Source organism: Neltuma alba, unplaced genomic scaffold (genome assembly GCF_004799145.2).
Source record: "Neltuma alba isolate B1F8T4 unplaced genomic scaffold, ASM479914v2 tig00010174_pilon, whole genome shotgun sequence".
Classification (NCBI taxonomy): domain Eukaryota; kingdom Viridiplantae; phylum Streptophyta; class Magnoliopsida; order Fabales; family Fabaceae; genus Neltuma; species Neltuma alba.
Genome location: NW_021635117.1, coordinates 330,425 through 402,513, shown reverse-complemented (window position 1 = coordinate 402,513; position 72,089 = coordinate 330,425). Strand labels below are relative to the sequence as shown.

At 34.1% G+C, this 72,089-nt stretch overlaps 3 protein-coding genes across 3 annotated transcripts; 2 read left to right on the top strand and 1 right to left on the bottom strand.

The window, feature by feature from the left end:
• Positions 1-22,541: 22,541 nt before the first annotated feature.
• On the top strand, positions 22,542-25,087 carry LOC114754639 (uncharacterized). The gene is made up of 2 exons (XM_028943433.1): positions 22,542-23,039; positions 23,128-25,087. Exons 1-2 carry the CDS (start codon positions 22,945-22,947, stop codon positions 25,085-25,087), a joined length of 2,055 nt encoding a protein of 684 aa, XP_028799266.1. The 5' UTR covers positions 22,542-22,944.
• A 2,424-nt stretch (positions 25,088-27,511) lies between these two features.
• Positions 27,512-29,738, bottom strand: LOC114754638 (uncharacterized). Its single transcript, XM_028943432.1, has 4 exons — positions 28,816-29,738; positions 28,575-28,727; positions 27,955-28,360; positions 27,512-27,819 (listed from the first exon to the last, which is right to left on the bottom strand). The coding sequence occupies exons 1-4, from the start codon at positions 29,665-29,667 to the stop codon at positions 27,512-27,514; spliced, it is 1,719 nt and encodes a 572-aa protein (XP_028799265.1). The 5' UTR covers positions 29,668-29,738.
• A 3,320-nt stretch (positions 29,739-33,058) lies between these two features.
• LOC114754670 (CTP synthase) lies at positions 33,059-38,181 on the top strand. Its single transcript, XM_028943466.1, has 21 exons — positions 33,059-33,427; positions 33,926-34,005; positions 34,191-34,277; positions 34,408-34,458; positions 34,572-34,689; positions 34,775-34,831; positions 34,930-34,994; positions 35,091-35,174; positions 35,335-35,385; positions 35,485-35,547; positions 35,631-35,677; positions 35,786-35,855; positions 35,944-36,006; positions 36,167-36,256; positions 36,349-36,387; positions 36,481-36,708; positions 36,803-36,888; positions 37,031-37,079; positions 37,154-37,234; positions 37,334-37,427; positions 37,610-38,181. Exons 1-21 carry the CDS (start codon positions 33,310-33,312, stop codon positions 37,777-37,779), a joined length of 1,791 nt encoding a protein of 596 aa, XP_028799299.1. The 5' UTR covers positions 33,059-33,309; the 3' UTR covers positions 37,780-38,181.
• The last annotated feature ends 33,908 nt before the right edge of the window (positions 38,182-72,089 follow it).

The window sequence follows — 72,089 nt, the reverse complement described above, 5'->3', positions numbered from 1 at the left end:
TATTTTTTATATGATGCTACCTCCTGTCTTTAATTAAAAAAAAACTAGCTGGGGTTGAATTTGATTCAAAATATAAGATCTCGATCTACTTTTTCTTCTAAATTTATAATTTTTCATCAAAATATCCATACTGAGTGTAAGAAATTCTCACCAAGAAGGAGCTTGAGTGCATATGATTAAGGAAGGTAGTTTAATTAAGAAAGTCAACACAACATTTTTTTCAAATAAGAACTAATTTAACTAATTTTTTTAATATTCATGAATCAGTTATCTAGTTCTTATATTAAAAACCAAAAGCAGTCATACGAGTATATATATAGAATATTAAGGTTCTAGGTGCGATTAATGCACAAAAAATGAAATTTAACATCCCATATGGTATATTGACTAATACATATACGACTCAAGGTCGTCATACACCAATTGAAAGGAAGCCGCCTTCTTAATATGGTTTCTTTTCATCTCTAGTGTTGATTTTATGGGCGGAAATATTTGATGAGGGTACCATGTTTGGATGAATTAAATTAAATAATAATAAATTAATAAGTAATGAATCAATTATACTAGTCTTATTTTATCAAAAACAAATTATATTAGTCTTGACTCTTGAGTCTTGAATTTATTTAATCCAAATTCGATATATTTTATTTGATTAAAATATCGTGTGTGATTGGAAAATATTCCTAATATCTACAACGTATTTGTCATCCCAAAAACGAATAAAATATGAGATATTTCTTGTTATAAATATTACATCCACCCAGCCAATAATCAGGGGATTATCATAAGTAAAATACTAAAATTGTACAAAGAAGCTGTGAGACTGAGATGCATTGAGGGACACGTCTCTTTTGTGAGATGCAACTGCTGGGTCTTTTTTTTGACAGGCACATGTATTTTTCTATTAAAGATGATTATGTTCAAAGTACTGTCAAGCACGTTGGTAAAAAAAAAAAAATACTGTCAAGTACTAAATGTAGACACCTCTCCTAACAGAAATTCGAGCCTTAATTCATCATATCGTGAGAGACTAATTCTTTCAGATTGATTCAACTTGGTACTTATGTTTTAATCTTTGAAAAGCAATAGCTTTGAGTATGAGTTAAAACTAATTAATATCTATTAGTTACGTTTCAATTTTTTAAATGTAAATAATGGCGCTATAATTATCACTTATACTAGCTTGTCGGTTAAAACTCATTATACCCATTCTACTTTTGTCAATTACCTTATCTCATAGTCAAAGTTGCAATATTAAACTTTGGCAAAAAAATGTTGCTATATTATATGAAGTTGGATACAAAATTTCTTATTTAATTTTTCCCATTTGTTATTGTTTGAAAACACCTAAGAAAACTTGAAAGTAGTTAATTGCTTTATACCTCCTTGAAAATAGTCCGATTACATGTCAAAACGTATGCCTAACTTGATAGCTTTGGTTTGAAAAATATAAATATGGATAAAAAAATTGGTATACATATATATATATATATATATATATATATGTGAAGTTGGATACAAAATTTCTTTTTTATGAATAGAAGGTAAAATAGTACAAAAAATGATTAATACTTCACCCCTTAAAAATAGAAAATAGTACTAAAAATTTCATTTAATCTATTTATGTCTTGAATAAATAAAAATATTTTATTCCTTAAAAAATTATCATTTCATACGTACGATTTTGGCTCTTATTATTTGTTATTTATAAGAGTTTCTCACATATCAAGAAAAACATTGAATAGATAAAATCTATATTTTTTCTCACCTATTCTCTCTTCACCGTTACTATATAATTAATAAGGACAGAGTTGAGAATGAAACATTAAAAAAGATATAATAATAAATAAAAAGTATCAAAATTCTTCCCTACAGGTGGCAAATACTCCCTCCGTTCCTTATTATAAGAGACAAATAACCGAAGTACGTTGATAAAAAAACAGTTAAAATTAGTTAAGAATAATTAATATGTAAAAAGTATAATTTTTTTTCTAAAAATGCCCTCATTAATAAGAAGAGAGAGCATGAGAGAGAACAATTAAATTATTAAAAGAAAGAGAAATGGGAGGGAGAGAGAGTGTGAGTTAGAGATAATAAATATGGGTAAAATAGGAAATCAACACAAAAAAGTAGAGACAACTTTTAAGTGTCTCTTATATATAGGAACATGTCATAAGCATCAAATGTTTCTTATAATAAGAAACGGAGGGAGTAATAACTATCGGAGGAGTAGTATATGGGAAGAGAAGGAATATATCCCCGCCGCGGCATGAAAAGGGCAAAATCAAATTATGTGGAGGACTAAATTAATTATGCTGCAGGGAGTTGGCTGGTCGTTAGGTAGTTTGCTTCCGTTACAAGGATTCTTTCCTTCGTCGGTTGCTTGACTGATCGCTTTATCTTTTGTTAGAATTCTCTCATATCCACATGTCCTTTTCCTTAATAAGGTTTGACCAAATTTCCACATCTCATTTGTTCAAATGTCGTAATTATTATTTGAATAGATTACATAATTTTCTCAAAGTATTATTAGAATTATACATTTACTATCTTACCCTTCTACGCTATTTAATCAAAATCAACAAAAAAAAACCCTTAAATTTCATAAACACTGTCTTAAATTTAACAACTTTATAATTTTACCATATTTAATATACATTTTTCTTCAAGAGTATAAATTTTATACACTACTAAATAAAAGGTTAAAATTATACTACCTCTGATTCTTAATATAAGAGCTAATTGACTAATTTGAATAGATTAGGAAAATTATTTAAGTTAGTTATTTGCAATAACTAGACGTTGTCTTTCCTAAAATACCGTTACTAATCAAGTGTATGAGTTAGAATTACCAATTAATGAAACATTTAACATATGCAACTATTAAAAGGACTATTTTAAAGAAAAATGAATAAATATGATAAACAAAGTGATTAGGGCTTTATATTTAAGACTAAATTAAATGTTAAATTAGTTTTTATATTAAGAACAACAAGTAGTACATTCAAGTAAAAAATGTAAGGGCATAATTTATATACTGAAAAAATACATTCTCTCTCTGGTTTATAAATAAGATTAGAGCACCACGATTTTTTAGGTCGTATGTTTCGTTTACATTCATTTGAACCTTTCTTAAAAGCAATCACTTATTCCTATTTTAAATGTAAATGTAAGAGCTAATAGTGAGAAAAGTTTACTTCAATCTTAAATGCAAAATATTAATCTATTTCTCAATTGTTATTTTTTCCTAAGCTTTTGTTATTGGTTACGCGTATTAAGAAAACTTTTCGCAAAGAAAAAGAATATCCAATGTAAATAATCACACAAGTATATTTAAAAAGCCCAACATTCATTTTAATAAATAACTAACTTATTCAATTTTTATTATCTTTGCAAATTAGTTATTTAAATCCTACATTTAGAACATGGGTGCGTATAATGTATTAAATAAATATCTTAAACTTTTTCGTTGAAACTAGAGTAATGTAATGTAGGTTTTTACTTGTAAAGTTTGACACGTGTATAATTATTTACATCTCATAAGCAGGCAGCTTCCAACCAACATATGAAAAAGAATTTTCTATCATTTAAAAAAGTTTAAAAAGTGTTACTGAGTATTAATATTTTAAGACAAGATTTGTATATGTTGTGAAAATTAAATGAATGTTTCTACAATTTTCAGAAACTCATACAATTAATGAAACTATTTTTTAAATTTTTGAAGGAGTTTTGTAGGTACACATAATTTCATTAAAAACAGAAGATGATGGAGTAATTTATTTTTGATCTAATTTACTGCTTCCTTTTAGAACATCGCTTCGATCAAGGACTTTCCAAAAAAGCCAAAAGAATTTGCATCATTAAAGAATATCCTTTTCTTCCCAACCACACTTTGAGATTGAGATAACCCACGTTCTCATGGGCCCTCAGAAATCCATAATTCTTTCTTTTACTTAATTTGTGCTATTTGTGCTAGTACATGTGATTTTGTTCCAATTATCAGCTTTACAATTATACTACCTCCCATACTTAATATAAAAACTAATTGAGTAATTTGAGTAGATTAAAAAAATTTGTTAAATTAGTCATTTGTAATAATTAGTTGTTGTATTTTTTAAAATATCTTTGCTAATTATGTAGTAGTTAAAACTACTATTTGATTAAAATTTTAATGTATGCAAATATTATAAGGACTACTTCAGAAAATAAAGAAATAAATATAAGAGATAAAGTGGATTAAGACATTATATTTAAAACTAAATTAAAAGTTAAACTAATTCTTATATTAAGAATAAGAAGTAGTATATTATATCTAGCAATATCAAATATTTTTCTAATAACACTTAGAATTCTAAATTAATTTTATGCACTAAACACTCTAAAATACTTTTCCAATAACGCTCAATAATTTAAAGTAAACTTTTTGTACATTTTTATAATTAAAGTATTTTTTTAGTAGTACCAAATACCCTAAATTTAAAATACTAAGGACTACAAAAAATATTTTATGGTGCTGGATATACAAAAAATTACTTTAGAATATTGGTTGCTATTGTAAAAATATTGTAGAGTGTTTGATGTATAAAAAAAAATTAGTTTTTTAATGCTGAGCGCTACTAAAAAAATTACCTGAGGGTGCTAGATCATATCTAATCCATATAACTAATATAAAAATTTAAAATAAAAGCCATCCATAAAATGATGTGTGAACAATGTATACCGTTAGTCTTCTATTGATCCAAGGAATTAGTATTCTCTCTCTTAACTTGGTGGGTTAGGCTATTGGGGGAAAAATTGGTGGATTAGGCATGTATTGCTAAAAATTTTGATTATCGTAGTATGTTTGGCTTTACGTTAGAAACTATCAAAATCAATATGACCATTTCTAATGTGAAACCGAATACTATCATGTTGAGTTAAGAATGAAAAACAGAAGAAAGAAAATAAAGTTTAGAAATTAAAAAAATTAAAAAATAGTAGCATGATGAAGCGTATTCAACTTCGTTTGGTGGGGACCACATTATCAACTTCATATTTATAATATTCATAATTCATAGTAACACAATTAAAAGTGGACCCCTTATCCTATCAAGAAGTTGTTGGGTCTGGTTGGTTACCTTTGGAGAAGTGAAAAGGTTGATGGGTGGTTAGACCTTAGAACTCATAATTATTTTGAAAAATTATTATTTTTTATTTTTAATATAAGAGTGAGTTGGTAAGTTAAATTTGGTCTTAAATATAATACTATTTTTATCTTTAATATGTGACCTAGTTAACTGATTTGAAGAGATTAAAAAAACTAAATAAATTATTTAATTATAACCTATATCACATGATCTCTTTAAAATACTTATGTATCTCATTAGATTATATATCAATTTATAAATCACGTAAATTATTTTGAAGAAAAATGATAAATGCAAACATTTTAAAATAATTTATTTAGCAACTTTAATCTTCTCAAATTAGATAATTGAATTTTACATTAAGGATGTGTTTTAATCTACTTTAACTTTCATATTTATAATTTTTCTTCCAAACTAATTTATTTAACTTATAAACCAATATATAATATTTAATGTTCAATGAATATTTTAAGAAGATCATGACAAATAATTAAGTAATTAATTTAAAATTTTTAATCTACTCAAATTAATTAATTAAGTAAATTTTAAATCGGCACCATCAACTTAAAAATAAAAGCATGTGTGTATATGTGTTTGTGTGAATGAAAAAATCAGTATAATAAATATAAAAACGATATAGAAATTATGTCGGTTTTATGCTATTGGATAATCGTTTATTCATCGAAACAGAAATGCGTTTACGTAATTTATTTAAAATAATTTAGCAAGATTTGTTATACACAAAACTGTTCAAGATTTTTGAAAATGACGTTGATGATGTTACGTTTTATTGAATCATGAAAACGAATTTTTTTAAAATTAATTAAATACTTCTACATAATTTTGGGGAAATTCTAGGAAGATCACGGGTGACCCAGAGCCAAATAAAAATCTGATACGAGTAAATAATTTGTTCTTTTCAGCACAATTATAATTATTACAAAGTTGTCATATAAAGTTGATATAATTTCTTTACGCATAAGATAAAATGATATAACAAATACTTATACCAAATGATGTAAATACAGTTGTATATACAAACATAACTTTTATATATGTGTGTGTTTGTTGATGTAAATAATAATATTGGACAGTGATCAAAGCAGGGATTAGATTATGAAATGACTTTTTTGAAGCTTTAATAGTAAGTGGAAGGAAATTAATATTTCTTAATTGATATCAAATGTTTAAATTTTAGCTATATTTAAAAATCAAGTTGGGATAATTATTATTTTTATTTAAACCTAACATTACATACTGAATGGTACCTGTTAAAAAAGTGATAGTGGAAAGTGATGATGTGAATAATGATCCTTACTTTTATTGAAGGATATAGTCAAAGTAATAATTTTTAGCGTCACTTTTTTTTTTATTAATTTCGTAATTCTTTAAATCGCACAGTACCAAAAGAAAAGTAAAATATTGTGAGGTCGGTTCTTTGGATAATTGGCAGGAAGTTTGAATTCAAAGCTTACTTTTGGCGGCATAAAAATATTGAGACCTATTATTAATTTAAAATTAAAATATGTGGCTCAAAAGTCCAAATATGGAACTAAAAATTTGTTGGCTAAGATAGCAAGCAACTTTGCTTTTATAATGAGAAGAACACAAGTTCAAATTTTAAAAAGTACACTTATTAGAAGAGGTGAAAATTCTCGGCACTCTGAGTCTATCTAATCAAAAGAAAAAAGCCCAATTATAGAAAGGAAAAATAGGGATAAATCTCTCATTACAAATTTAATTGACAAATGGTTTCTAAGATGATTGATTACACAAGAAAAGATTAGTTGCACATAAAGGAAGGTAAGTTGCACAAAGTGAAGATGGTTTATACAAAACTATTTGGATATAAGGGATTAGTTTGCACATAAGGAAGAAATTCACACATAAGAGAATTTTATTCGTACAAAGAGAAATTGAGTTGCACATTACACAAAAGAAGATTATTGCATACAAGAAAAGGTAAATTACACGTAAAATAAGATAAGTTGCACATAATAGAAGTTAAGTTGTATAAAATTTTTAGATCTCATTTGCCAATTAAATCTTCAATGAGGGATTTATCCCCAATTTTCTCTTATAGAAATGACAATTGATTTTTTTATTTAAAAAAAAGGTTCAAAAATATTTTGAAAATGCATCAATTATTGAACGAAAAAAATGTTTACAGTTTAGCACTACCTTTGGTTCTTAATATAAAAATGGGAAAACCATATTGGAGGTACCTATACTTTTTTTCAATTTTTAATTTGGTACCTATGTGTTTTTTGTTCTTAACTAAATCTTTATTTTTCCTCTATTAACATCATTAATCCTTATGTAGAGACTAAAAATATCAATAGAACAAAGTTATAAGAGCTAATGTTGCTAAAAAGATAAAATTAAATGTTTAATTAAAGGGAAAAAAACACATAGGTACCAAATTAAAAATTGAGAGAAAGTATAGGTACCTTCAATATGGTTTTCCCTATAAAAATTAGATAACTAATTTGTAAATGAGCACTGTCTTTCTTAAAATACTGTTATTAAATGAGCTTGCAAAGAAATTATAACTTGGGAAATGCACTAAGAAGAGAGAAAGTGACTAGGAAATAGTAATATGTCAATTGCGCATTGTTTATTATTCATTGAACATATAAAGGTTTACATAGAATTAGAATAGGACACCCAAAAACATATAATCAATTTACAACAAATGGCAATAGTCACAGTAACTAAGGTGTTCATGGGGTCGGGATAATCGCATCTTGATAAGTGGGACAATATAACTTTTTTATCACATGTCTGGTACCGTATTAATGGCATCTCGTCCCAATCAGGATGAAATATAACTGGAATAGGATAGAAACGTCTAATCTTTTTTTTTTTTTTACTTTTTTATTTCAAAAACATATGTACATAGCCTATAAGAACTCATGGTAAAAACTATATAAAAAATACGAGAAATATATAAACTTTGGCCAAAAATTTGACAACAATTGAAAATTGACACAAAAAAAAGTGTCCTTTTGAAAAGACATAAAATATGTAAATTCAAAATATCCACTAAAAATAGAGCTAAGAATATGGGCCAACTAGTCACAATTTATGAGTTATGCAATGTGGGTTGGAGTAGCTTGTGGTGGGCTAGCAAAGTACCAACCCGAACCCGCCATGGTGAGTTGGCACGCAGCTCTCAAGCACTTTTTTTTAAAAAAATTTTAAACCTTATTTTTATTCATTTTTCCAATTACTAAATAGTGATCCAAAATTTCAAAAGTAATCACAAGTTTAAATAATGTTTAACTACACTTGAAATAGTCAATAAAAATACAAAACAATTCAACATTACCTCATCAAGTGATAAATTTTACAATCTTTTCATACAATGTTTATTTGATACAAAAAAGTATCTCTTAAAAAATAAATTAGAAATGCATCTATCTAATTTTTTTTAAGAGTTTATGTACCATGATTTTCTAAAAAAACTCTTTTACTATAATAAATATTGTCTTATACTACTTCATTGTGGTTGTTAGTTTTTCTTATAAATATAGTATGCTTATATTTTTCTCTAATATCTTTTGTTTAGATATGCAACATGAATTTGAAATGTAGATGAGAGAAAAAAATTTTCAAATATAATAACATATTATTTATGTGAAAAAAAAGTGACAGATTAGGTGGGTCAACCCGTGGGTTACGCAGTACGGGCTAGAGTAGCACCCACCTTGGCATGTGAACCCTAACCTATCTCTTTGTGATAGGTTGGTGAGTTGGCCTAAGAGCCCTAACCCGTTTTACTAGCTCTAACGGAAAGAAAAATCATATAATCTATATAGAAAAATTTGTATACAATAGAAGTGTAAGAGTTATAATATTATTATAAAGTTAAGTAAAATAAATTTATAAAATTAAAAAGGCAAAGATAATATATCAAGACAGGACATCTGTCACTACTAGAAAAAAGACTTTTAATGTCGCAAAATAACGGCAGTTAAGCAGAAAAACGACATGAAAAAAAAGGCGGTGGCATTTTTTTAAATAAGTTGAATAGGTTTTTATTTTCCACAGTGGTTTTTAAGAAAAACGCCATGGAAAGTGTGTCCTTTACCTTTTCCCCCTTCGTGTTTCCGTCATTTTCGTTCTCGTTTCATCAGTGCGCCGTGGTCCCCCTCTGTCTCACCACCGATAAACTGCCATTACCGGCCATTCTCGCCTCTAACCTGCCGTTTAAACTCCTCCATTGAGCTTGTGGTGCCTTGCCGCCGTCCGCCGCTGCTTGCCATTGCTCGAACGCCCCACATTTCGCATCATTCTCTCTCGGCTGTGGTCCCCTCTATCCTACCATCGAAAAACTGCCATTACCGACCATACCCCCCACTATCTCACCGTTTAAACTCCTCCATTGAGCTTGTGGTTCCTTGCCGCCGTCCGCCGCCGTTCAAACGCCCCTCATTTCGCATTTGAATCTTCTCTACTCTGTGAGTATCCTCTTCTTTCATTCTTTTCAATTTTTCTTGGTTTGTTGAATGTTTTGGCCATGAAAATCTATTATATATGAAATGGGTTTGTTAGTTTTGCATTGTGGTTGGCTTGTATTGTTCATTTTGTATTTTTTTATGTGGTTGAACCGTTGATTGGTGGGCATTGGATGTGAGAAAACGTTAATTCCTTCTTATATATTGTATTAGAAACATGTTTAAATGTTTGGAGTTGATTAATTGTGAAGTTTTTAAATTTTTTTATAATTTTTTTATATTTATTTCGAATTTTTGGTAATTTTTTTTATAATAAATATAAGAATTTAGTAATAAATAATCTATTTGTTATTTTGTGTTTTTTTTTTCTTCCTTATAAATTTTGATTGATAGTAAAGTGTTGTTTAAATAATATGTAGAACAATGGATCGTAGGTGGATGAAAGCTAAGAGAATTAGCAAGGAATATGAGGATGGGGTTGAAAAGTTTCTTGAGTTTGCTCAAAGAAATGCCCCTAGTAAAAGAGATGGATTGTACTATTGTCCTTGTATCAAATGTTTAAACAATAGTCGACGGAGTATTTCTGAGACAAAAGAGCATCTTATCTGTGATGGGATAAATTTGAGGTATACAAATTGGATATGGCATGGAGAAATTAGAAAGACTACACTGTCTGCAAATGAGAAGGTTGTGAATGAAGACTTTGATGATAGAATTTCGGATATGTTTCATGATATAAGGTCTGAATCCTCTACACAGTTCTCTTCTACCTTTGAAACTTTGTATAGTGATGGAGAGACACCTTTATACCCGGGGTGCAAAGATGATTACACAAGGTTGACAACCGTATTGAAACTGATGAATTTGAAGGCAAGAAATGGTTGGACTGATGCTAGTTTTATGGAATTGCTTGAATTGCTGAGTGATATTCTTCCCAAAGGGAATTCACTTCCGAAACGAATGTATGAGGCAAAAAAGATTGTGTCCGATGGGTTTGGAATATGAGAAGATACATGCGTGTCTTAATGATTGCATATTATTCAGAAATGATTATGAAGGGTTGAATAAGTGCCCTAAATGTGGGATTTCAAGATACAAAATGAAAAAAGATGATGGTGATTATAATGAGATGACCAAAGGTTCTCCTTTGAAGGTTCTGTGGTATCTTCCAATAATACCACGATTTAAGCGTCTATTTGCTAATGCCACAGATGCAAAGAACTTGAGATGGTATTTCGATGAGAAAATATGTGATGGAAAGCTTCGTCACTCGGCAGATTCTCCTCAATGAAAAACAATAGATAAAAAATTTCCTCAATTTGGTGGCGAGCCAAGAAACCTTCGGCTAGGGCTTTGTACGGATGGAATTAACCCATATGGTAATCTTAGTAGCACACACAGTGCTTGGCCAGTTCTCCTCTTAATTTACAACTTGCCTCCTTGGTTATGTATGAAAAGAAAGTATATATGCTATCTTTGATGATCTCGGGGCCAAAACAACCGGGAAACGATATTGATGTGTATTTGGCACCTTTGATTGAGGATCTGAAGAAATTATGAGAGGAAGGTGTTGATGTGTTTGATGTATATAAACAAGAGACCTTCAATTTAAGTGCCATGATCTTCACCACGATAAATGACTTTCCAACATATGGAAATTTGTCAGGATACAGTGTTAAGGGGCATAAAGCATGCCTAATATGCGAAGAAGGCACCCACTATATGCAACTTAAACATGGCAGGAAGACAGTATACCTTGGTCACAGAAGGTTTCTTAGTCGGTATCACCCTTACCGTAGATTGAAAAAGGCATTTAATGGCTCACAAGAATATGAAATGGCTCCAAGACCATTAACTGGAGAAGAAGTTTATCAGCGGGTGGAGGGAATTAATGTGGTCTTCGGTAAGAAGAAGAAGAAGAAGACTGCCGGTGAGAGAAATATATGGAAAAAAATATCTTTCTTTTTTGATCTTCCATATTGGCAAAGTCTTGATGTGAGGCATAGTCTAGATGTGATGCATGTGGAGAAGAATGTATGTGAGAGCCTTGTTGGTACACTTTTGCATATAAGTGGAAAGACTAAAGATGGAATCAATACAAGACGAGACTTAGTCGAAATTGGAATAAGAAATGTCCTTCACCCACAAGAAAGAGATGGTAAGATGGCTTATTTACATCTAGCTACGCACACATTATCAAAAGAAAGAGAACAGAAGTTTTGTGGTTTTGTCAATAGTATTAAGGTGCCACAAGGTTATTCTTCTAATTTAATCAAACTTGTTTCAATGCAAGATTTGAAGATAATGGGAATGAAGTCTCATGATTGTCATGTGTTGATGTAATAATTATTTCCATTTGCTATTCGAGGCATTATGAAAACCAATGTGAGAAATATTATTACAAGACTTTGTATGTTTTTTAGTGCCATTTGCAGCAAAGTCATTGATCCTGCTGAGTTGGATGAATTAGAAAATGAAGGTTATGTGATCCTCTCTCAATTGGAAATGCATTTTCCTCCATCATTTTTTGATATTATAATCCAATTGATAGCTCATCTTGTGCGAGAGATAAGACTTTGTGGCCCTGTGTGTTTAAGATAGATGTACCCTTTTGAGAGATACATGAAAATCCTAAAAGGGTACTCTAAGAATCCTTATCGGCCTGAGGCATCAATTGTTGAGAGATATGTAGTTGAGGAGGCAGTTGAGTTTTGTAACACATATCTTGATAGGGTAAAGGCAGTTGGTCTTCCTCAATCTCGACATAATCAGGGGAGAAGAAGCAAAGGAACACGGGGTGTCATAGTGAGGTCTATGTCAAGAGAAGTTGTAATGCAGGCACATCTATACATTTTAAACAATACGGATGAAGTTTTGCCTTACTTAAATGCTCACAAGAATATGCTGAGGAACTTGAATCCAAGAAAGAGTGATATGCAACTAGCTAATGAACATAATAAGTCATTTGCTGAGTAGTTCAAGTGAGAAGTGTTAAAAGATGGCAATCCTTCTGAGACAATACAGAGGCTTGCTGCAGGGCCTTCTTTTGAGGTTTTGTGTTGGGGTGGATATGATATAAATGGTTATTCTTTTTACACAAAAACCCAAGACGATAAGAGTACTATGCAGAATAGTGAGGGTGATGGTAGTAGCGGAAGCCATGCATTTTGCTAGTTCTAAAGACAGAAATCTAATGTTGGCGGCAATGTCCTATTATGGAATAATAGAAGAGATATAGGAGGTTAGTTATACCAAGTTTAAAGTTCTCGTCTTCAAATGTAAGTGGGTTAATAATAATACTGTGCAAGTGGATGAAGAATTTGGATTTGTTTCGGTCGATCTTGAGAGGTTTGGATATGGAGATGAGCCATTTATTTTAGCAAGTCAAGCAAAACAAGTGTTCTTCGTTCCCGATCTAGCAAAAAAGAAATTGTCTATCGTGCTTCAAGGTAAAAGGCAAGGAGTTGGTGGAGATGATGGTGACTTAGAGCTTAATCTTAATGAAACCTCGCCTTTCACAGCTACTCGACCTAAAGCAGTTGAATTAGATTTGGTAGATGATGACTATGCTGTTAGAGATGATCATTGTGAAGGAATTTGGGAGGATAATCGTTGTAAGGCTTAAATGAATTATTTGATTTTTTTTTGGCTAAATATACTTAATAATATAATGTTTTATATTAACTTGATATTTCTTATTCTTACATTTATTAATTCGTTGTTCTTTAAACAGAAATGGAAGAATCCGGTTAACAGGGTTCTGGTGATGACAGCTCTTTTACTAGCCGGAGAAAGGGTAGAGGGCCAACCCGTATGAGGTATTTAGCTTTACGTGATGAGAGCACACAGCCTATGAGGATTACAATGGAGTTTGATGATGATCTGAAGCCTATAGGAAAGGCTAGGGCTCAATTTACTAATTATGTGGATTATGTCGCACACAGTAAGATTGGCATTGACATTCCTAGCTGGAAGAAGGTGGACAAAGATTTAAAGAAAAACATTTAGGAGGATATATTGGTATATTGTGCATTGTTTTCTCTACTTGTTTCAATTATAGTTGCTTATTTACTTTATAACTCGGGAAAACCATATTGAAGGTACCTATACTTTCTCTCAATTTTTAATTTGGTACCTATGTGTTTTTTTCCCTTTAATTAAACATTTAATTTTATCTTTTTAGCAACATTGGCTCTTATAACTTTGTTCTATTGATATTTTTAGTCTCTACATAAGGATTAATGATGTTAATAGAGGAAAAATAAAGATTTAGTTAAGAACAAAAAACACATAGGTACCAAATTGAAAATTGAAAAAAAGTATAGGTACCTCCAATATGGTTTTCCCTTATAACTCTATGCTATTATTGTATTGCAGCTGACATTTGATATTCCTGCCACTGAGCAAATGAGAGACCGTCTGTTTAAGCAACTTGATGAATGGTGGAGGGATTTTAAGGCCATGCTTACAAAACATTATATTCATGGAAAAAGAAAGGGTGAGCATCCTAAGGAACGATATTCATTTATTAGTGACAAGGCATGTGAGAGTTTTGTGAAGCAACGTGAAGACCCTGCATTTCAGGTTTGGTTTCTTCAAACTTAGTTTTTAATCAGGTCATATTTTATTTAACTAAACTAACTTTGTCGAATTTGTTTCATTATTATAGGTATTGAGTTAGAAGAACAAACAAATATCTGAGCAGAATGTATACCCACATACCATGTCTCGTGGAGGGTATGGTGGGTTGGAAAGAAGTATGATGGAGGAACAGATGAAGAATGCATAGATGGCTGTTGTTTCAGATCCTACTGGCTACATTCCACCTATTGAGTGTCCTTCTCGCCAAGAAAAATGGAAGGCGGCGAGGATCAAAAAGGGTTAATACATTACTCCACAGTCTGCTGCTGTTGCTGAGAGGATTGTAAGTAATATTTAAGAATTATGCTTCATTAATTGTTTTTTTCAATTATCTTAAATTGAATTTGTTGCTTCAATGATACAGGATACACTTGAGGAGCAATTATTTCAAGGTACATTTATCCCTTAAGGACTGATGGATATCTTGGCCACTGCTATTGAAAAGGCTGACCATCCCGGAAGAGTCAGAGGGACCCCTAAAGGGATTGGTATTAAAGAATTTTTTGGCTCTGCTTCACGAAGAAGCACTAGATCATCATCTGCTAACATGGTATCTAAAGAGGAGCTCGACCAACGACTACAGGAAGAAACAGAGAGAGTTCGAGCTGAACTAAGTCAACAACACATGGCAGAGATGCAAAAGATACGTGATGAATTCGATGCCAAGTTTCAACAGACTCTGATGATGATGGGTACGAGTGGATTCAGTTTGCCTCGAGTATCTGAACCTTCCTAGGTAATAATCACATATCTTTTTAAATCTTCTAAAGATTCATTTGATCCATTTAAACTTATTTAATGTTCCTTAACTAATTTCATATTATGTTTCAGGGTTCACCTGTGATAAAAAGCAGAAAGGGCAGTAATAATCAGACATAGCAACTGACAGTGTTTGACCCTGACCCTAGCCCTGACCCTGTCGAAGACAATGGGATGCCGTGTTCTCTCTACGTGGATTATGAAAATTCACCTGTTCATGTTGCTAGTGGTCGAGCATTCATGGGCACAACGATTTATGACAACAAAATTCCGAGCAATCAAGCAAGGGTGACAGTAGAGAGAATTGTTCGTGGTAAGGGGGTACACTAGTGCTCAATCCTACTGATGAGGTTCGACTCTTGGCCTAAGCTAAAGGACATTTCATTTTGTGGTCAAAGAGACTTATTGCAAAGCCAATGGTGAAGAAGGCGGTAGCGAAGAAGGCCACAACGAGCGCATCATCAGATCCTGTACTCTTGCCTCTTCCTAGTGATGTTGCGCTTATGTATTCCAGTTTGGAGGTTTTTCATTCCATGGTGCCAAACATGGATAAGCCTGTGACTTTCAAGATGCCATTGGGGATTGTGGGTTCAGATATAACATACGACTTCACCATTGACAAGAGGGACCTCGTTCAGTTTCTCAACTTTGAGAAGCTTGATATAGTCTTTATGCAACTTGCTATTTTGTAAGTTACAATATTATTTTCTTATTACATATTATACTTCATGCATGTCCTAATGTTTTTTATTTGAACAACATGCACTTTTATCAAATCTGTCGAAACGGAGGACTTGAAGGAACATATGGCTTTATGTGTCCTCAAAGGGTGCAGAAAGAATTTAATACTGTGGAAGCAAGGTCAATCTACATTATGATCACAATGACTCAGACCAGAGAGCCAATATATTTTGCACCTTACGTGGAAGGGTAAGTGTATTATTGTATTTGAGATATACAAGTTGTATGTGTTGGGTTATAATTAACATGGTTTGTCTTTTGCAGTTATCATTGGACTCTAATTGTTTGCGCCCTTTTTGACAACAAAGTTTACTGGTTCGATTCACTCTGTGGAAGTCCATCTGAAGAAACCAAAGATGTCATCGATACGTTAGTTTATATTTATATATTTATTACTTGTAAAGTTTATAAAAATACGCTCTAATATCATTTTCTCTTATACTATTGATAAGGCTTTTCATACTTTTAATGTTGTGGTGATTAAACAAAATAGACAAGCACCAACATGGATTCTTCCAAAGGTATATGTTGTTTTGAACTAACTTTTAAACATTTTTGGATGAATTAAAGTTAATGTTTATAATCAATAATGTCTAATATTCAATTTTATATCTTATTTTTTTAGTACCGTTGTCAACAAGGACATGTTGAATGTGGATATTATGTCATCCGCTACATGAATGACATAATTGAGACAAGAACAACTGAGAAATTAGACGAGGTAAAGATGAGTTACATTGTATGATGTTCTTCAATTCATTTCACATTTTTGACTAAGTTTACTATGTTATTTTTGATTAACAGATATTTCAAAATACTGTGCCATATCTCATGGATGATATCAACTTGATGAGGGACACTTTGTCAACAACATTGGTGCAAACTATTGAAATTTAGGTTTCAAATAGTTAGGTCATTTCTCAAAAAATTCATTGTTAGATGTTTTCTCTCGGTTCCCTCTTATATGTACATGTTCATGATTTCTATTGTACAGAGAAGTAGTTACTTCTATTTCAGAATTGTTGCTCCTAGCCAATACGTGTTCTTTGGTCTTAACCCCTTAGTTCTATTGGCCGGTTTCCATATTTTCGCATTGTGTAAAAAAAATTTCAATGCTGTATATATATTAACTAGCTAATTGATCTTGTTTTGCATATTCTGCACTGCCTACATTTATCTGAAACTGTAAACTGCAGAGTGGTAAAAATGAAAATCCAGCAGAATTAAAATTTTTTTTTTTGATGGCGGTTATATTCATAACCGCCGTTAAAAGTATTTTCCATGGCGGTTAAGACAAAAGACCACCATTGAAAGTAAAATTTCAACGGCGATTTTTTGTTTAACCGCCGTGGAAATATTAATTACCACGGTGGTTTATTAAGAACCGCCTTGGAAAATTGAGTTTACACGGAGGTTTTCTGTTTAACTGCCGTGGAAAAAATCAATTTTCCACGGCGGTTCTAAACCGCCGTGTTTTCTTTACCTTTCAACGTCGCCTTTATCAACTTCACCTTCAAAACCGCCGTGAAAAACCTTTTTTTCTGGTAGTGTGTGTTTCATGTTGCAAGATATTTTTGTCTCTTTCCATTTTTGTTCTATGTCGAAAATTTTCAGAATGGGACTATCTCGTCCCAAAATGATTGGGATGAAAATATGATACAATTGAATACCCCTAATAATAACTGTGATGATACCCAAACAAAGTAAGAAACTACCATAAATAAGAAATCACAAGTTCACTCGCATATAAGTACATTCAACACCCACCTTCAAACTCAAATCCTCCTCAGTGAGTTTGCTTGTCATTTATGGAAAGGACTTGGATGCTTCATAGAAATTCTAAAGGTGCTAGAGCTCTGCATGCTGGGACATGATGATGCCCAGTGAAAAGATTTTTCAGAAAAATGTGAGTTGGAAAAATTTCCAGAGCATTAGAGAGATTTCATTAAAAAGAGAAAACATAAACTCAATATGATTATTTTACGACTAGACAAAAGTCTTGGAGTGATTCTGAGATAAATGAATCACTGGGCAAATAATAATAAAAAATATATAATCCTGTCATTTTATAAAAATTCTTTTAATCAAAATAGGTTACAAGACCTAAAAATCAGCCATTAAGTGGCATTCCGACTTGATGCTTCATGCCAATCTTTCTTGGTTAAGTTGGCGCATTGTAGTGGCAGCCATGCAAAGCATGGAATCACTAACCACTGCATGGGTGTTACGATTTAGTCGGGACACCAAACTTCTCTTTGCGCAAGGTTGATCTCCACACTGTAATCTTCCTACAACAATAATTGCTCTCACCTCCTATGTGAGTACGTATAACTCCCTCAAGTTTATTATTTGATTTTAGGAAGAATTGGTATGATGTTTCAGCAAAGGAATATAATTATTAGCAAGTCCCAATGACAATAGATCTAGTGGCTTATAGCAAGAAGTTCTAGTGTTGGAAATGACAATTTTTCACTTATTATTGGGACTTTTTATAATTATTTTCTTTTCTTGGGATTTCATTATAATTCTCTCTTTGTTTTATTGTTTTTCTTGCCATCAAATTATTTGTTTTATTGTGTTAATCATCTTGTGACTAATTAAAAGGCTTGATGGTGTTAATTTGAAAGGATTTTGGATATGTTTGCACTAATAGAAAAAGGGTTTTTTTTTTGTAACGAGGTAAAATGAGTATTTTACACTGGAGTCATAATTGGTGTATAAACGATTGATTTTAAAAATAACTTTTTTTTACACTGGCTTCGTAATTGGTATAGACAAGGTAACTTTTTTAACTTGTTTTATTGCCAATTGGCATATGTATTGGAATTTTTGTAAAAGACAAAGTCCACTTCTTAAATCGGCTATATTTGTTATAAAAAGTCTAAGAAGTAAACCTTTTTTTAATCATTTTTCTTATACTAGTTAGCTGTTCTTATGCCATTTGTCATTTCAAGGTCTATTTCTTTTGCTTTCTTGCTTTATTTCTCTATCTCCAAAGAGGTTAAATGATTTTTAAGATGGATTTTGTGGATGTAATTTAACTCGATGTTTGCTTAATACAAAAGGCCAATTCTTTTTACAAGGTAAAGTCAAATCTTGCAAGGCTTGGATTGGACACTATGTTCAATAATAATAGGCACTTTGATCATTAGTGTTAAAATGAAACATACAAATATTCCCAAGTTATTATTCGAGGCAACAAAATGGAAGAATCTTATTTAATGAACCAAGTGCAAAATAGACTTGATTTTCAATCTGCAAACAATTTTGTATGGTGGATTATGATTGAGTACAGGAGGTTCTGGTCATGAAGGAAACCAAATTGAAGGTCTTGGCTACCCTTTACTTTGATTTCTTTTGCGATAAAGACTTACTGTACTCCATCATATCAGCCATACAAAATGTAGCTCACAAATTCAAAATTAAGTCTATTATGTTTAGTTTCTTTAAACAAAAATGTTCCCTTTTATCACCCCAACAAATGCCAATGAGTTAGGGACCTTTGCATGTTCCAGTTTAATCCTACAATGATTTAAATGTTTAAGCTTAGTGAACCTAGCACCCATTCCACGGGAGTGACATTCAACCCTGGTAATACTCACAAAAGGAATCAGACGCTGGCAGCAAGCAAACATGGTGGTTAAATTTGAATCAACCATACGTCTAATTGTCTAAGCCCTCTTAAAGTGACGACAAAGCAATCAAACCAAAAAAAAAAAACTAGGAAAAAACAAAAGCCAAAACAATCCGACTTTTATTCCAGATATTGACCCCATATTCAATTAAGAAAATAACAAACAGCTCAAGAATTCCAATTCAAGAAAATAACAAACAACTAAAAAATTCCATCTCAAGAAAATAAAAATATGATTAATTAGCTTATCTAAGATCCTTATTTAGAATTAAGCAACGCTAATGTAAGCATATAAGATACTAATTCCATATATAAAAACATAAACTAGCATTGAAAGGGGGAAGCTCAACTAAAAATTCGCTAAACAACAGCACCTACCACTTAAAGCAAGTTCATACTTGATTAATCATAGGAGGACAACAATAAACTCACAAACAACAATGTTAAAGAATTGAAGGAATGAGTTAGCTAAGTTGAGGGAGTGAAAAACGAGGTCAACGGAGAAAGCATGCTTTAGAGTCTTTGATGTTGACGACGAATTATGGCTCAAGTTTGAACAACGAGGAGATGATAAAAATATCGCATAGAAAGAAGACGGGGACACTATTCTTAATAGTGGCTACTCTTGTGAGTAGCTCATCAAATAGAAACAGTGGCAGTGAGGAAAGTGGCAAAGGGGGAGGCAGCGAAAAAGGAGGATGCATAGGCAACAACATCTTTGTGTGATTCACCACGATACTCAGGCGGACAACGATTTTCAAAGAAAATGTGGAAAAGAATAGTTGAGTTCTGAGTTTAAATAGATAACGACAAGACATGAAGATCTTTGAACTTTAGACAAGTTATTTCAGGGGAACGAAAGAAATAGAGATAGGGTTGTCTCTTTAGTTCTGTAATGAAGGTTTACACCGATTCTTTGCATAACCAGTGTAGACACCCATTGTAATTAATGATAGTTATGTTAGACATTTAGTAAACCAATGTAAATATTTTATTATCATTTACAAAAATATCACCACTTTATTTATTACACTGTTGGCACAAAGATGATTTAAAAGGAGTTTTTCTCATAGTGTTGGGAGAAGAATTAGAAATACACCTCTAGTCCTAAATGTAAAAGTTGGTTAGTATTTATTTTAAATTTTGTCCTAAATATACTTAATTCACTTTATCTATCAAATTTATAATTTTTTTCTCATATTATTCATATTCATTGCACATATTTAGGGGTTTCTATTAATGAGTCATTGCAATGCAAATGTTTCAAAAAAGTATTTTAGCAAAATCAACACATATTTGTTATAGATAACTAACTCAATTAATTTTTTTAATATTTATAAATTAGTTATCTAGTTAGAATCTTAAAGATTAGAAAGAGTAATAATAAATAAATAAATGATTAAATAAATAAAATATGTCCAATTGACCCCGGTTACAGACACAACCAACCTTGCGGCATTTTAACATTTCAATTTTTTTTAATATGTTCCTTATATTCAGACTCTCATTGGCATTTGATCATATGTTAAGAACTACAGTACTATGTATTAACTTTACACGCCTTTCTTGGCTGTTGAGTTCCATATCTTGCCAAGTTTCATGTGAAGGCTCTAGCATGGTTTTGGAGATCTAAAGACACCGATATCCTTGACTTTTGTATATGTATTTTATATTATGATGCCAAGTGTAGAGTCCATGTGGACCCGTTGCATTATATTGCATATTTTCATGACTTGTGGTTTGAATATTGGCATATGGTTGGACGGTTTGAACTTGGGATTTATGCATGTTGAAATTATTTGGATTTTGGTCCTTTGATTATGGTACTATATGAATATGATAATATTATTATTTTGATTATCTGAGCTGATTTGTTTTCAGTGGTTGTTATAGTGATATGAATCTTGCGATACTTACGGAGTCATATTGTGAATTGGGAGTTTACAATGAAGTTATTAAAATTTACAACTAATCTTTTAAGATTAATTTAGAACTTTATTATTTCAAATTCACAACAGACCTTTTGGAATTTACCGGTCAATTGCATTAGAAGAAGAAAAGACTTTTGTTTTTGTGAATTGAACAACTTATTTGACAATATCTATCAGAACTCATGATTTTGTAAGAGTTAAGGATTATATCCTAAAGTTTCTTTAGCTCAATATAATCCCGGAAGTGTTCAAAATGAGGCAATGCCATCCTTGTTGTTAAAAAAATATGTTAATAATCAATATTAGTTTTTTAATAGTCAGGTGAAATTGCACTTTTTAAAATACTTTTAGGGTCCCATTGAGACCAAAAAATTTCTAAATACCCACAATTTCTTTGCAAATAATTTTAGAATAAAAATAACTCTTAACTCGTGAATTGCAAATTCATAATTATTCTTTGAAAAATTAATAGTCATTTGTGTCAGAAGAAGAATATTTTTGTTAGTTAAATAAATAACTCCGTTAATAAATACTTTATTAGAATTCGTAGTTGCATCACAGTAAATTTACAACTAACCTTATGAAATTTGTTAGACACTCGTATTACTATTAGAAAAAAGAAGCTTATGCTTTTTTTTTTGGGAAAATGACAGATAAAGAAGGCTGAAATAATAAAATGCCAGAATGGGAAGCTAAGCAAATGTATTACCAGATAGGGAAGTGTTGCCTGATTTGGGATTATGCAAATGTTGCACAATTACAAAACAGCCCCTCATATGCAAACCGAAAAAGTGACCGGTGGAAGTGTGGAAGTTGTGGCGGGAGCTGGAGGAAAAAGTTGGGAGGGACCACGAACGTGGGAGCATGAACGCGCGAAGCAACAACTGAACGACGGAAGCGAGGTTAGTATCCAGTGACTATATTGTTCGCCTGTGTCTTTTGTCCCTCTCCTTTATGCGCCGGTTGATTTTCCTCTTCCCGTTGGATGGCAATGTCGTCGATGTGGGGATGGTTTTGAGGTGGAGAGGGTGGCGAAGCATGGAGACGGCGTGGGTATATAGAAAGTGTGGGGGGAAGGACGGTGATCAGAGGGTGAATGCAGGGGGAAGGAAAAACACTGAGGGAGAGGGGTTTGATGGCGTCACAAGTGGGTTAGAGTGATTAGTGTCAGATAAATGGACAATGTTGGAGGGAGATTCGAATAATGGAGTGGATTGATTCTGAGAAAACGAAGCATTAGTGTGGACAGGAAAGAAATGATTGTTTTGTTGCAAATTATAAGCATGAATGTGTCAAACCCTAAGTTGGTCGTGTAAGTTGATGATGATGGTATTAAGTCATATAATCATTCGACTTCTGTTATGTTATCAGTGCAGGTAATGAAGATAAATGAATTTTGCAGCTGGGTCATCTTGTGGGAAGGAGCTGTTCTGTTATTTTCATGTGGGGGGGAAATTTGTGACAAATGGTGAAGGTGAAGTGAGATATAATGGAGGTGGCGTGAGGTTAAGAAGCATTAAGGATGGGCTGACACTTGATGAATTGAGGCTAATGATATCTGAGTGGATTGGTGGCGATGGAAGAAATTATGACATTAAGTACACAGTGGCTTTGATGAGAAGACATTGATTGACCTTCATGACAATGCTGAAATGTATAACCTCTTTCAATACAATGGGAACAGCGGTCATGTGTATGTCGCCGAAAAAAGACAAGTGGGTCCCCAACCAAGGGACAATGTAGAAATGTAAGTGGAGTTTGTCCTAACTATTTGTTGTCATTTATGAATTTCTTCTTGTCATTTGTGTTAACGAGTCTTGTCATTATGAATGCAGAACAGAGAGATTCATGGGCATGTCACAGCAAACTGAACTGGATGCGTCTCCCATTAGTTTGTGTTGTGATTATGGCTGGCTCAGTGAAGAAAATGCTCGTGAATGTGACAATGATGAAATAAGTGGGCCCCCTAATGTGGATAAATCTATCGGAGCTGAAGATACGGATGGTAGTGAGATGGTTCATGCGGAATGGAGGGGACTTTTAACAGGAGTGGGCCAACGTTTTCCTAGTGCAGATGTATTTCGGGTGTCTGTATACAAGTTTGCACTTGCAAACAAGTTTGTGGCCAAGTATATGAGGAATAGCAAGGAATTCATGTCGATAAGGTGTAAAGTTGAGGGTTGTCCATGGAAGCTATGTGCAAATCATGTGGGGAAGAGTTGTGATGTGCTACGAGTGACGACATTTATAAACCGGCATGTTCATTCTGCCCAAGATAGCTTGGACGTGATGCATAGTGGAAGAGCTAGTTTGAACTCATCAATAATAATTGATGAGATGAGGGATCATGCAGACAAGCGCACTTCTGAGATAAGGAAGAGGTTGAAACGAGAGTATGGGATTGATCTAACATATAAACAGGCTTATAGAGCAAGAGAGAAGTCACTGGAAGACATATATGGCAGGCCCGAACAATCATACATGCTCATACCATGGCTATGCGAAAGGATAAAGGAAACAGATGAAAAATCAGTGGCTGAATGGACTGCTATTGGGAACCGGTTTGAGCGTGTTTTCATTGCTTACGGGGCATGCATTGAGGGTTTCCTGGGTGGCGCGAGGCATATTATGTATGTTGATGGAACTCACTTAAGCGGACCATACAAGGGGACAATGTTGTCAGCTTCAGCTTATGATGCAGATAACGAGCTGCTGCCATTTGCAATTGCAATTGTGAAGGGAGAAACACTAGATGACTGGACGTGGTTTTTCTATATGATAAAAAAAATCCTGGGTTCTGTGGAAGTAACGATTGTATCAGATCGACACAATGCTATCATCGGAGGAGTGGCATCAATCTTTGGGGGTCAAAGGCATGCCTTTTGTTATAGACACATCAAGGAGAATTTTAGTTCAGAAGTTATGAAAATGAATAAGGGGCAAACAAGGACAAATGGCCGATCAAAGGAGGATGCACTATATTTATTGGATAAAATTGCATACGCAAGGACGGATGAGAAATTTGAGGCAGCAATGGATGACATGAGATCCTTTTCTCCAAGGCTATTTGATTGGCTTATTCATCATGGGGATGTAGATAGGTGGGCTAAAAGTAGGTTCCCATATAAAAGATGGGACAATATTACAACCAATATAGCAGAATCATTCAATGCATGGATGGTGAATGAGAGAAAGCATACTGTACCCCAATTGATCTATGAGCACCGAGATAAAGTTGCAAGAAAGCTGCATGCCTCCTATGTGGGTATGACCAAATGGAAGAATTGCGTTGGTCCAAATATAGAGAGTAAGGTGCTGGATATGGTGGCTGGGTCTGACCATATGTATGCTGAAAATTATGGTGGGGGAAGAGTGAAGGTGACAACATCACGTGGAGACCATCGGGTTGATCTTGGACTACACCAATGCAGTTGCAGATCTTGGCAAATGACGGGGATCCCTTGTTCCCATGCTTGTGCTGCCATCAAGATTGTGCACGGCAATGTTTATGATTATATTGATAATTGCTATAAAAAGTCATCACAAGAAAAGATCTATGCTCGCAGTATGATTCCTGTGGTAACAACAGACATGCCTCACCCAAATGACTACTATAGAATAGAAAATGTCAGTGAGCAAGTTTTCTTGCTACCTCCCATGACATCCCGACCACCAGGAAGGCCAAAAGTAAACAGGGATGAATCACAGTTCCAGAACAAACGGATATACCACTGTGGAAGATGCCACCAGCCTGGACACACAAGGAGGAATTGCAGAAATCCTAACCCATCATGAAGTTTCGAGTACAGTGGGGATGGGTCATTTTTTGGTGTACATAGTTGTATGCTCCGCCCTTGTCAACTTTTTTGGGACTGGGGTTGTAGTTAGGAGCTAGGTGGAGACATTTTTTTGTAAGTAAGCTGATAGTTATTTCAGTGATAACGGAGCATTAAGTGTGGCTAGTATCTTAATGTCCACTTGTTGAATACATGAAAGGAAGTTACTGTTATGGGGATGTTAGCTTTTGTTAATGGCGCATTACTTGTTGTCATTTTTAAATTTGTTCTGGTCATTGGCAGTGATGCTATCAGCATAAGCTGACAGCCGTGCTGAACTGATGTTGTAAAATCAGACCAGGTGATCCTTGTCATTATCGCTGTCATATTCGCTTCACTTCGTGTCATTTTTAAATTTGTTCTGGTCATTGGCAGTGATGCTATCAGCATAAGCTGACAGCCGTGCTGAACTGATGTTGTAAAATCAGACCAGGTGATCCTTGTCATTATCGCTGTCATATTCGCTTCACTTCGTGTCATTTTTAAATTTGTTCTGGTCATTGGCAGTGATGCTATCAGCATAAGCTGACAGCCGTGCTGAACTGATGTTGTAAAATCAGACCAGGTGATCCTTGTCATTATCGCTGTCATATTCGCTTCACTTCGTGTCATTTTTAAATTTGTTCTGGTCATTGGCAGTGATGCTATCAGCATAAGCTGACAGCCGTGCTGAACTGATGTTGTAAAATCAGACCAGGTGATCCTTGTCATTATCGCTGTCATATTCGCTTCACTTCGTGTCATTTTTAAATTTGTTCTGGTCATTGGCAGTGATGCTATCAGCATAAGCTGACAGCCGTGCTGAACTGATGTTGTAAAATCAGACCAGTAAAATTTAGTGACCTGAACAAAAAATGAAAACCAATAGCACATGTCCAATGGGGTTGTTGTCAGCATCTGTTTTTGTGTGGTTAAAACCAGATTCATTCATGTCACTGGGGAATAAATTGGCATCATGGTTCTCAACTATCATACATTTATGGACACCAATCTTTGTTAACCATAACAATACACAGTAAATTTTTGGTCAGCCTACAATGCACATTACATACAGCAATCTAACAGAGGACAAGTGAATTATGACCCTAACATCGAGACACCTAAGACCGACGCCTTTTCTTGGACTTTGTGCTCTTGGTTGGTTGTGGTCGTCGAATAAGGGCCAATGCCTCGTCACGTTTTTCATTCTGTTCATGATTGACCAACCACCATGTCAGGTCACGACGAAAGCCAGCAACTTCTTCCTCTGTGTAGGTAAGGGTCACACCAGGTTCCCATCTTCTCAGCCACATCATGCAGTGCACCCCACAATCCCTCCTGTGGACGCAACAATATCAGCACAGTTAGTTAACACATCTGACATGTGCATTTACCCCACAGAAATCGAATTTGACAAAACTGACAGGTTATTCTGCTGGGGAACTGCTGCAAATATCATGGGAGACATTGGCTTTTTCCCAACCAATCCTGGCTTGACCAAGTCCAGTATAATATTGAGCCTCTTCCTCTGCAACAACATTCAGGACCAACATAGAAAGTTTAATGATTTTCCAAGTTCAAAAACTAGGGTAAAGATAATGAGTTTTTTCTTACACAATCATCCACAGCCATTTCCACTGGGTCTTTGATGACAACCTTCTTCTTCTGCTTTCTGTCCTTGGTTCCGAAATGGTTCCTCATGGAGTCTATTACGTGGAAATCCAATGTGCTAGGCTGAATGGCAACGCAAAACCAGTGTTGGCCAACAAGAGCAGGACCAATTATGAAATCACATTCAGCTAAGTTGTAGCCAACGAACTCAGGAAGAAAGAGCTTCTTATATTTTTGGGCTTTCCAGGTTGGATCATGTGCCATCATGTTCTGCATGACATGAAATTGTTAATCCATTAACAGAGAACAAGTCATTTCCAATTCAATTGCTGTCATTGGTATTTGCATTTGGAATTATGCAACCTCACCATGAAATCAACATCGAAAATGTGCCTCTTCCCTGGCCCCAACTCTGCCTTCATGTCCTCCATCACTGCCTTGCACACCAAATTAAGCACCTACAGAACACAAGTGAAAACGTCATTCTGGTACAATAATCTCACCAAACATTATCAAACATAATCGTGGGTGCAGGGACAGAGCATTCTTAAATACCCTGTTATTTACTCTGTTCACTCCACCCAGGGAAAACAGCTGTTGTCGGTCTATATCTTCATCAAACATTTTGATGACAGTCCTGCAAACATTGTCAGATGTCAGTGACAGAAAGTATGGTGTTGGGGACATCAATACTTGTCATTCCCATGTATGTTATTGTCATTTTCAATCCTATTGCTGTCATTTTCAGGGCACACTGTGTCATTTAAAAACAAAACACTAGCTACGGATATACTTACATATTCCCCTCTTCCTCTCCCTTGGGTCTACGGGATATTAAAGTGAAAAAGATGTCACTTTCCTCCTTTGGCCTCTTCGTCCTCGGAGCTGCCTTGAATTCTATCCACGGAGATTTAATTGTGGAACTCTTTGCCCTTGTTGACCTCCGAAGGTCAATCGATTTTTCAGGCCCTCCTTCCTCCCCACTGTCACTGCTCACCCATTCTCGATCCAACAGCAAAGGAACATTGGTAGGGGTCATTGTCAGTACATGTGTAGCTTCCTCCCCCTCATCATCTGAATCCCGAACCTCCTTATCATCATCTTCGGCCTCCTCAACCACATAATCATGACTGACTTCCATGTCATCATGGTCATCTTCCTCCTCATCAACCACATGACCTCCTTCCCTGTCATCATGGTCATCTTCCTCCTCATCCTCGTCGTCGTCGTCATCACCTCCATGACCATCACGGTCACCCTCTTCTTCCACCTCCTCAACCATGTAATCATCACTGACTTCCCTGTCATGAAGGTCATGTTGTTCCTCATCCTCATCCTTCTCATCATCTCCTTTGCTGGTTTCATCCTCATCAAGTTCCTCATCTGCACTTCCCGCTGCAACCTCTCTTGCAATCTCCTCCACCACTCGGTCAACATCATCAGCTTCTTCAGCATCGTTACCAGCTGCATCACCAACTGTTTCAACCCCTTCTTTAGCAGTGGCATTCTCATTCCCCATCCCCTTAACTTTGGCGTTCAATCCAATCTGCAATTTGAGTAGCTCATCATCAAGAGCCTTCATTAACGTCCTCTGGCTTTCTTCAAGCTTCTTCACAAAACGAGCCCTCAACTCCTTCAATGCCTGCATACACAGTAAATGAAGATATCAAAAAAATTGTTCACTGTTATCAAATGCCAGTATCTCACTGGTCATTTCTAAATAAAGTCTTGTCATCTCAAGTATCAACCTTGCTAATAGACTGACTTAAACTCAGGTCACGTATATTTTCTAAGTTCCCACATACCGGATCTAAAGACTGCAAAATTGAACTGTCCTCATGTCCTGCTGAGTATACCTCGCTGCCACTGCTTCCATGCAATATTCCCATGCTGCTGCCTCTCTCTTTCTCCACCCTCTCCTTTATCTTCTCCTCGGTCCAATATTCAATGGCGCTTGTTGAACCCCGGTCAACAGACAATCCCAGCGGGAAACGCTCAACAAAATACAGCTGCAAAACCAAATAAAGATAGGTCACACTTCTGCAACAATAACAAAAGACAAAAATATAGTGAACCATAAGAAAAATATTGACTTACCAGCAGCAAATAAAGACACCCTCCAACATTGCAGGTTCCTTTCTTCTTCTTCTTTGTCATCTTCACAAAGTCTCCCATTTCCTTCCACAGGTTCTTGATTATGTACGTTGACCAATCATATTTCCAAAACCCATTCATCGTGTGACGCATCACTTTCAACAAACGTATATGTACAGTTGTGCTTGACCCAGGACATAGAAAAGCTCCAACTGTATAAAGCATAAATAGGAACTCAAAATTGTCGCTTTCTTCCCCAGATAATATCCTCTTCAGTATCTGGGTAAATGGAACCTTCCAATAAGTGTCCTTCAACCTCTTGTATTCCGGGTCATCCTCACTAACATCAGATTTCACTTCCTCCCCACTGTCAGGTACACCTAGAAACTCATGCGCATCTTTTGCCTCAATTGCCTGCCCTTGCCCTCTAATGGTCAAAAAATGCGTTGGTGGGTCATAGCATCTCAACAATGACACAAGTAGATCACGTGGAAGTTGCTTCACATTCACATTAAGCAAGTTCCCAAATCCCATCCTCTGAACTTTCTGCCTCAACCGCCTGTTCTTCTTCACATATTCAGCCAATGATAGAAATCCGGGCAATGAGCACCGGGTGTACAAGGGAACATCATACTTCTTCTTCTCACCTTTCTGTGGCTTCGTTTTCCTTGCCCTCTCATTATACCTATCTTTCTCTTCTTCACTCAGGGCCCTCCATGCCTTCCCCACTTCAATTTTTTCTTCTCTTGCGTTTTTACACTTCTCACCTCGTTTAGCCATATACTCCCTTCTGAACAACACAAGCCCACTGTGGACTCCTTTGCTTGTGGACCCTTCCCCTTCTTCCAACACCATCTCGTATAGTTCTGCAAAGTCATCAAGGTACCATCATTAAATCATAATTTTAATACATTTACTACACATCTAGTTCTTTCCAGATTCGTTATGGTCATTTCCAATTAATTCATTGTCATTTACAATATGGCCATTACAGAGTGACAGTAAGGATGCTGGTATGAATATGGTCGTTTCCAGTTAATTTATTGTCATTACCAATATGCCCATTATAGACTAACAGTTAGGTCAGTACTATGAATATGGTCATTTCCAATTAATTCATTGTCATTTACAATATGGCCATTACAGAGTGACAGTAAGGATGCCGGTATGAATATGGTCGTTTCCAGTTAACTTATTGTCATTACCAATATGCCCATTACAGACTAACAGTTAGGTCATTAATATGAATATGGTCATTCCCACTTAATTCATTGTCATTACCAACATGGCCATTACAGTCTGACAGTAAGGTCATTACTATGAATATGGTCATTTCAAGTTCCTTCATAGTCATTTACCAGTTTGGTATTGTCATTTCCAGTTTATTCATATAATCTTTCCACTCATTCAGACAGTAAGGTCATTACTATGAATATGGTCATTTTAGGTTCGATCATAGTCATTTACCAGTATGTTATTGTCATTTCCAGTTGTTCATATCATTTTTCCAGTCAATCAGACAATTTTCCTACTGATTTCAAAACCCATTTTTCCAGTTCTCAACTACGTTATTAAAAACAGAATAGCTTGCCATAGCGACTCAGCATAAACCCTTAATCGCCATTCTTGTCATTCACAAACTTCATCGCGTCATATCTAAATATTGCCCTATCATTGATTCCCAGACTCACCCAGAAACGTCGACCACAGCACGAAACTTAAATGCCTGAACTTACCTCACTGAAATGCTGTTGATGCTTGTTAACTGCAATGGTGAATCACCGTGCGCCAACCTTCGTCTTTCCACACAATCAGTCAGACGCGACCACGTTCGCCCTTCGAACAGCACGCCCTTCCACTTCCAACTCCTCTGCTCTCTTACGCACACACTATTTCGGGGTCCTCAACTGTCCAGCTTGCCGGCGTTTTTAGGGCAACAATGGGGATGGTGGAAGCGAGAAACCGGGAAGCACGACGGTCAGTGCAGGAGTGTTCGCGCGCGCCTTCTCTCTCTCCGCTTTCAAACGCTGACTGACAGGGGCTGTTTTGTAATTGTGCAACATTTGCATAATCCCAAATCAGGCAACACTTCCCTATCTGGTAATACATTTGCTTAGCTTCCCATTCTGGCATTTTATTATTTCAGCCTTCTTTATCTGTCATTTTCCCTTTTTTTTTGGGGTCAACGAATAACTCTATTAACAACTATTCCTATTATAATTCATAACAACCCTTATGAAATTTGCTGTTTATTTGTATGAGAAGTAGCTTTTGATTTTGACAAATTAATGTTCCTCCCGTCTTTTTTTATAAGTAACAACTATTATTTTTTTATTGTTCCTAAATATAAGCAATATTTACAAGTTATCTTAAATTTTTGTAGCGAATTTTCTATTTTTCCCCATTAATTATTTATTTTAATACCAAATATATTTATTATTTCATTTTCTAAATTATTATCTCTCTCTCCACCCACATTCTCTCTTTCATAATTCTCTTTATTTTAATAATTTTTTATTCTCTCTCTTATATGCTCTCTTTTCCTAAAAAATAAGGGTATTTTAAAGAATTTTTTTAATTTCTACTTATTTATTATTTTAAACTAATTTTTTGATTTACCTGATGAAATTTAAGGTTGTTTATAAAAAGAAACGAACAGAGTAACTTAATTAACAACTACCTTGTTCTTGGCGTAAGAGCTTCAGTAGCAATTAGTGGAAATGATCTCCGATGACCACGTGACTACAAAGGTATTTTGGCAAAGGAGCTTCAAAACTTATATACAGTTACGGACTATGAGCCTATAGTGTTATTTTTTAAATGATTGGCACGCATGGTATCCAATGAACTCCCAAGCAATTAAAAAAAAAGAATGTATGGGATAAAATTGACTTTTTTTGTGCATCATTGAATAGTAAACTGAAAATAGAACAACAATGCCAATTTCTTATACTTTTATATTTTATATTAATTTTTAAATTGATTATGGATTTTTATTTTAATAAAAACCACAGTGTTATTAAGAAAAATCTAAAAAAATTAAGAAATTTAGAATTAATTAAAAATAATTATTGAAAAAAAGAGAACAATTAGACAATAGAATCCACCTGTAAAACCACATCCATTAACAATTGATGATTGGTTTAGGCGGATAAGAATGCAATTGGATTAATATTAATTTTGGTTCTCACTTCTCATAACTTGATCGAATTTTGATCTCTATAGTTTCACAAGAAATTGATCTAAATTAACACTGTTAAATACAGAAATTAAAAAAAAAATCCTTAAAAATACAGTGACTAAAACACATTAATTTTTTTCGCTTTTAATGAATTTTGATTTTGATTCCTATATTTTTAACTAATTTTGATTTTGATTCTTATACTTAAAGGTATTAACTAAAAGTTTGAGCTATTAAATGCGGTCATGCAAACCAAGTTCTTATAAAATCATAGGGATAAAAAATCATAAATTGAAATTATATGAAAAAAACCAAAATTTAATTAAATAGTAAGGATGAATAATGATATTAAACCAATGCCATTTAAATCTATTTCCAATGCCAAATTGTTTGAGACGTAATTTATAAGTGCCTCAAACATTTATGAGTTTTGTGCCTTATTTATTTCATGAGATCTAATTGATATAGAATTTTTTTCCCCTAAATATAAGGTAATATAAATGGAAAGGTATTTTTAATCTAAAATAAAAATTTATTGTAATTATATTTAAAATTATATTTAATTTTTAACAATTTTATTCTAACCATTTTATTTATTTATTTATTGTGTGTAAAAGGATGATGATACAAAATCTGGAAAAATATAACATGTGGGTTGGTGCTCCGCCAGCCACTGCGGCCCACCTGGTTCGCCGGTCGGTCAGAGGATTCATGTTTCACGAATTCCTGCTCCACACATGGACCAAGACATGACTTCACCAGTTTGTTTTTCTTCTTTTTTCCTTCAAAACCTCCAAAAAAAAAAAAAAAAGGAATGCTTTTTAGGATTTTCAAATATACACCAACATATTACGTATCTGATGACTTGCGGTCAATTGGGGATCCCATGCCCTGATTCCAGTATCTAAACTATTAATTTCCTCATAAATGCTCCCATTCTTTTATTGCCCATTTGCCCTTTTCTTTTTCTTTTTAATTTCCTTTTTTTCTCTCCCGTTAGTCCTTCTGTCTTCTATTGGAATCAGAATCAGCATCGCAACGTCGGATTTATATAAAGCCTCCTCCAATGTTGCCATTGGCATTCCCATCTCATGCTTCTTGCTTCATCCTTTCTTGTTCTTCTTGCTGCGTCACCCATTCTGAGTGTTTTTTTTTTAACTGCACTCTTTTTCGTTCTTCTTTCTAGTCTCTCTCCATTTCTCTCTCTCTCTTCTCTCGCTCTACTTACCAGAGCCCAGAAAGTTTCAGCCTTTTAGCAAACCATAACAAAGCATAAGGATTTCTCTGCTCTTCGTAGTTCTGATTCTTGTGAAGAAATGAAGTACGTACTGGTCACTGGTGGGGTTGTTAGCGGCTTGGGGAAAGGGGTTACTGCGAGTAGTGTTGGAGTGCTTCTTCAGGAATGTGGCCTTCGAGTTACTGCTATCAAAATTGGTACCTTCTCCTTCTTCTTCTTCTTCTTCTTTCTCTTCCTCCTCCGCCTCCTTCATCTTCGCCGTGGTTGCGGTTAATAAAGTATATTTTTTTGGGATAGAAAAACGGGTAAAGTAAGTTCGCTTTTCATTGAACTTAGAAAAGTTCATTAAGTATCCTGCTTGCTTTTCTTTTTTGTTGTCGTCTAGGAGTTATTCCTTTCTTTTATTGTTTCAAAAACCCAGTAAAGTTATTCTCACCCGCCCAGCTTAAGCTTATGATTCTTTACAAGCTATGAAAACTACAAAGAAGAGGCTTCCTGCTAGTGTACGTTGAAAATCAGACATATGTCTCAGTGATTCAGTGTTTATTGTTTTATATAATTTTTGAAAACTCCTCTTTACTTGAAAATGAATTTTACACAAAAGCACTATCATGTTTACTTTTAAATGGTCTCAACAAGCTATTGTTCCTTTTCCTTCATCCTCATTGTTTACCGGTTCCTCCTTTGTCATCCAGATCCTTACTTAAACACAGATGCTGGGACAATGTCTCCTCTGGAGCATGGTGAAGTGTTCGTACTAGATGATGGTGGTGAGGTAGATAACTTGCTCTGATTTTGTTTTTTTTTTCTTTCTTTAAAATCTGATTATAGGGGTCAGTCCAAAAAGCAAAAAAGAGACAGAGTCAATTTACTTCAATTTTTCTCGGAGGTCAGAGTTCGTGTAATTCATCAAAAACAGGTCTTAACAATGTGAAATCATGACCTTCTTTGTGTTCAAAGGTGGACCTGGATCTAGGAAACTATGAGCGCTTCCTGGATATCAAGTTGACTCGGGATAATAACATCACAACAGGAAAGATTTACCAGGCAAGTGTCTCGGATACTGTAAATTATCCAACACCCTGTGCTTATTATCATGGAGGATTCTGCAGATCATTAAAACAAACTCCATCCTGATTGATCTTTAACTTTACTTTTCATTTTCTGCTTGCGACAGTATGTCCTTGAGAAGGAGAGGAAGGGAGATTATTTGGGGAAAACGGTTCAGGTTCTGTCTAACCAATTCTACTTTGTTTTGTTTTTAACAACGTCATGAATAACATCTTTGAATCTTTGAATATTTCTAATATTGTTATTATTATTTTTTTAATCAATCTGCAGGTTGTCCCTCATATTACAGATGCTATTCAGGAGTGGATAGAGCGGGTGGCCCACATACCAGTAGATGGAAAGTCAGGTCCAGCTGATGTTTGTGTTATAGAATTGGGTGGAACCATAGGTACACTTCGAAACGTTCCTGTTTCCTCTTGGTTAGGATGATATTCTTGAGTTATGTTGATTTATGTTAACAACTCTTGATGCAGGAGATATTGAGTCCATGTCGTTTATTGAGGCACTAGGACAATTCTCGTATCGTGTAGGTAAGAATACTCAATTGATGGCAAGTCTATGCAAGCATCCATGTCCATTCCTTCCAGTTAGTCTCAATTATTCAAGTCTAACATGCTGCCCACGACAGGTGCAGGCAATTTTTGCCTAATTCATGTCAGCCTTGTTCCTGTTTTGAGTGTTGTTGGCGAACAGGCATCATCCTTGAACTTGATTCCTTTGAGATCTGTTTGAAAAATGATTTACTTTCATTTTCATCTGAATGACGTTGATTATGTTGCTCGTGTTTAGAAAACAAAACCAACCCAGCATAGTGTTCGGGGACTAAGAAGTCTTGGGCTGACGCCGGATATCCTGGCATGTCGGAGTACAACGGTTGGTTTCTCTTTCTCCCCGCCCCCCCTCCTTTCATCACCCTCTTGAAGATATTCACAGAACACACAGAGACACTCATGAGGGACATACATCACAAGCATGCACACAAATTCTTAACTATAAGCTTTGATCTAGGATTCTGAAGGTAGTTGCTTTGCAGGCACTTGAAGAGAATGTCAAGGGGAAACTGTCTCAGTTTTGCCAAGTTCCGGTATGAGATCAAATGGATAAGTCTAACTTTGTGTATATAACTTGAAATAGTTCTCTCTCCTTTGCAAGAGTATGCTCTAATGAAGTTGAGTTTTTACAGGCAGAAAACATTGTTACTCTTCATGATGTTTCCAACATCTGGCAGATTCCTTTACTTTTGAGAGTAAGTCTACCTTCTGAAATTCTGGACTTCAATTCTTATTTCCAGGCATCATTTCTCACTATATTTATCTTCTTGTGGTCTAGGAACAGAGAGCTCATGAAGCAATATTTAAAGTGCTGAAACTCAATGGGTTTGTCTCTCAGATTCTCTCAATTTCCTGATACTGAATTTATCACAACAGAAAATTTTTTGTTTAGTATCTTGGAAGAGTCTTATATGGCAAGTTTATGAAATACAGGAGGGCTCAAGAGCCAAGTTTAAAGGAATGGACCTCTAGAGCTGATGTTCATGACAAGCTGCATGAACCAGTGGGTTGCTATTCCAAATCTAGTCTCAAATATTAATTTCGCATGATTGTTGGTAATGGTTATACTTTTATACCCTTGCAACTAGCAGGTTCGCATTGCTGTGGTGGGGAAATATACAGACCTTTCAGATTCTTACCTGTCTGTTCTAAAGGTAGACTAAACTGTAACTTCGTTCATTGTATACCTGAATTCTTGTGTCGGCATAACTTGACCATTTAGGGAAAAAAAGTGTCTTTTGCTCTATGATTCCATCAAATGGCTTAAGAATAGACGCAAAAGAATGAGTTTTTGAACTTTCGTCATGACTGCAGGCATTGGTTCATTCCTCTGTTCATTGGCGCAAGAAACTTTTTGTGGATTGGATTCCGGCTAGCGACCTTGAGGAAGCAACAAAAAGAGAGGTTACTTAATGTTTCGATTTCTTTTGCCTAAACGATTGTTACTTCTTTTCCCTGATCCTGACAGTGACTGTTGTTCTGGTTTAATGTTGCAGAATCCAGATTCTTTCAAGGCTGCATGGAAGTTATTGAAGGTTCCTCTTAGACGTTTGAAATGAGCCACTTGTGTTACTTTAGTTATAATCTTCTCTCTTCAGTTGCATAACTTTACTAATATTTGGCTTCAGGGAGCTGATGGTGTCCTTGTTCCTGGAGGATTTGGAGACAGGGGAGTGGAAGGGAAAATTCTTGCAGCTAAATACTCTCGCGAAAACAGAATTCCGTTCCTTGGCATTTGTCTTGGAATGCAAGTTGCTGTCATAGAGTTTGCGAGATCTGTTCTCGGCGTACAAGATGCCAATAGCACTGAATTTGATCCTAATGCAAAGAATCCATATGTCATATTTATGCCCGAGGTCCATATTTATGTTTCTGTCTTAATGCTAAGGGGGTAAGTCAAAATGTCACTTTTTTCCTGATTGTGGGAATTTTTTTTAAATGCTTGCGTAGGGATCAACGACACATATGGGAGGCACCATGCGTCTTGGCTCTAGGAGGACATATTTCCAAGTCAATGACTGCAAATCTGCAAAATTGTAAGTGTTAATTATACCATTGAACATATTAATAAAAGTGGGGACCATATTTTTTGTGCTTATAACTGGCAATGAGAGCAATTTAACTACTTCAGCATGAGTTCTATTTATTGGGTTGCTGATCCTTTTCCTTTCCGAATAGATATGGATGCAAAAAATTCATTGATGAGAGACACCGACATAGATACGAGGTATTAGAATCCTTATGCATTAAATTACCTTACAAAATTATTTTGGACAGAAAAGTGACACTGTTCTAATGCAGGTGAATCCTGATCTGGTTGCAAAACTCGAAAATGCCGGCCTTTCTTTTACCGGGAAGGATGAAACTGGCCGACGCATGGAGGTGTGGTTGCAACATATACATATATTTTGTTACAAACTACTGAATTATTTAACAAATCTGCATAGGTTCTGAAGTATTATTTGTTTCTTCATGTCACAGATCGTTGAACTACCAAATCATCCTTTTTATATTGGTGTTCAGTTCCACCCTGAATTTAAATCAAGACCTGGAAAGCCTTCTCCTTTGTTCTCAGGTAGCTCTCCAGTGAATGCCGGTTTCTCCTTCTTGAAAGTTGGCATTTTCATCAATTCACAGACTATTCCATTTTTGAAATCCTTTTATCTGTTTCCTTTTTTCCTATTTTAAAAGCATTTTTATTCTGTTTCTGCTTATCTAACCTCTGGCTTGCTTCTTGATGCTGTGAAATATATATAGGGCTTATAGCAGCTGCATGTGGACAACTGGATGGTGTTTTACAAGAGGCTTCTAAAGGAGCAGGAACTGAGATCTGTACAGCCAGAGTATTCCAAAACAAAATCCCAAAGAAGTCGGCTTTTGGGTCGAGAGACTATGTCTATGGAAGCTGCAATGGGTTGCGTTTTTGAAAGCCAGTGTGTTTGGTCTTGGTATTCTCTAGTGATTTTTAGTGGCTTGTATGTACAGTGCAGTGCAGTACAGTCATTGGACATAGGTAGGAAGAAGAAAATTTAAATACAGAAGAAGAGAGTTAGATCCCCTGTGGTTTTTTTAGGGGATATATCTCGTTTAGGTTTTTACAATGGTTTCTCTCAGTGGTTTTAAGTCTTGTGAGTTTCCTTGGTCCAATGTTCTAGCAAACTATCAACTCCTTGTTCATCAGAGTTCTGATGCTGTTTATAAAGAATTTCTCCTTCAATTTACCATCTTTGTTTAAGTGGCCTTCGTGTGAGTGAGTTTGAATCCAATGACTTGGATATATATTGTAATTTGTGTCTAAATTATACATAAGCCCTTTGAACTTTGATCTATGTGTAAACAACCCCCTTTGTTCTCAAAACATAAGGAGCCCCACTGAATTTCAGTTTTGTATAAATAACTCGTTTGTCATGATTATCATGTTAGGGTTTTTTTTTTTTTTTAGTATAACTTAAAGTATTCTTAAGTCACTTTAGACTTGAGACTAATTTTTCTCAGGCTAGGAGTATTAAAGTTAAAGTCCTCCCAACAAGTACGCTTCCGGAGATTCGGACTTGTGTTCTCTTCTTTATCGGGGGTGTGAAACCGCTCACGACCTCAACTAGTAACTTTTAAAGAACCTTCTTCTATACTTATGCTATATAATTTTAAAGGGAAAAAAAATGAAAATATTGGTTACAAAAGTGAGTTATTTACAAATTGCGTTCCTTCTTCCCCCTCCTCTTTGGCATGTGGTTTCTACAAAGTCCCGGAGAAAGTTTTCACTCACGATCTCCCTTCCTACGGCCTTTGGAGTTGCTCGTTGGAAACAAGTTTCGGTCTCTTGAACTATCAGACCATTAATATTTTTCCTCCAGGGGACACCATTCTGGTTTTTGCTATTCATCTTAAGAATGCAGAGGCTTCTTTCTATTATTTGATCAAGTCTAACCTTCAAAAGTCTGTTTGAAGCATCCATCGGACCAAGTCGCACCTTGGTTGGATAATGTGTAATTCTGATGGCGCTTTCAAAAATCACAATATTCCCGGCGCTGGTGGCATAATCTTGGATCCAATGGTAACTGGATATAAAATGTATCATTTGTGATATAGGACGTTGTAGTATAACACAAGCTGAATTGTGGGCCATTTTTAATACTCTCCAGCTTGCTTGGGAAATGGGATTTAGACGTCTTTAGAGTGATGCTAAGTGTGTCCTGTGTTTTATCCAAGCATTTCGGATTAATTTCTTGCACCAAGGAATTGCTGCAAAGGGAGTGGATTGTAGAAATCTTGCAAGCTTCTTGGGAAGGCAATTGATTCCCTTGCTAATATAACCTAGCGTTGCATAAGAGCTTGGGTTTGCATATTCTCTACTCTCCGCCAAATCTTTTAACACTTCCAAATGATGACTGTATAAGTCTTCCTTGCTTGTGTACAAGTTAATGCCTTCTAGAATTTCCCCCTCATCAAAAAGGAAAAATAAAAGTTTAGGAAATTCATTATAGAGTTAAGAAGGCAAAAGAGATTGTGCATAATAATTTATATAATTATTTTGGTAAGAGTTAATATTGGGTTATATCAAGTCCATCCCTTGATTGATTAAGGCTCAGTAAGTGAGGCGTATTTTAAAATATGGGTTTTATGATGTAGTTTTCTCTTTTTCTTTCAAAATATCAAATAGTTGTTAGGGATATGATTATGGGGATAAGAGGACAAGGAGGGAGTTAGTTTAATATCTCATTCATAGCTCCCAGAGAACATAATACTCTCTTCCTTTCAAAAGGATGATGATCTAATAGTATACATGATAAAAATTGTGAGGACAAGTGGAGAATCAGGTATATAGTTTAATATCCCATTCATAACTCCTAAAGAACATAATACTCTTCCTCTCAAAAGGATGATGATCTAATTCTATCCCTGCCAAATTGTGATTGATTATATTAGTTGTTATTTGTATCTAGATCATTGAGACATTTGTACTCATCTCTTTAATATTTTTTAGCTGAAGGTTCGAGTAGGAACCAAAGAAGGCACCATAGTAATGAGTTTAAGGCTTTTTTCATGCTCATTTTGTTTGGTGCATGCTTGCTTCACATGTTTAATTTTTCCATGCCTATAGGACGTGCCCTTTTTTTTTATTTTGGATAAACAAACTTTAGGTAAGGATTCAAACAAGAGCTTGATCTAGCTCATCTTAGATCATATCATATTGGGCATGGCAAACCTACAATAGACCCTCAGGGATTTACCTTATCACTCCTAGACTTCCCTAAGTATTGCGACAGGGTATTGAACCGCCTCCTTTTTTGTTGAGAAGGTGTGATTCTTAACACTGAACCCATGAATGATGGGTTATAGGATGTGTCTTTTGGTTTCGATTTTTGACTGTACTTGATTTATACAATGACTTTAGGATACTAAGTTATGGTTTGAAAACTCTCTAGACTTTATATTTCGAGTTTAGTCTTAAGATGATTTTATTTTTGCCTATTAAGTATGCATATTTCTTTTAACTATAGTAGACTTTTGGTAAATCTAGATTTATCTTTTTTGCCATGGTTAATTTTATCAATTGGATTTCAAATTTTTTGACCATAGTTTCAAAATATTACCATGAATGTGTAGAGAAGGAAAATACAATTAAAATGACACCAAGAACATTAAAATATGAGATTACAGATATGCTAGAAAATGAGGAGATAAGGTGTAAGGTTTGATGGACTTGACTGATGCTCTAATTAGGTTAGAGCAACCCAACTAGAGATTAAAGATGACTAAAATACCTATCCCAAATGACACTTTTTTGCTAGAATGGTGCTTCTCCGGGGTTTCAGTGAAATAATGCATTTCACAAACATTTAAAAAGAAAAGAATATTGCATCTTGAAAAATAAAAAGAGGGTTGTTTGGGTTGTACTTACCAAGACAATTTGATGAACAAGCATGAACTCATATCAAAGCTTTGATGATGAGTAGTCTATGTCACACTATGAGAGAACATTCTGACTAGGTTTGAATAGGTTTAACTCTATACTTTCACATGACACATTAAGACCTTAAGGTGGTACAACATTTGACTTGGCTTAACATGGGGAATATGAGAAATCAGTCACAAAGATATATTCGACAATATTATTATTTGAGTATTCCTACATAACAACTTCTTTTTTAGTTTTGTTAGCATCACAACATTGGATTTAACCATTTAAAGAGAGGGCGAGTGAGAAAGAGAATGAGTAGGTAAAAAACGAGAGAAAGAGTGACAAAAAGAGATAAGATACAAATGTAATTAATTGAGGGTAAGAATGAAAAAAGTGTATTAAATATTTAGACATCTTTGAAGTGTAGCTTATAAAAAGGACTAGAACCATTCAAAAATTTGTAGCTTATGACTAAAAAGAATATTAAAGCACTACAAAGATATTCATCTAATGAGAGAAAACTTGGTGGCCAAAAAAAAAAATAATGTAAGAAAAATGACTCAATAAATAATTTAAAATTAATAAAAGTGTCATAATTACCATGTATTGATGTAACAACTATTAATAGTAGCTATTCTTGACCTTCTAAAAAATATATATGAGACACATTATAATCAAATTGTATATTTTCTTCAATACTATTTTCAACAAAATCAATAACACTAATAAGTTGAATGAATTGGAAATTAATAAATGTGAAAAAAAAACTTGTCTCAATGAATGATTTGAAATTAATAAAAGCCTCATGATTCCTAAACAACCCCTTTAGACCTGAAAAAAATGCATAAAAATCATTATGGCTAAGAATGTAATAAGTTTTTTCTATTACCAAATACTTAGTCATTTCAAATCTTTTAACTAACTACTATGGTAGAAAAGGAATAAACTCAATAGAGTTCTACTATAGTAGAAAAGAATTTGACTTCACATTTTAAAACTTAACCATGGTAGAAATTAAAAAAGAGTTTAACTTCATATTCAAAATGGTTGATCCACTGAGTCACACATAATCCAAAAGGCCTTTAGCTTACTACTAGCATTTTACCTAGAAACAAGAAATTTAGAAGCTATGTCAAATACTAATTCTCAAAAGTAATTGGAGTATGCAAATGAGCCTTAAAAGGCAATATACAAGTATTTAGCACATAACAAGGAAGGAGGTAATATAAATATACACAAATATCTAAGCCTTTCAAGCTTTCCCTAATAGACCAACATGAGAGCTGTCACCTGAAATTTTAAATCACCGGGATAAGGCCAATGTCTTAGTAACTAATGGTCTAACTCATCATATATATCATTATGTGCTCGTAATATGTTAAGTAGGACATTGATAACAATTACGGGATATAGATTTATATCAAATTCATAACATCAATGTATTGAGGATTTACCCCAATTACCTATCATAAATCCTTTGTAACTACCTTATCTTCACCACTAAACCTATGGATTTTCGATCATATATGTGGTGTGGACTGTCAAAGGTAATAGGGTATGAAACCAAATCATGGGTTCTCCCTTGATGAAACAGAGGGGCATTGTAGCCTCTTGATGAACAAGTGGGTAGTCCCTCAATAAACCAATTGAATGAGCATGAGCAAAAAGGCTAACCATCATGCACCAACAATCTTACCATATAGTATTAGATAACATCATCATCATCAACCATCTTAAAAAACATAGGATTCTCATGATATAACTCAATGGGGTTTTATAGGATATTAGACTTAACAAGTTTTCAAGATATTCCTTGTGGCATAACACATTTCAAACTTCACATTTTACAAAACAAATCCCACAAAAACAAGAATTTCTTAATGCGATATCATAATTCATAACACTTCAAATAATAATTCATATTTTCATAAACTAAAAAGCACTTAAAGACAACATACTTATATACACAATAGATGAAAAGTGATTACTTTTTGTCAAAGTAATAGAAAATTCGATAACACTTAGTTTGATGCTCAAGTCATCACCACCATACTCAATCTATATAATTAAGATAACTACTTATTAGAGGAAAAACTAATTGAATAGTTAATCAATAAAATTAGAGGCTCTAACACCCTCTAAATATCCTAACTCTCACCACTAATCACATACAATCATTCCAATACTAACATTTCTTGCTCAACTGCTTGATTAACTCATCTAAATTATCCATTGGCTTTTAATTACTCTAATTAGTCAAAATCCCTAATTTTTCACTTAAGGTTTTAACATCAATATATCCATATGTGAAATTTAACCTTAAAACAACAATCTAAATTGATTAAACTTCATATATAAGTCATTTTAGCATAACTTGATTATTAAGCCTATTTCAAATAGTTAGGTCATCCTTATCTAACAAAGCCTTAGCCCTAACACTAAATCCTAGCTTTAATGATCACAAAACTTAAAATTGATTAAACCCAGAACTCATGATGTCCATGCCTCATATGGAAAATAATTTTTAGAATACCTTCCACCCTTACCTTGAGCTAATGACACCTTGACCTCGAGTTAATCTTGAAAAAAATTGAAGATCACTCTGACTAGTGTAACTCATCATCAATTCTAGGAAAATAGTACTTACTTTTTATTGTTATTGTATTCAACTACTAGTAATTGACATGCAATCCCAAACTACTATCCTTTTTTCACAAATAGTACTAGTGATCCTCATGGGAAAACACTTGGTAATGAATCCATTTTCTAGTAACTCTTCTATTTGATTCTTTAACCCGACTAACTTTAAAGGAAATGTTCAATGAAGAGCTTTTAAAATTGTAGCTATTACAAGCATCAACTCAATGGAAAGTTCAATCTCTCATTTTAGGGGAAACCCAAACAATTCTTTGGAAAATACATCTAGAAATTCACTTGTTGTCTCAGTTTGTTCAATCCTAACCTTCTTATCCACCTCAAAATATCTATATGTGAAATTCAATCTTAAACAACATTCTAAACCAATCAAAATTTAAATATAATATATGTTAGCATAACCTAATAATTAAACCCCAGCTCAAATGGTTAGATCATTGTTATCCAACAAAACCCTAACTCTAACATCAAACCCTAGCTCTAATAATCACAAAACTTGAAATTCAACAAAACTAAGCTGATTAAACATCTTACTTAGTCTAAATAGTCCATTCAAATTTAAAATATTTTATCAAATTTTCACAAGTTTTGGATGCCTCAAAACCTTAACCATTTAATTATCTCAAATTCTCAAACTTAGTAGAAAGGTAAAAATAAAGTTAGAAACGCTTGCCTTAGTTTTGAGAGGCCCAAAAACACTTTAAAGGTTAAAAATCACAAACCCTAACAAAGCCAAATCATTTCTCTTTGTTTCCTTTTTTGTTTTTTGTTTTACTTCTTTTGCCTAATTTATTAAATAGATTTTGACATGTTCATAATAGTGAATGACACAAAAGTGATACAGCTTAAAATTCTAGCACATTTGCCACAATAAGCAATCATTTTGCGAGGGCAAAGGAAACATAAAAGGGTTTAAAACTCATAAATTCATCCTTTAATCCATTTCTTATACCTCTACAATTTAATCAATCATAAAGAACCACCTAATTACTCAACTTTCACATAAATAGACACCTAATAACAATTAAATATTGAGATTGAATATTAGGATGTTATAATAGTGCCTGCCAAAAATATTTTTCCCCAAATTTCAAAAGTAGCAACATAAACACATGCCAATCAAATAAGTTAGGGTAATCATGCTGCATCTGCTCTTCTTTCTTTTAGGTACGGTAACCCAGAGTCTTGCCCTTCTAGAAGACTTTCACAATCAGGATGATCTTGTTCCTTAATTGTTTATCCTTGACGTCTAAATAGGGTTTTGGTTCTTCATTTTTGTTTTGCACTGTTCATGCAAAAGCAATTTGAGTTTGCTTGATTTGATGATTCCAATGGCTTTAAAACATGTTTTTGTGTAGGGATTTAATGTTGGAAGATGTTTAAAATCATTGCAATCAAAAATAGAATTTTTAGAAGCATATAGCCCCCTATTCGGCCAAGTGAGGATCATGGGGAAGGAGTTTGAATTTTAAAAATCTAATTGCATCATTGGATTCCTCATGAAAAATTGTGTAGGATTGGGTCATGAGAAGTTTGATCCTAAAGGAGGAATCATTTTGTTGAAAATCAAAGAAAAAGGGGGGAATTGTTAAGTTAATGTTAAAGTGTTAGAATTAAGTTGTTTTGTGATTAATATGGCCTGTGTTTATGCTTGGTTTAATAGGCATTAAGAGGAGGAATTAAGGAGAAGCATTGCTCCTTGGAGGAATTAAGTGGACAAGCTTTGCAAAGGTATCTTTGAATTATAATTTGATTGTTTATCTTGCTTGATTATTGTGATTTGTTGTTGCTTGGATTTGGAGGAACTTTGTGGTGATCTTGACTGTTTGATTGACATTGGTTATGCTTTGGCCAAATGCTTTGTGGTATGTCAATGTGGATGATATGATGTTCCTCTCCTTGCATGGTATTTGGCATGAATTCTTATGAGTTGGGAATGGTTCGGATTGCATGAACATGTCACAATTGAACTTGCATTGATTTACATGATAATTATAATTCATATGCTACTGGGATTTCTTTGAAATCTCATTCCTCCTATGTCATTCTATGCACTAATTAGGAAAAGGGACCAAGCATGGACCAAGGCAAGGAAGTGGTATTGGGATAGTGGAGCAATATGTAATTAATGTTGTTATATTATGTTGCGTAAGGTATCATTGAACTTTATGTAATGATGGTATCTAGTTATGGATGATGTTATGATGTGTATTATACTTTATTCTCATGCCCTAATGTTAAAGTTATGCATGGTACTTTATGGAATGGATGTGGAAAAAGAGAAAGGGGTAATTAGGGGATAGAAATTCCCTAAAAAGTGCCATATTTGTAGCACATAAAATAATGAGTAATTGTGAGAATTTGGGCATGAAATTTGGAAGTCTAATATATCTCATTTTTAGCTTTAAATCAAGTGGTAATTCATCAAATTCGGAGTTGTGTGCTAAGAGTTATGCCCTTCCAAAGTTGGGCAAAAATACTGAAAATTCGAAAATTTACCAAATGAACATTACATTTTGACGAATTTTCTGGAATTATTCTGGATGGAATTGGACCTAATGATTATTTTTCCTCCACAGAAATCTTAGCCAGCTTTGTGTGAAAATTGGAACCACTTTGTTTCGATTTTTCTAGATTTAGTTATGAATTTTCAAAGTTGGCCCATTTTCGGATGAACAGTATACGGACAGGATGAACAGTATAATTCTGAACTTTAAATTTTTCATCCGAAAACACTGTGAAACATGCTATATTGGTTCCAATTGATGTATAATGAGTTATAAAGAGAGGTGTGACACTATGTGTGAGGGTAGAGCATTTTGATAAATAATATCAATCATCTCTACAAGAACATATCGGCTAATGAATATGGGTGTTAACTTCTTGGCTTTAATGGATCTACTAATACTTATGGTAGGTAAAACCTTTAGAAACATATGATCATGTATACTAAATTTCAAAAGTATCATCCAATGATTTGTATAACTCTTTTGTTTGTTCATGTAGTTAGTAGCTTCTATGTAATCATTTCAATCTTCCTTGTAGTCACATCCACCAAATTTGGGCAAATTATGGTTCTCTCAATATGTTCTATCTAACAAAGTGGCAATCTATGCATCCTTCCATAGAGAAAATTCATCCTGAAATTTATGGAGATGCTATCCTATTTTCACTAGGGAATGTCTAAATTTTGAAGTAGTCCCAGCCAATATTTTAAAACCAAACCTAATGTTAAATCGAAAGAATAGCTTTGGGTCATGGTTATACGATCAAATTGATCGAAATGACAGTGAAGTTAGTGACATAAATAAAAATAATATTATGTACATATATAGTACTACATGTGAAATAAATAAAAGATCAAACTAATTAAATCCATGTAGCAATATGATGATAGAAGAACATATGTTAATTGAAATTTTTAAAGATGTGAATCTCTTATGCCATACATATGGAGGTAAGTTATTCATGAGTAAGGTTAATATAGAGAATCAATTACACAATCAAATAAAGGATGCCTAATTAGAAGAAGAGTATCTACAAATAAATAATGGGATGAACTTTAAGGTAAAACTAAAAATTTCAATATAATAGAAAGTAGTCTTGTCATATACCATGAAGGACTTTATGTACCTGCTGTAGTTGAACTAAGAGAGAGGATTATGTAAGAAGCCTATAAAATAAATATACTATGCAGCCCAAAGCTATTATGATTTAACAGAATTTGCAAAAAGTTATTTTGGTGGCTCTAAATGGAAAGTGATGCAACTAAATATAGGGTAACACTACTACAAAAATGGTTTTTAGTAACATATAGTGCTTATTTGACCAAGCACTAAAAGTCTTCCAAAATATTTAAACAAAAGTTATTATGTAACTTGTAATGCTTCCTCAAAAAAAGCATTACAGAATAGTTTTTGAAGATTTTTAAAAATTCAAAAAAAAAAAAAATGACTTGCTATCGTATATTCCTAAGAAACCACTACATGTGATTATAAATATCTAAAAAATTGTGACATAATATGTAGTGCATTCTTGGCCAAGTGCAACATGGTTGTTTTTAAAAATTTTACAAAATTAAAATAAAATGATCTAATGTAGCGATAGCCTTTTCTTTAATATCTTTTGAAACCTAATGTTTTCTTACTATCTCCACTTCTCTCAAATCTCCATTTTTCTTTGAATTTATGAAAGAAACTCCATTTTTTACATTTCTCTCATTCCTCTTTGGTGCTCTAAGCTTTCTCTTTTTCCATTTCTTGTCTTCTTTCATTCTATTCCCATCATGCCCAACCCTCCCTATAATTTTTTCACTCCACATCGTTCAAGCTCTAAGCATAGTTGGTGACCCTACCCCAATAAAGCATTGTCATTTGAATCCTTCCCTGCTATTCATAGCCTTGTTGCCATTTATAGCAGCGAAGCTCCACACCATCATCAAAGCTTATGCATCTATCGAAGCTTCTGCATCTATTTAGGTAAGGTTTGTTGTTTCCAGGGTGAAAGGGAAAATTTACACATTGTAATATCGAAAAGGAATATTAGGTACCATAATAAAATATTGGGGGAACAAATTCACATAAACTTTTAAAAATAAAGCAAAAATGCCATCTATTGCTTTTAAGATCCATTAGTTTTTTTTCCTTTGAAGTCAATAGGTATCACCTCTTAGATGCACTATCTCTCTCATCTCAGTTTACTCTCTTTCCCTCTTACCCTTCTCGTCATCAACTCTCCCCTACTCTTATGCTTCTTCCTTGGGATGCTTACTTCTGATAGCTCATTAGCAATGCCCATAGTGATTCTGGTCAAGAGCTCCTTTTGCTTAAAACCAAGATTATGGACATGTTAAGGAAGCACACTTACAATGACAAACTCAAGCAAAGCAAGTGTAACCAATGGTTAGCTGAAGGAACCAATGGGAAGTTGCAAAAAAATAGTAGTGTAGGATCATGCTTTAAACAAAAGGAAAAAGCATGGGAGTAGTTGTTCAAGAAAATAATCACATCAAGCAATATGGAAAAGATGAATTAATTGGTGCAACCAAGACAAACTTACCTGCTAAGGGTTCTGGTTTAGTAGTTGTGTTGGCATGTCTTAGGAGTTAATCTGAAAGGGGATTTAGGAGAAAACTACAATCTTCCCTTGAAGTTCATATTCAATTTTTGAATAAGAAATGCCTTAAACTAATCAAGTTTTAAATCAAGTTAGAGATAGTTCAACTTCTGCTCCTTTAGTTTCACTTAATGTAACAAAGGCAGTGTTGTTAGATTAATTTTCAAATCGAAGAGGTAAATCTCTTGAGTTTGCCACTGGGCTTGTTGAAGATGTTTCAATGGAAAAACCAACTTTGATTCCCTTCTCACCTAAAGAAGAAGGGTGAGAACAAAGGATAGTTGACGATAGAGAAGGGTAAGATGGAGAGAGAGTAGATTGAGATAAGAGAGATAAAGTAGCTAAGAGGTGACAACTGTTCACTTATGGACTTAAAGAAAAAGAACTAATAGACATTTAAATCATTTAACAGAGATGGCATTTTTGCTCTATTTTCAAAAGTTCATGTGCATTTTCCCCTTGACATTTTATTATGATGCCTAGTACTTCTTTTCAATATTATAATGGGTAAGTTTGCCCATTTGCCAATGGTTTTAAATACGATAAATGTGTTTTTTAAATGGGTAATGTTACTTTGTTAAATATGATTTCAAGAAAATCATACTGTGTTAGATAAAGTTTGTAACTTAGGTGTGCTAGACAATGGTTGATTACTTTAGTCTTGTTTTACTATCAAAGTTTTTATTTTCACCTTTTCATATCAGTTTCTTCTATGTTCCCAAACTTTGTGTGATTGTTTAATAGATTTAGGTGTACAAGGTTTCAAGTTTTTTATTTAATGGGCATATGTGTTCCTTTTCTATACTTCTAAATCATTAGCTTTTATTGGGATATGTCTAACAAAATTGGAGGTTGGGTTTATGGTGGATTTAGATATGTGTCCCGAGATATTGAATTGAGCCTTGCTTAGGATTTGTATCTAATTTTCTATAACAATAATCATACATGGGTCGAGATAGCATAAGTCAATGTGATGGATTGCTTATTACTTTGCTTTTGTGTTTAGGCTTTATTATTATTATTATTTTTGAATTGAGCATTTGAATCTTTAATTGAAACTTATTAAAGCTTTGTTACTTTTTTTTTTGTTTCTTGGTTACTTGGATTCATGTATAATGGATCTAAAATAGAATGACCCACCTCGAGCTTTGCTCTTAGCATTGATTGTATATGTTGGTTTCTCTATATTTTCTTCATCTTCTTTCTGCCTAGTTAGCCATAAATCCTTAATATCCTGTATGGCTTAAGATAAGATATCTAATAAAGAGCCACAATTTAATGCCATATTATGGTATCTAATCTTTTAATTATTTGGTGAGATTAATTATACATTCAAATAAATCATATCCAAATTTACATGATAGATTCATTGTATATGAGGTTTGCAACCATAGTTTGATTTCTTTCAATCTAGCTTAATGCAAATAAGCTCCATAATATCATTGATCACCCACAGTCCCTTCTCTCCCCTCTTTTCTCAAAACTCAACAGAATGATGATGATAGAAAAGGCCATATATGATAATATTAATATCCCATCAATAAGCTTATTGTAGTCATCATGGATTAACCATTTTTCACCATGGCCATAGACTTCAAGCTATCAACTACTTCTTGCATTGTTCTTTGCGTTTTCATGGTCTTTTTTTTTTTTGAGCTTTCTCCTTCTCCCAAGGTAGCACATGCAACCTTACCCACTATCCTTCATTCTATAACTAGTTTCATAGATTAATTAATGTTGAATGGTTTCTTGAAAAATTACTAATTGTCTTCGCTTTTGATTCCATCATTTGCTTGCTCTCTACTTTATGGTTTTTGTTGATTTGAAAGTTTTCTAGAGATTTAATGCTTCTCAGTATCTTTATAACCAAATAGAGTATGTTAGAGGAGTACCAGTGTTGTCCTGAGCATCAAAGGTTAATTACAAGAGGGTTATTATCATTCCATCGAGTTCTTAGGGAAATAGGGGAGGGGAGGTATTGTGGGTGATTCACTATGGAGATTATTTGGAAGCCATGTCAGCAATGTCTTTTGCCATATAAAATGGTTAAGTAATGACTCAAGGTGAATTATACATGATAAAAATTTATTTATTAAAAGGAAAAAAAAATTAAGAGATGAGTTTTAAGCGAGTTAAAATTGATGGATCGAGTCATAGGTTACAAACTGAGTCATAACTGAGTTAAAATTTGAAGGACAAAAATATTAATTTTCCCTTGTCTAAACAGTACCATAAGTATTTCTTTAGCACCTTCTTGACAAACTGCTATAGAATATCAATCAATTATAGCATTTTCAAAATGCAACATAACACTTCATAGGCACTACAAAATGAAAAACAAGTGCTATAAAAACAAAGCTTTTTTTAGTAGTGCAAATTGTTTAACATGTTAGAATGTAAAAATTAAAATCTTAATAACCAAAGGTATAATTTTAAAAATGTTCAATTATCTAATGTAAATAATAAGCTATCTAGATGAATATGAATCAACAAACTTTGTTAGGTAATAACTCACCAAAGAAGAGGAGTGAATTGGATGATAATAAAAATTTTAACTTTAAATAGAAATCAAACCTAAATCACAAAGATAAGTTAGAGAGATGTCATTGAAGGTTCTTGAGATATGAAGAAAATTAACACATAATAATTTATACTAACTCGATCCAACCTAACATATACCTAGTCTTTCGGCACCTCTTAAGAGTTTCATGAAACTTGAGAACTACAAGTTACAAACTAAAGTGTTTTTTTTTTGTGAACAAAGATAAACACAAAACAACTAACTACTAATCCTATATAAAACCTATAAACCATCGAGATCTTCATATAGCAATTGCCCAAGCAAACTAGGTAGAGCCTACCAGTAAATGACTCTTCCAAGCTTAAATGAAGCCATCCTATGAGCATAACAGTTATACTCTCAATAAATGTGGTTGATTTGCACTTGCTATTCGAAATTAATTAGCTGTTAGATGTTTGCAAAAAGTGTTGTAATTGCCATCTATTGTTGCTCTGTTGCTAATGGCTTCCAACACCAAAATTGTATCTCACTTTACTTCTAAGTTCCTAAACCCTATGTTCCAACATAATTCTAGCCCTTCCAATAATCCCCTTGCTTTAGACTCTATCATGTTACACTTTGCTATCCTTAAGGAGAAACCTCCTAGCCATTCCCCATAATCTCCCCTTATTGTCACATTCTGAATTTTTTAGACCTGCGAGTACCCAAAATATCCTAAAATAAGCAGACTACCAAACCCTAATTGGCGGGAGTTTCAGAAATTTCCTAAAAGAATAAGAGGATTTTCGGGGACTAGATTACAAATTAAAAGTTTTTTGAGGTTGAGGAATGAGAAAGATAGAGGCTTCAATGAAATTTTGGGGGTCGGGCATGAGAAATTGAGATGAATAAAGGTCAAAGATTATGTTGGGAACCTAAGAGAGATGATTCTTGAGGTTAAATATGAGTAGAGACCAAATTGCAAATTCAAAAGTTTTTGGGCTAAAAAGAGGAATAATGAAAAGTATGCATGAAATTTTCAGAAAATTCTTAAGGTTTTGGCTAATTACAAGTTAATAGCCAAAATTATGAGTTATTAGTCAAAATCAATTATTTAAAATATGAGAAGGTCTCAGATAATTGAGAAAAACAGGAAGTAAGTATTTAGGGAATTATTTGAGGTTTTAAAAATGATTCCATCTCCAAAATGTAAAGAGGTTCGCTTTAAAGTAGGGGTGCACATGGGCAGGGCTGGGCAGGGCAGAACCCCTGCCCGATGCCCAGCCCGAAACATGAACGGGCTGCATTTTGCAGCCCGCTGCCCGGCCCTGCCCATAGAAGCCCTAACTATTTTGGGCTGGGCATGGGCGGGCTGGGCAGGGCGGGCTTTGCTGCCCAAATAGTGCTGACCTACCGATATCACATGTAAAAAAACTTTCATCCATACCAGAAAATTACATTTCATAATTTTATATTTTCACACATTAAAATTATCCAAAAATAATTCAAAACAAGTCTTAGGAAATATCCAAATAAATAATATTCATAATCTATTTAGAACAAAACAACTCTCAAGATTGTAACGGTTTGCATTAATCTCCAGAAAGTTGAGAAAAGAATAAAACATCTGAAAAAATTGAAGAGGGGTTGAAGCACATTGAGATATTCCATTGGGAGCCAGGGATGGCGATGTAATAGAAACTTGATTATCCATTTAAGTGGCAAAAATTAAATGTTACCTAAAGGATTGCAAAAAGATATTAAAACTGAAGCAATAGGCTAACAGGAATAACATAGACCATATAAAAATGGGGTGAAAATAATTGTAAAAAGAAAAATAAAAAATCTTATAATCTCATAATAATTTAATATTACGACTTTTAATATGTAAATACTTATTATGCGATACAATGCAGTTAGCAGTCCATACAACTAAAAGACTTCTTTCTATCATATGACTTGTTCATAAACAATTAATACAAAATAACTAAATATAAATTAAATAGAAAACATGTAATTCAGATAATTAAACCCCAATTTTCTTTCCATGCTCCTACCCCAATCTTGTTTTCTATCTTGCATAAATATTTAAAATTGTTTATTTATACAAATATGTAATGTATGAACTCCATTCTCTAACAAAGAAAGTTGTTAATGACATAGAGAGGAAGATTGACTTATAAATAGCCAACACTACAACAACAACAAACAATAGGATATGCACAATAAAGCTCACGAAGAACAAGTTAAAAACAAGATACTACTGCTTCTTTAGAAGAATTAGATCCCCTAAAATAGAAAACTAATAGACATGTAATAATAATAAGTTAAATTGCAAAGAGGAGGGAGATAACTTTTTTTTAGGTAAAGAAATGTAATATATTAATATTATTTTATAAATTATAATATATATAATCTGGGCAGGGCCAAATGGGCAGGGTAGCATGTCCTGCCCGATGCCCAGCCCTGCCCATGAAATGCCCAGCCCAAAGATGCCCATTCTTTTTCGGGCTCTTTTTTTTCGGGCTGGGCTGGGCAATTTTTCTTCGGGCTCGAGCGGGCTCTGCGGGCATTTGGGCTTCATGCACACCCCTACTTTAAAGGAATTTAAAGCTTATTTATGCCATATTCAGGGAAATTAAAAATAGAATACTTACAGGTTAAGTTTTGGCCTAAAAAAATTAGACAATTTCCCCTTGATGAAAAGGAATTACTAGCACCAAGGGATAGATTTTATAAGTTATTGAGCAATAAAAAGAATTTGGTCAAGATTGTTACTAAATAAAATTATTAATGTTTTTAATGAGAGACAAAGTAAAAAACTTTTGTTTCTTCATGTGCATGCACAAAAGATGTCATGTGAAGGTATTTACGATAAGATACTAAGTTAGGACCCAAAAAAGAACTCGATATGGTGTAAAGTTGTAAAAGAGTTGGAGGAATTACTGAGAGTATAATTGTACATAAAATTTTCTTTATATTTATCTCTATTTTGATGCTAATATAATGAAAAGGATAAGGCTGGAATTATATAAGTTGTCGAGGGTAAAACTTGGAAAATAATTAAAATTATATATTATAAAGCACGAGAAAAATGTCTTGGACACATCGCAAGATCATATAGTGGAAGTTTTGATAAAGGGGACAACTAGACTTAGAATTATAATATTTCACAAGGGGCAAAATAGGAAACCAATGGTCAAAAATTTGTCTATGAATACCCTTATACAAGAGGCTATTTTCGGGCACGAAGAGAGATATCTGGGGGGAGGTTTTGCTCTCAAAACAAAGAGAAAAGGAAGAGAAAGAAGAAGAAAGAAACCAAACCAACTTCAAGCAACCTCATGAGGTAAGTGAAGGATTCTCTTAAGGGTTTAAATACCATGGTTAGTGCTTGATTTGGGTTTAATTTTAATGGAGTTTAATGGCTAAAAACCTTAGGAGAACGTGCTGCCCAACATGGTATAACACTTGATATTAATGATTTGAAGTTGGCTTTGGGACTAAATAATAGAAAAGGTTGAAAAACTTGTACATATGCATGATTCCTAAACGAAATCCAATTTGCCTATGGATACATAAGTTTCGACCAAGCTAACAACATAAGTTTATGGTTTGATTCAAGTTGATTTGATGCTTTGAATGAGTTTAAATGATGAAATTGTATGGGAAAATGCTAAAAAAAAGTAATTGGAAGCATTGAAATTGAAAATAGAATTTTGAGCCTAAAGACCCTGACCTTTCAACTAAATGAAGTTGGATAGGAAGGAGCTGGGTTTTGATGAATCTAGTTTTAAATATGAATCCTACATGCAAAATTATATAGGAAAAGCATGTGGGTATTGTTACAGAAAAGATGATTCAAAAACCCTGAAGAATTAAAGAAAAGGGTTAAGGGAATTTAGAAGAGTTGATTATTTGCAAAAAGAACCCCAAGAACAAGAGAAAAGAGGCAAGGATGAAGGTTTGAAAAGAGGTAACAAGAACTTACTACTTTAATGTTAATTTGTATTGTTTCTTTGTTGTTATATGTTTTTATGCCATGAGGAAGATGAGCTAGTGATGATGTGATGCGTTAAACTCCTTGCATTTAACGTCTTGGCAATATTCATAGTTGAGTTGTTGAATGGTATGATTATAAACTCCTTTTCCATGGCATGATAATACTAGTGAATGATGATTGATATATAGCATGTATAACATTGCCTTGTTAGCATTTTTGTTGTGGTGTTTTTACTACTGAGATTTCTATAAAATCTCACCCTTTCCCTATCCAAAATGATACAATCTAGGGGTTGAACATTTTATAAGCAAAGGCAAGGAAGTGGAGTTACCATGAAGGAGTACATGTTCTGTTATGAAACTTTGAATTATACTTTAAACTTTATGAATTTGTAAATTTATTTTTATCTAAATTATAATCAAGTTATAAATATGTATTGATATGTATGATGAAGGGATTGTATGGCTTAATTATGATGTAAATGCCTAAAGAATTGCATTAAAAGGGTAAGAAAATGGTTAAATACCATAACTTAGTGAGCATGTGATATTGAACAAATAGATGAACCTAGCCATAAGATTTGGCAAGTTAAAAGTTCTTATCGTAAGCTTTTTCTTTTGATAAAAAAACAAGAGACCTCAACTAATTCCTGCCACCTCTTCTATCTAGCATAGGACTATCTTTCCTAATAATAACAGATAGCTCGTTGATGACATAATCAATTATGCTAAAGCCATGCACAGCTCCTAGTCCCAGTTTCGCTAGATAGTCTACAGCCTCATTACTTGAATGATTCAACTGAGCAACCCAAACCTCCCAGTCTCGATCAAGCAGGTGTCTTGCTTTATTAATAATTACATGCTCCTAATGAGTTTTATCAGCTGGCGTTGACAACAGCTTGATTGCAGTAGAAGAATCCGTCTCCAAGACTACCTTTGTATACCCAGCATCCTAGGCCATTTTCAATCCATGAAGGCACCCCCAAAGCTCGACAATTAGTTCATCTCTGTCATCAATACCGTAAAGGAACCCCGTTAGGAAGTTACCATGAGCGTCGCGTACTAGGCTGCCACAAGCATTGGTACTTGAGGAACGGAGTAGGCACCATCAACATTCACCTTCACCCACCCCTCACTAAGTGCATGCTAGCTCTTTGTAGAGATATTCTGGGAGGCACCTACAATATTAGAGCCTTAAGTTTCTGTCATGCAGATTGGAGAATGTGCATTTGGGCTTTACCGTTATTAATGATGGTCTCATTATCAATTCTCTTCTCCTCAAAGATGAATAAATTTTGACGTTGCCAAAGTCACCAAACAATGATTGTAAAAGGCGTGTGCCACTCTATGCCATTCGAAGACTTCTGATCTATATTCCACCATAACCACTCGGACAAAGTTAAAGAGTTAAACATCTGCCAATGTGATGGGTACACTAGTTGGCGCCAAAGAAGCTTGGTCTCCCTGCAATCTAGGAGAACATGCATAATGTCTTCTACTTCCTGTTCACACACAGGACATAATTTGTTATCCGTTATCCCCTTTCTCTGTCTTGTGGCGTTGGTTAGCAAGCTCTTCCTAGCCACAAGCTAAAGGAATGTTTTGTACCGTTGAGGAATCTTAAGCTTCCAGATTCGCTCCCACTTTGAACTCGAGTCAACATGCTCCTGGGAAAGCTTCCCATAAGTAGCTTTTACAAAAAATTACCATCATACTCCTACCGCCATCTAACATTAGTTCCTGTCGCATTGAGTTCAATATCACTCACAACCATATCCTAGGTTTTCTTTAATCCTGACTATACTGTTGAGCCACTTTTCTTTAAGTCAATTTTTGGAATGATATCACCACCATATTTATACTTGTCGTATGACTTTAACCCAAAGTGCATTGCGTCACTTAATCATTTGTGACCCTATTTTCATCAACACCCGGTTCAGGTACTTTGCATGCCTCAAGCTGAGCCCCCCACATCGTTTTTCTAAATAGATCGTGTCCCAAGCCACTAAGGAGATTTTATTATGGGCATCAGAATAGCCTTAAAGAAATCGCCTATTGCTACGATCTAATCTCATATGAGTTTGCGGGAAGAAGCGTAGTTTGCATAATATGTCCTGGAATCACTGAAGAAATAGAGGAGATCAAAGTTTCCTGACTTGCCAATGACAGAGAGTTTATTTTCCAGTATGCTAGATGAGACTTAACTTTATCAATGGTTCCTTCAAACGTATCTTTATCCAATCTTTTATGATGAAGAGGAACACCTAGATATTTCCTTACATCTGCTATTTGAGTAAATCCCACCTTGGAACTAATCTCATTACATCTGTTATGGTTCATATTTGACGAGAAAAGTACTCGAGTTTTTTGAGCATTAACCTTCAGGCCCTAACATTCACAAAAGATATCCAAAGCATTTTTAATCAACTCCGCTTGGGTCATAGTAGCCTCGGCCAATAAGATAATATCATTTGCAAAGAATAGGTGGGAAAGTAGAGGACCCTACTTTGTTAATCAAATAGTCTTCCAATGTCCTGCTTCCATATGCTCTTGAATTAAATGTGCCAGCCTCTCCATACAGATAACAAACAAATAAGGTGACATTGGATCACCTTGTCTAACCCCTCTAGAAGAAGAAAATTAGTTTGCTTTACTGCCATTCTAGAGTAACTGTAGGTTAGCTGTACTAACACAACTTAATATAATGTCAATGAAGTGTGGGGGCAGCTGTAATTTCTTTAAACACCCTGCCAAAAAATTCCAGTTCGTGTCACATGCCTTTTCGAGATCTAGTTTAATTGCCATAAAGCCTTTCTTCCCTTTCATAGTTCTCATGGAATGAACCACTTCTTGTGCGACTATTATATTATCCAAACTATGTCGACTAGGAACAAAACCACACTGGTTTGGGGAGATAATATGTGGCAGAAAATTTTTTATCCTGTTGGCAATAATTTTCATAATTGCCTTATATATGACATTGCACAGGCTAATTGGTCTAAGGTCTCTGAAGTTTTTCGGGGGATCTTTCTTTAGAATAAGAACAATCAGAGTTTTATTCACTTTTCTAATTGCACTTGGATTAGCAAAGAGAGACTTAATGAAGCGTACAATCGAGGTCCCTATATTATGCCACTGATTCTGATAGAAAAGTGCATTAAAACCATCAGGGCCAGGCGAGCCCATACTAAAAATTACAAACTTAATCTCTCTCTCATCCACATCCCGAGCACAATTTCTTATATGAATATCATCAAGCAAAGGATACGATATATCATGATATATCACAATTTCTTATATGAATATCATCAAGCGAAGATGATTTACCACTAAAGAAGGAAGAATTGAATGTAAAGCTGAGAGCACCAAGGGACGGTAACTGCTATACTATTCAAATTGATTCAAAAATTTCTAAAAATTGTTTTGTTAGCAAAAATGAGAAAAGTTCACTTTGGCATAAACGCTTTGCTCACATTAATATGAATCAGCTTTCAAAATTAACAAAAAGGGACTTAGTTATTGGTTTACCTAAAATTCAATTTGAACATGACATTGTTTGCGATGCTTGTCAAAAAGATAAACAAACAAAGTCCTTATTTAAATCTAAGAAGACAGTCTCAACTGAAAGATCGCTTCAAATACTTCACATGGATTTGGTTGGTCTATTAAGAGTCAAAAGTTTTGATGGAAACTTATATACTCTTGTGATAGTTGATGACTATTCGAGATTCACCTGGACTCTGTTTCTTCCCTCTAAAAATGAGACATTTAGTGCATTTATCATTTTTGTTAAAAAGGTCCAAAATAAGAAAGGTATTTCTAGTGTGTCAATCAGGACTGACCATGGAGGATAATTCGAGAACAAAAAATTCACGGACTACTGTGACAAGCACAAGATTGACCACAATTTTTTAGCACCAAGAACTCCTCAATAGAATAGAGTTATGGAAAGAAAGAGCAAAGTGCTCACAGAAATAGCAAGAGCAATATCGGATGAAAAAGGGATTTTTTAAGTGTTCTGGTTGAAGCAATGAGCACAGCTTGCTATATCTCCAACAGAGCTTACATCAAGACATTGCTCAGGAAAAATCTATATGAGCTGTACAAAGGAAGGAAGCCTAATTTGGCTCATCTAAAGATCTTCGGAAGCAAGTGCTACATTCACAACAACAACAAAGAAAATCTCAGTAAATTTGATCCTAAAGCTAATGAAGGTTTATTTCTCGGTCACTCTAACCGTAGTAAAGCCTATAGAGTTTTCAACACACATACTTTTACTATTGAAGAGTCAATAAATGTTGTGTTTGCTGAAACTGAGTTGATTTAAAAACCTCTAGATGATGATGCTGAGATCGTTCAAAGTTTTGAAAAACTGAACTTGAACAAATCTTCAAACAAAGTACCCTCAGAAGAGATTTTAGAAAATAAGGATGATTTAAATGAACCTCTTTCTCAAGAAAATTTAGAACAGCCTAAAGCTTGGAGGCATAATAGAAACGATTCTCTGGATCAAGTCATTGGTGAAGTCAATGAAGGGGTCAAAACCTAGAGACAAGTGTTCAATGAAGTACGTTTCTCTGCATTTATTTCTCACACTGAACCAACCTATATTGATGAGGCTCTGTCCAATGAATTATGAATAGTAGCAATGCAGGAAGAGCTAAACCAATTTGAGAGGAATCAAGTTTAGGAATTGGTACCCAGACCTAATGACCATCCAGTCATAGGCACCAAATGGGTATTAAAAAACAAGCTTGATGAATATGCGTAAATTATCAAGAACAAAGCCAGATTGGTAGCTAAGGGCTATAATCAGGAAGAAGATATTGATTATGAGGAAACATATGCTCCAATAGCTAGATTGGAAGCCATACGAGTACTCTTAGCCTTTGCTTGCATAAAAGATTTTAAATTATATCAAATGGATGTTAAAAGTGCATTTTTGAACGGTTATATTTTGGAAGAAGTTTTCATCGAACAACCTCCTAGTTTTGAGGATCCTAATTTTCCTGATCATGTTTACAAACTGAAAAAGGTGTTATATGGTTTAAAACAAGAACCCAAAGCTTGGTATGAATGACTTAGCAATTTCCTAATAGAAAAAGGTTTTGAAAGAGGAAAAGTAGACGCTACACTTTTTATTGAAAGAAGTAGAAAGGAACTATTATTTGTTCAAATTTATGTGGGTGATATTATATTCAGAGCTACTAATGAGGATCTTTGCCAACAGTTTGCTAAGTTAATACAAGGTGAATTTGAAATGTCAATGATGGTAGAATTGAACTTCTTCCTGGGATTGCAAATCAAACAAAAGAAAAACGGAATATTCATATCCCAGATGAAGTATCTTAAGGAGTTACTGAAGAAATATGGCTTGGAAAACGCAAAAAATGTAAAAACTTCTATGAGCTCAACCATCTTACTAGACGCAAACAAGAACGGCAAAGACGTGAATCTGACCAAGTATAGAGGAATGATTGGATCACTACTCGATCTCACTGTAAGCAAACCAGACATTCAATTCAGTGTAGGAATATGTGCGAGATACCAATCAGCTCCTAAAGAATCACATGAAGAAGCCATCAAGAGAATCCTCAGATATCTTGTCAGAACACCAAATCTGGAATCTGGTATCCAAAGAAAGAAGCAAAATATCTAATGCGATACTCAGATGCTGATCATGGAGACTATAAAACGGATAGGAAAAGTACCAGTGGGCAATGTCAATTTCTGGGAGGATGCCTCGTCTCGTTGTCGAGCAAAAAGTAGAATACTGTGGCAATATCCTCTATAGAATCAAAGTATATTGCCACTGCCAGTTGTTGTGCCCAGACTCTATGGTTAAAGCAACAACTACAAGATTTGGGAATCAATTTGAAGGAGATACCAATCATGTGTGACAATACGAGCACAATAAGTTTGTCCAAGAATCTAGTTCATCATGCCCTAACCAAGCACATTGATGTTTGACATCACTTCATTCGGGACCATGTTCAAAAGAAAGATGTAAAGGTAAAATTTATTCCCACTAAATATCAAATAGCAGACATATTCACAAAGCCTCTTGATCAACATAAATTCAATTGCTTCAAAAGAGAATTGGGAATGGTAAATCCCGATGAGTTGTAAGAAATCTCATATTACATCTTTAATTTGAGTTTAAAGTTTTGATGATTGGAAGAGTAACTTAAGCATCAGAGTGGATAGAAAGTTGTTTCATAGGAAGCTCTGTTCGGACATCAAAAAATAGAGGTGAACAGAGTATGGAATGATTGATGAAGACATTGATAATTATCTATTGAAGGTTAACATAAATTATTGATCACCTGATCGATAAATCCAAGTGATGGATCAGTTGATCGATAAACAAGGCAAATGGAGGTGATTAGAGATGATAGGAGGAGAATTATTGCTGAGCTGATCGATCACTCTATTATCTATCAAAACATTGATCAACAGCAACATAGAATCTCAATTAAATCAGTCAGATGGGTAAGAATTATTGATAAGTAGTTAATCGATCAAATGATCGATAAACTAGACCAGGTATGAGCTTTTCACTTAACATTTATTGATAACATGATCGATTATTCATTGTTCAATAACTTGATCAATAATTGCTTTAGTGTTCTTGTGTGTTCCTATTTATCGAATAGATGATTGATTATACATTGATCGATAACTTGATCGACCAGTTTTGTGTTTATAATGTTCAGAATTTAAAAAACCCCCGTCAGTTTCAGAACCCTAACTCAATCAACGTTACCCACTGTTTTCATGCAATGGTTAAACATCCACTGTTTCATTAAATTTCTCACTCCACTTTACTCAAAATCACTCCTTAAGCTCTCTCAATCACTGCCAAACCCTTCAAATGCTCAAATCATCGTTTAGTCTCTCAGAATCCTTCTGCGTAACGAGAAATGGCAAGAGTCAGGCAGGCAGGAAGTGACCGAGAAGAAAGCACTGAGAAGCCAACACGGTCCAAGGAATTGACTTAGGCAACTTCTAAAACGAGGTACAGACTGAAGGTGAGAGAAAAACCTTCAAAGAAAAGAGGGGTGCTTAAAATCAGAGAAAGTCGAGCTGAAAGCAGTGAACAACCCACACCACAGAGGAGATCTCCACAGTCTAAATCCAAATTGCCAGTAGTGACTGAGGAATTAGAGACTGAGTCTGATGAGGAGGTCTCAATTGAGAAAGCTGTGGATACGGCCTTGAATATCCCAATGCCAAGGTAACCGAGACACAAGAAATAGAGAACAAGTAAAGGAGTGTTTCAACCTGCTCAAGGTATTCCCTCTAAACCATCTGAGTTTCTAATTGGGAATCTAGATAAGGATATGAACTTGACCAAGTTTAAGTCAGATTTTGCCACTTGGAAGATGTGTCTTGTGGTTTCTGTAAGTTTAGATAGCCTAAAAACGAATAAGAAAATTCTTTTAGATTTAAGTGACCCCCTAGAGTATTATGCCAATGGTTAAGCATTGGTGGGGAATACTGTTCTGAAGTAGTGAAAAGATTCTATTGCAATATGGAATTGATTGAAGAGTTTGATGACCAAGACAATTTGATAAATGAAACTCAGAGGAAGATCCTTCATTCTCACTTCTGGTAAGCTGAATGAATTACTAGGGACACAAGACCATGTGAAGGGAGGAGAAATGAATGATATTAAGGCCTATAAGATCCTCATGCAGAGTAATAATTATCCTGGTGAGCTGAGTTTTCCTCCTAAGCAGATGTGTGATTATTATAGAATAATCCATTATATCTACTCAAGGAGCATGATCAACAAATCTGGAAGTTTCTCCCACCTCAACCAAGATGATTATCTGTTGTTGGCCAGAATTGTCAGAGTAGAAAAGATCAACATAGGAGCCCTAATTTATAGTGAGATGAAGGACTTTGTTCTTAACAAGTCCAAGTCTACTCCTATCCCATATCCTCAGTTGGCTACCTATCTACTTCAAGTGCATAATATTGCACCTCTTAAGCCTGGAGAAGTCAAAGTGAAGGTCCCCACTTTTGGCATCAATCAACTGAATAAGATGAAGATCTTTGTGCCCCTTAGACCCTCACAAAAACTGGCATGCAAAGAAAAGGGGAAACAACCAATTGCTAGTACCTCCGGACCCCAAGATGAAGCAAATCCATTGCAGCTCCCTCTCACACTTCTGGACCATCATTTATGGAAAGGTTAATCAAGGAAATGTTCTAGGCATAACTTCAAGATTTTGAAAGGAGAATGTATGCTACAGCCAAGGACTATGGGAAGATACCAGATAGAAAGTTTGAGGGCCTTTACACTATGTTGGATTTACATCGTCGGGCCATGGCAGTCTTGGAAAGAGAGGTCTCATAGAGATTTGATTATGTGGAAAAGGATATCAGAGAACTTAAAGGAATGGTGGCCTCTCTCTACAACAACTTCTCTACACCCAGTACCTCCTTCAGCTTTGAAGACCTTTTATCTCATCCACCCTCTTCTTCTCACCGTGATCCTGAAACACCCTCCTCACTTATCTTTACCTCTCCTACATCTACTTCTCCTTCTGTCCCTTCCACATCCTCTCCTCCTCCTCCTTTCACCACCTAGCCATTATCCTTGTCCCTCAACCTACTCCTTTTTTTTACTATTGCACCCATTTCTCAAGCTCTTTCTCCCATTTTTCAACTTCCCTCTTTCCCTATTTACTTTGCCTACTATCTCTTCTCTTTCCCCATCTTCTGATGCTGACAAAAAGGGGGAGAAGAATTTTGATTAGATTTTCTATTGTTGTGCTTTTCTATTACTGTTATTTGTAATTTATAGTCTGGGATTACTGGTTGATTTGGCAGATTATGCATTTTGACAATGTTTGAATGTTATCAGTTATACATTTCTGCTAAATTCTGATAGTTTGATGAATTTTGTTATATGTCATGAGTTTTTGCTAAGCTCTGGATCTGTTTTAAATTTTTATCTGATCAAATATGATTAATATTACACCTATGTTTCGTCATCATAAAAAAGGGGGAGAATGTTATACTTAAGGTTTTGATGATAACAAATTAAGTAATTTCTAGTTCAGTAAGTTGATCGGTCACTTGATCGATTACAGGTTAATTGATCATATGTCAGATAAAATGTCTCAATATAATAGTAACTTAGCAGTAAGGGTTGATCAATAACTTGCTAGATAATCCAAAATTCATGAGTTGATCAATCAATTTATCGATAATCATTAACACTGTTTAGTGTATAAGTTTGCAGAAGATTATCGATTAATTGATCAATAATTTAATTTTTGATCAACTAATAGAAAAAGGTACACAATTCTGGTAAGCATTTATCGATCACTTGATCGATTAACAAGTTATTGATGAGAACATAGATAAATGGTAAAGTCCTCATACTTAATTTATATTTTGTTTAACTTACCTTTTATCGATTACTTAATCAATCAATCATTAATCGATAACTTGTTTTAACATTACTTGTTAACTTATTGGTTTATCGATAATAGGTTCTATATAAGTTTCCTGTTAGGATCCTTAATCGATCAATTGATCGATCAGTCCTTTATCGATCAAATATTTGATCATCACCACCTTCACTATACTTGCTTGTTTTAAGTCATTTTTCAGATCACCTGATCGATCATTGGTTTAGTGATTAAATGATCGATCATCCAATTTCCTGAAACTTCTATTTTCACATAACATGATCGATCAAGGTTTTTCTTGGAATTTTTGAAATAAGTTTTCAATGGTAATTTTTCGATCACTTAATTGATTAAGCTTTAATCGATCATTTACTCGATCATCATATATTCTGTGACTTCTCTGTGAAAATATTTTTTAAACCTTTATCGATCGGTTCTCCTATCACCCATTTATCGATAAAGTATTCAATCAATGCTCTTTGAAAATCTATTTCTCTCGTTCTTACCCTTATTGATAATATGATCGATCGAACAGTTTTTGATCACTTATTCAATTATTGACCCAGGTCATTTCATAATAGCTATTCACGGTGATCGTCAAAATCTTTTGAATATTTCTCTTCAAGCTTTTCTCGGCCTTCCTGTTAGTCTTAATTCTCTAGTGAAAGGATTCAAAGGCATAGAAGACTTTAAAGTTTTGTTCTTGCATAATCTTTTCAGAGGTCACTGTACTCATATCTCACCATTTTTTGATCACTTGTTCGATCATTTGTTGATCCATAATTTAATTGATAAATATACATGTCTGATTCAAGCTTTTTCCTACGTTTAGTTGATAACTTGATCGATCAAGACCTCGATCAAGTATGTTAAGTTCATATTTAAAGTACTTGATGATTGATTCATTGCTTTTCTAATTGTTATATGAATATCAATGATCATCACTTGTTCAATTATCTTAACAAGTTTCCTTCTGAAAGAGGACTTATTTCAAGGATTATTACAGATTACGAAATTCAATAGTTATTTAGTAGCCTTTAGCCTACTGTGTCAGAGGCATTAATGGCAAACTACCATTGCAACTGCCGAACACACACAACCGAACTTCCAACGACTTGAAGCTCTTTAGTCTAACGGTTAATTAAACTTCTCCAACTATAAAAGGCATAAAGGGCATTGAATGAAGTGTTGAATACGCGAGCTACCATCTCTTGAAATATTGACTGTTGCATTCAATACTCTGTTTTTCATCAAGCTTCAGTGTTTAATATTCATTCACTCTGTAAGAGAGTTTGATACACCTTTTTACTCATTTTCTGATAGTAACTCAAGAGTGTGGACTCTTGAGGGGATTGTAGCCTAACAGGTAGTAAGAGGGAGTGATTGAGGAAATCAATTACTGTACTAAGGTGCCAAGAGCCCATTTAATCTTGGGATCATAGTAGAAATCTCAGAAGTGTTCTGAGGACTGGACATAGGTCACGTGGTTAGGACCAAACTAGCATAAATCCTATGTCTTCACTTTGCGGTGAAATCCTTCTAACTCACCCTTCTCTGTTTTATTACTTTACTTCACTGTTTCATTATGTTAAAACTTTTATTCCTTACCCAATTCACCCTCTCTTGGGTGAAGCTGCCACTAACAAACAGGGGAAGTGCACCTCTTATATTTAAATTGCTATGTTTTCTAAGAAGTTAAAGGATACAAAACTTCTTCAAAAACAAAAAATATTTTCCAAAACAAACAAATAAATGACCACAGAACAACCTGGCTTTGATGCCAAAAATGTAACACCATTCTTTCATAATGATCATAATGATGTAAGGTTGTGTAATTGCGAGGAAGAAAAATTCAAAAGACATCTACAATGGTAGAAAAGTTTAAAATCTGACTGATAAAAGTTAACCATGGTAGAAAAGATAAAACTAAAGAGATAAAAGTCTACCATGATTACAAACTATATACTTATTAACAAGCAAAAATAAAACTATTTTAAGACTAAGGTTAAAGTATAAATAGATTTAAGTATTAAATTAGTAGAGTTATCATGTAAATCAAGTATAGTCTTTTTTTTTAATGAACACAAAATAAATATCCTAGAGTCATGGCAAAGTTAAATATAAATGGAGGAAACATGGACCACACATGAGGAATACAACAGAGCCTTCAAGCTCACTCCTCAGGTGCCTTCCCTCATTTTAAACCTTTTCCTAAAATGGTTAAATTAAAAGGGTGAGCATTAACGTCTCAGTAACCCAGAGTTTAATCATACACATACAAACCTTTACACACAATTAATTAATATCGGTTATATAAACAACTAATGAAGCAACTTAAATAATCATTTGCAGTTGATATAATTAATTTCATAACAATCACAAGTATGTCTTGTTCATATGCAATGGATGCTTCCTCCCTTATTGCTCCATCCAACCTTATTCCACTAACTAGATCCATAGGCTTATTCACGGTTTGACCCACATACTGGACCAACCAAAGCTACTCCAGTACTTGGGATGTACCCGGCCAAAGGTATAGAGCCCAAGCCTTGTCACATCCTAAGAATTTTCACCTGGTTATAAGGAATCAAAAATTGGGATGAGGGTCAATGTAGGAAATAGATGAAAAAATGAAACAACTTTTGATGTGAAACTCTGATAAGGTTCGGGCTGGCATTTCCGTAATTATCGGTCTAAGAAAGGCAAAAACAGAAAATTTGAGAAAAGTTTCAGAAAATTTTCAAAAAATGGGAAAAGTGTAGAGTAGAGGTTGTGGAAACTTGATTGAGGCCCAAAAGGTGAAATTTCAGTGAAAGCAAATTATTACAGAATTTCCCGTAAACGGAAGTTTTTCAGGACATTGAAGGGAAATTGAAGGGAAATAATTATTTTAATTAGTTAGAGGTCTCGATGAATTTGGGAGATTGATGGAAAATTCATCTAAATATTTATTTAAATTTATAAAATTGATTTTAGTCCTTGAAAGTTCAGAAATTAATTTTTGGAAATTTATTTTCCCGTAGTGACACCGATAGAGGCCTAATAGGAGAAAATTCAAAATAAATATCTAGAGGTGGTAAAAAATTCTGAAAATTTTCAGATCATATTCTCATATTAAAAGGTAAATTATCATGGAGAGAAATGAATTCTTGGAGGTCTGAAAAAATTATGGAATGTTACTAATGAATAGTAACCGATAAAGTTTCTAATTGGTTTGAGATAGTGATTTGGTTTGTGGGTCATCTTTTTGGACCAGTCCAAGCCATTTGTGGGGCTCAAATTGAGCCCCAATAAGGGCCCAGTTTCGTGCAGAATCTGGAGGCTTCAAGCAATTAAACAAAAATGCAAAAATTAAAGGATATTTGTGTGGAAAAATCTAGAGAAAAGCCACTTGTTCAAATCTGAATATTTTCCACACTTGATGGCTACCACATACACCTTATTAGGTGTCCAATTTTGGCCAATTGAAGAGGGAAGTAGAAGACTTGAATTTTCTATATATACTCCTAGAAAATACAAAAAAAATGTTGGAAAATTGGAAAAAAATAAGGGGAGACTCTGCCACTGTCCATCTAGCCACTTTGTTTGAAGATCTTGAGGTGTTTTAGGCAAGAAATCATCCAATATACACCAAGAAAATATTAAGGTATGTGTAAGCATCATTCTCCCCAAGTTTCACATTGATTTAATAAGGATTTTTGCTGGGGAAAATGCTGGAAAATTCTGAAATTTTTGGTTGAGATGTATGATGCTTAGGAAAGGATAGAAACCTTAATAATCAAGTGGAATAAGAAAGATTAAGTGGCGTATGAATTGATTTTTGGAAGAAAACCAAGTTAAGGTTTTGGTTCTTCATTTCGGCCAGCACTGTTCATAGAGAAGGAGTTTGTTTTTCATTGATTTGATGATTCCAATGGCTTTAAAACATGTTTTTGTGTAAGTATATGTTGTTGGAAAGTGTTTAAAATCATTGGAATCAAAAATAGAATTTTGAAAGCATATAGCCCCTATGCGGCCAAGTGAAGATCATGGGGGAAGGAGTGTGAATTTCAAAAATCTGATTGCACCATTAGATTCCTCATGAAAAATTGTGTATGATTGAGTCGTGAGATAATTGATTCTAAAGAAGGAATCAATTTTTTAAAAATCAAAGAAAAAGGGGGGGAAATTGTGAAGTTAATGTTAAAGTGTTGGAATCAAATTGTTTAGTGATTAATGCGGCCTATATTTATGCTTGGTTTAATAGGCATTGAGAGGAGGAATTAAAGAGAAGCATTGCTCCTTGGAGGAATTAATTGGACAAGCTTCACAAAGGTAGCTTTGAATTATAATTTGATTGTTTATCGTGCTTGTTTGTTGTGATTGTTGTTACTTGGATTGGAGGAACTTTGTGATGACTTTGATTGTTTGATTGACATTGGTTATGCTTTGGCCAAATGCTTTGTGGTATGTCAATGTGGATAATATGATGTTCCTCTCCCTACATGATAATTAGTAAGAATTCCTATGAGTTGGGAATGGTTTGGATTCCATGACATGTCACAATTAAACTTGTATTGATTTACATGATAATTATAATTCATATGCTATTGAGATTTCTTTGAAATCTCACTCCTCCTATATCATTTTATGCACTAATTAGAAAGTAGACCAAGTATGGAGCAAGGAAAGGAGTTGATCTTGGGATAAAGGAGTTTTATGAACATTGTATTATGGCGAATTGTTATGCAATGTTAATGAACCTTATGTTATGGTTGTATTTAAATATGGATGATGTTATGACATGTATTATACTTTGCCCTCATGCTCTACTATTAGAATTATGCATGGCACATTAAGGAAGGAATGTGGAAAAAGGAAAAGGGGAAATAAATTAAAGAAAGAGGCAAGTAGGGGATAGAAATTCCCTAAATAGTACCAAACTTGTAGCACATAAAATAATGAGCAATTGTTGGAATTTGGGCATGAAATTTTACAGATAAATAGATCTTATTTTTAGCTTAAAAACAAGTGATAATTCATTAAATTTGGAATTGTGTGCTAAGAGTTATACCCTTCTAAATTTGGGCAAAATACTGAAAATTCAAAAATTTACCAAACAACAATACACTTTGATGAATTTCCTAGAATTATTTTGGATGGAATTGGACCTAATGAATTTTTTTCATCCATAGAAATCTTAGTAAGTTTCGTGTGAAAATTAGAATCACATCATTTTAATTTTCTTAGATTTAGTTATGAATTTTCAAAGTTGGCCCATTTTCAGATGAACAGTGTGCGGACATGATGAACAGTGAAATCCTGAATTTTAAAATTTTTCATCCAGAAATATTACGAAACGACTTATAATGGTTCCAATTGACATATAATGAGTTATAAAGAGAGGTGTAACAAGTCTAGACTATGGCTCCCCTCCTTAAACAACAAAACTAGGTGTCACTCTCCCACATTCTTCCTCTACAAACCTGACCAGGTAAGTATTAAGAAACAGGGCCTTAAAAATGCCAACCACTTTGTGCTAAGTAGAGGCAAACCACGTGGTCACAGTATGTTTTATATACCAATATCATAAACTCCCAGTACAACTGCCAATGCATGTCATGAATATGCAACAAATCCAATACATGCAAGTATGCTTGAAAGAAAAGACACCGCCATAAATTTCCATAACAATAATCATGCATGAAAGAGAATTCAAATAATAGAAAATAACACAATCCTATCCTTTTCCCTTTTCAATCTTATCAATTTATTTGCATCATTTAAGCATACGTGTGTATATATATATAATACCATCATTATACATTTAATGACAACAAATAAAGTTTGCACACACATGAAAAAACCCCAAGTTACCTGATTTCTTTTGCCTCTCCAGCAATCATGCAATGAAGTTCTCAAAGAGAGTCTTGAATGTATATGGATCTAAAAGGATGGGATGCCTAGGTGGTAGAAGAAGGAGCAACTACTTTTGAAAGGCCACAACAGTGAAGGCTAAATGAAAAACTGAGCTGCAGCTAGGTAACAAATGTGTGAGGTGAAAAAGAATTAGGGTAGGCTAATATATCCTTAAAATTAATAAATTTACCTTTACTTAATTTAATGGGAAAATTTTGACTAAAGACTGCATATGGGAATTAATTTCAAATAGCCTCCAAAAAAATTTGAAATTTCAGTTAATGATTCTGAAATTTCACTGGGGGACCCAGAGGGCAAACTGAAATTAATTGCTGAAGCCATTTTACCAAAATGCCTTGCAAACTATATCTGCTGAAAAGGAAGAAGAAAGAGGGAAAAAGAAGAGCTTGGTATGTGAGGTAAACCATTTTTTCCAAATTTTTTGTTTTGTTGAGCATAATTGGGTTGTGATAGGTGAATAATGTAGAAATGAGTGTTTAAATGCATGGGTAAGTAGTAGGTAGTGAGGGAGAAAAAATTTGATATAGCTTTTAAGTTTAAAGAGAGATTGTTATCTTCTTCTTTAGAGAGAGATTGTTATCTTCTTTTCCTTTGAAGTTAATAAACATGAGGTGTTAATGATTTTTGAAAAGTAGGTGTGGATGGGTGAACATTGACTGTAATATGTTCTTGAAGGAACCTAAGAAGGGAGAACTGAAAGGAAAAATGGGTGAATGTGTTGAAATGGGTGATATGAAAATGAAATGTTTGGAAAAATGATAACTTATAGTTGTGAAAATATGTATTCGGATTATAAATTTGCAAATTCAAGTTGCGCAGGAAAATGACAATTTAATGTTATGAAAACCAGTATTTTTGTTGTAAACTCACAAATTCCTACTGTCAACACCTACTGTCCAATATTATTGAAAGTTGATTGAAATTGATAGTTGAATGATGTGAAGCAAAGGATTATAAATGGCTACCAGTAGCAGAAAACAACTATTTTGCATCTTCCATATAGGAGGGGAATTTGTGAAGACCTTAGAAGGAAAATTGGTATATGAAAGGAGTATTATAAGTAGAAGATTGATCAGAAAAGAGATGATATATGAAGAAGTACAAAGCATGGTAGCAAATGAAGTTTGGCCAGGCAATGGTCAATATAAAATGAAGTATACAGTTAGTTTGAATAGGAAAACATTTTTGGACCTTATTGATAATATTGAAGTAGGACAATTAATTGAGGACAATGATAATAGTTGGCATGTTTATGTTTACAACAATGAGAAAGACTTCAGACAAGCTTCATAGTTGGACAGTGCACGAGAGTAAGTGGGCATATTTGGTGGTGGGTTGCAATATTTTTCGTATAATGAATTGATAGTTGAAATATTTCATGACTATACGTGATGACAAGCTATCCCAAGTTCTGCGCTAAAATTGGCTGGTAAAACTGTAAATGTATGAAAGATTTTGTCTATTTGTGAATGGATGTATTTCTGTTGTTAATTAATTTATTGTTTTTGCAAATTCTCTAATTCCCGTTGTAACGCACGTATCATTTTAGCACATTCCTCCTGTTGCCAATTACGCAAGTCCACTTATGAATACACAAGTTCCTATTCTAAATTTCCTAACACCTTTTGCAAATTGTCTAAACCCAATTGTGAACACGCTTGACAGGCTCTAGCGTAATGATTCAGTTATATTAAAAAAAACACTTGTAAAAACAGG

Bases quoted from the DNA above. Each gene is read 5' to 3' on its own strand.
- LOC114754670 (XM_028943466.1), top strand. From the start codon at position 33,310: ATGAAGTACGTACTGGTCACTGGTGGGGTTGTTAGCGGCTTGGGGAAA. The intron at 35,548-35,630 runs GTAAGTCTACCT...CTTGTGGTCTAG, and splicing joins AGATTCCTTTACTTTTGAGA to GAACAGAGAGCTCATGAAGC. The intron at 36,257-36,348 runs GTTACTTAATGT...TTAATGTTGCAG, and splicing joins AGGAAGCAACAAAAAGAGAG to AATCCAGATTCTTTCAAGGC.
- LOC114754639 (XM_028943433.1), top strand. From the start codon at position 22,945: ATGTATAACCTCTTTCAATACAATGGGAACAGCGGTCATGTGTATGTC. The intron at 23,040-23,127 runs GTAAGTGGAGTT...TTATGAATGCAG, and splicing joins CCAAGGGACAATGTAGAAAT to AACAGAGAGATTCATGGGCA.
- LOC114754638 (XM_028943432.1), bottom strand. From the start codon at position 29,667: ATGGTGTTGGAAGAAGGGGAAGGGTCCACAAGCAAAGGAGTCCACAGT. The intron at 28,728-28,815 runs GTAAGTCAATAT...TTGGTTTTGCAG, and splicing joins GGTGTCTTTATTTGCTGCTG to CTGTATTTTGTTGAGCGTTT. The intron at 27,820-27,954 runs GTGATGACGACG...AGGAGGCCGAAG, and splicing joins TGACCGTGATGGTCATGGAG to ATGATGATAAGGAGGTTCGG.